Below are 72,089 nucleotides of genomic sequence, written 5' to 3' on the forward strand. Positions count from 1 at the left end.
TTGTGCTTATGCTCATTTTGAAGATTTTGACATTTTCACCTTAAGTGTACAATCAGGGGCTGAAAACGCGTTTAAAGCAATAAAAAGTTCATTTTGGCTCTCACACCTAAACTAAACGTTGTAGACTCAACATTTTTTGCTGTATTTAGTGTATTCTAGCATCCTGAAGATGATTCCAGCATTAATTTCATTGTGCTTATGCTCATTTTTAAGATTTTGACATTTTCACCTAAAGTGCACAATCAGGCTGAAAACGCGTTTAAAGCAATAAAAAGTTCATTTTGGCTCTCACACCTAAACTAAACGTTGTAGACTCAAAATTTTTGCTGTATTTAGTGTATTCTAGCATCCTGAAGATGATTCCAGCATTAATTTCATTGTGCTTATGCTCATTTTGAAGATTTTGACATTTTCACCTAAAGTGCACAATCAGGCTGAAAACGCATTTAAAGCCATAAAAAGTTCATTTTGGCTCTCACACCTAAACAAAACGTTGTAGACTCAACATTTTTGCTGTATTTAGTGTATTCTAGCATCCTGAAGATGATTCCAGCATTAATTTCATTGTGCTTATGCTCATTTTTAAGATTTTGACATTTTCACCTTAAGTGTACAATCAGGGGCTGAAAACGCGTTTAAAGCAATAAAAAGTTCATTTTGGCTCTCACACCTAAACTAAACGTTGTAGACTCAAAATTTTTGCTGTATTTAGTGTATTCTAGCATCCTGAAGATGATTCCAGCATTAATTTCATTGTGCTTATGCTCATTTTTAAGATTTTGACATTTTCACCTTAAGTGTACAATCATGGGCTGAAAACGCGTTTAAAGCAATAAAAAGTTCATTTTGGCTCTCACACCTAAACTAAACGTTGTAGACTCAAAATTTTTGCTGTATTTAGTGTATTCTAGCATCCTGAAGATGATTCCAGCATTAATTTCATTGTGCTTATGCTCATTTTGAAGATTTTGACATTTTCACCTTAAGTGTACAATCAGGGGCTGAAAACGCGTTTAAAGCAATAAAAAGTTCATTTTGGCTCTCACACCTAAACTAAACGTTGTAGACTCAAAATTTTTGCTGTATTTAGTGTATTCTAGCATCCTGAAGATGATTCCAGCATTAATTTCATTGTGCTTATGCTCATTTTTAAGATTTTGACATTTTCACCTAAAGTGCACAATCAGGCTGAAAACGCGTTTAAAGCAATAAAAAGTTCATTTTGGCTCTCACACCTAAACTAAACGTTGTTTACTCAAAATTTCTGCTGTATTTAGTGTATTCTAGCATCCTGAAGATGATTCCAGCATTAATTTCATTGTGCTTATGCTCATTTTGAAGATTTTGACATTTTCACCTAAAGTGCACAATCAGGCTGAAAACGCATTTAAAGCCATAAAAAGTTCATTTTGGCTCTCACACCTAAACTAAACGTTGTAGACTCAAAATTTTTGCTGTATTTAGTGTATTCTAGCATCCTGAAGATGATTCCAGCATTAATTTCATTGTGCTTATGCTCATTTTTAAGATTTTGACATTTTCACCTAAAGTGCACAATCAGGCTGAAAACGCGTTTAAAGCAATAAAAAGTTCATTTTGGCTCTCACACCTAAACTAAACGTTGTAGACTCAAAATTTTTGCTGTATTTAGTGTATTCTAGCATCCTGAAGATGATTCCAGCATTAATTTCATTGTGCTTATGCTCATTTTGAAGATTTTGACATTTTCACCTTAAGTGTACAATCAGGGGCTGAAAACGCGTTTAAAGCAATAAAAAGTTCATTTTGGCTCTCACACCTAAACTAAACGTTGTAGACTCAAAATTTTTGCAGTATTTAGTGTATTCTAGCATCCTGAAGATGATTCCAGCATTAATTTCATTGTGCTTATGCTCATTTTTAAGATTTTGACATTTTCACCTAAAGTGCACAATCAGGCTGAAAACGCGTTTAAAGCAATAAAAAGTTCATTTTGGCTCTCACACCTAAACTAAACGTTGTAGACTCAAAATTTTTGCTTTATTTAGTGTATTCTAGCATCCTGAAGATGATTCCAGCATTAATTTCATTGTGCTTATGCTCATTTTGAAGATTTTGACATTTTCACTTAAAGTGCACAATCAGGCTGAAAACGCATTTAAAGCCATAAAAAGTTCATTTTGGCTCTCACACCTAAACAAAACGTTGTAGACTCAACATTTTTGCTGTATTTAGTGTATTCTAGCATCCTGAAGATGATTCCAGCATTAATTTCATTGTGCTTATGCTCATTTTGAAGATTTTGACATTTTCACCTTAAGTGTACAATCAGGGGCTGAAAACGCGTTTAAAGCAATAAAAAGTTCATTTTGGCTCTCACACCTAAACTAAACCTTGTAGACTCAAAATTTTTGCTGTATTTAGTGTATTCTAGCATCCTGAAGATGATTCCAGCAATAATTTCATTGTGCTTATGCTCATTTTTAAGATTTTGACATTTTCACCTAAAGTGCACAATCAGGCTGAAAACACGTTTAAAGCAATAAAAAGTTCATTTTGGCTCTCACACCTAAACTAAACGTTGTAGACTCAAAATTTTTGCTGTATTTAGTGTATTCTAGCATCCTGAAGATGATTCCAGCATTAATTTCATTGTGCTTATGCTCATTTTGAAGATTTTGACATTTTCACCTTAAGTGTACAATCAGGGGCTGAAAACGCGTTAAAAGCAATAAAAAGTTCATTTTGGCTCTCACACCTAAACTAAACGTTGTAGACTCAAAATTTTTGCTGTATTTAGTGTATTCTAGCATCCTGAAGATGATTCCAGCATTAATTTCATTGTGCTTATGCTCATTTTTAAGATTTTGACATTTTCACCTTAAGTGTACAATCAGGGGCTGAAAACGCGTTTAAAGCAATAAAAAGTTCATTTTGGCTCTCACACCTAAACTAAACGTTGTAGACTCAAAATTTTTGCTGTATTTAGTGTATTCTAGCATCCTGAAGATGATTCCAGCATTAATTTCATTGTGCTTATGCTCATTTTGAAGATTTTGACATTTTCACCTAAAGTGCACAATCAGGCTGAAAACGCATTTAAAGCCATAAAAAGTTCATTTTGGCTCTCACACCTAAACTAAACGTTGTAGACTCAAAATTTTTGCTGTATTTAGTGTATTCTAGCATCCTGAAGATGATTCCAGCATTAATTTCATTGTGCTTATGCTCATTTTTAAGATTTTGACATTTTCACCTAAAGTGCACAATCAGGCTGAAAACGCGTTTAAAGCAATAAAAAGTTCATTTTGGCTCTCACACCTAAACTAAACGTTGTAGACTCAAAATTTTTGCTGTATTTAGTGTATTCTAGCATCCTGAAGATGATTCCAGCATTAATTTCATTGTGCTTATGCTCATTTTGAAGATTTTGACATTTTCACCTAAAGTGCACAATCAGGCTGAAAACGCATTTAAAGCCATAAAAAGTTCATATTGGCTCTCACACCTAAACAAAACGTTGTAGACTCAACATTTTTGCTGTATTTAGTGTATTCTAGCATCCTGAAGATGATTCCAGCATTAATTTCATTGTGCTTATGCTCATTTTTAAGATTTTGACATTTTCACCTAAAGTGCACAATCAGGCTGAAAACGCGTTTAAAGCAATAAAAAGTTCATTTTGGCTCTCACACCTAAACTAAACGTTGTAGACTCAAAATTTTTGCTGTATTTAGTGTATTCTAGCATCCTGAAGATGATTCCAGCATTAATTTCATTGTGCTTATGCTCATTTTGAAGATTTTGACATTTTCACCTAAAGTGCACAATCAGGCTGAAAACGCGTTTAAAGCAATAAAAAGTTCATTTTGGCTCTCACACCTAAACTAAACGTTGTAGACTCAAAATTTTTGCTGTATTTAGTGTATTCTAGCATCCTGAAGATGATTCCAGCATTAATTTCATTGTGCTTATGCTCATTTTTAAGATTTTGACATTTTCACCTAAAGTGCACAATCAGGCTGAAAACGCGTTTAAAGCAATAAAAAGTTCATTTTGGCTCTCACACCTAAACAAAACGTTGTAGACTCAAAATTTTTGCTGTATTTAGTGTATTCTAGCATCCTGAAGATGATTCCAGCATTAATTTCATTGTGCTTATGCTCATTTTGAAGATTTTGACATTTTCACCTTAAGTGTACAATCAGGGGCTGAAAACGCGTTTAAAGCAATAAAAAGTTCATTTTGGCTCTCACACCTAAACTAAACGTTGTAGACTCAAAATTTTTGCAGTATTTAGTGTATTCTAGCATCCTGAAGATGATTCCAGCATTAATTTCATTGTGCTTATGCTCATTTTTAAGATTTTGACATTTTCACCTAAAGTGCACAATCAGGCTGAAAACGCGTTTAAAGCAATAAAAAGTTCATTTTGGCTCTCACACCTAAACTAAACGTTGTAGACTCAAAATTTTTGCTTTATTTAGTGTATTCTAGCATCCTGAAGATGATTCCAGCATTAATTTCATTGTGCTTATGCTCATTTTGAAGATTTTGACATTTTCACTTAAAGTGCACAATCAGGCTGAAAACGCATTTAAAGCCATAAAAAGTTCATTTTGGCTCTCACACCTAAACAAAACGTTGTAGACTCAACATTTTTGCTGTATTTAGTGTATTCTAGCATCCTGAAGATGATTCCAGCATTAATTTCATTGTGCTTATGCTCATTTTGAAGATTTTGACATTTTCACCTTAAGTGTACAATCAGGGGCTGAAAACGCGTTTAAAGCAATAAAAAGTTCATTTTGGCTCTCACACCTAAACTAAACCTTGTAGACTCAAAATTTTTGCTGTATTTAGTGTATTCTAGCATCCTGAAGATGATTCCAGCAATAATTTCATTGTGCTTATGCTCATTTTTAAGATTTTGACATTTTCACCTAAAGTGCACAATCAGGCTGAAAACGCGTTTAAAGCAATAAAAAGTTCATTTTGGCTCTCACACCTAAACTAAACGTTGTAGACTCAAAATTTTTGCTGTATTTAGTGTATTCTAGCATCCTGAAGATGATTCCAGCATTAATTTCATTGTGCTTATGCTCATTTTTAAGATTTTGACATTTTCACCTAAAGTGCACAATCAGGCTGAAAACGCGTTTAAAGCAATAAAAAGTTCATTTTGGCTCTCACACCTAAACTAAACGTTGTAGACTCAAAATTTTTGCTGTATTTAGTGTATTCTAGCATCCTGAAGATGATTCCAGCATTAATTTCATTGTGCTTATGCTCATTTTGAAGATTTTGACATTTTCACCTTAAGTGTACAATCAGGGGCTGAAAACGCGTTAAAAGCAATAAAAAGTTCATTTTGGCTCTCACACCTAAACTAAACGTTGTAGACTCAAAATTTTTGCTGTATTTAGTGTATTCTAGCATCCTGAAGATGATTCCAGCATTAATTTCATTGTGCTTATGCTCATTTTTAAGATTTTGACATTTTCACCTTAAGTGTACAATCAGGGGCTGAAAACGCGTTTAAAGCAATAAAAAGTTCATTTTGGCTCTCACACCTAAACTAAACGTTGTAGACTCAAAATTTTTGCTGTATTTAGTGTATTCTAGCATCCTGAAGATGATTCCAGCATTAATTTCATTGTGCTTATGCTCATTTTGAAGATTTTGACATTTTCACCTAAAGTGCACAATCAGGCTGAAAACGCATTTAAAGCCATAAAAAGTTCATTTTGGCTCTCACACCTAAACTAAACGTTGTAGACTCAAAAATTTTGCTGTATTTAGTGTATTCTAGCATCCTGAAGATGATTCCAGCATTAATTTCATTGTGCTTATGCTCATTTTTAAGATTTTGACATTTTCACCTAAAGTGCACAATCAGGCTGAAAACGCGTTTAAAGCAATAAAAAGTTCATTTTGGCTCTCACACCTAAACTAAACGTTGTAGACTCAAAATTTTTGCTGTATTTAGTGTATTCTAGCATCCTGAAGATGATTCCAGCATTAATTTCATTGTGCTTATGCTCATTTTGAAGATTTTGACATTTTCACCTAAAGTGCACAATCAGGGGCTGAAAACGCGTTTAAAGCAATAAAAAGTTCATTTTGGCTCTCACACCTAAACTAAACCTTGTAGACTCAAAATTTTTGCTGTATTTAGTGTATTCTAGCATCCTGAAGATGATTCCAGCATTAATTTCATTGTGCTTATGCTCATTTTGAAGATTTTGACATTTTCACCTAAAGTGCACAATCAGGCTGAAAACGCGTTTAAAGCAATAAAAAGTTCATTTTGGCTCTCACACCTAAACTAAACGTTGTAGACTCAAAATTTTTGCTGTATTTAGTGTATTCTAGCATCCTGAAGATGATTCCAGCATTAATTTCATTGTGCTTATGCTCATTTTGAAGATTTTGACATTTTCACCTAAAGTGCACAATCAGGCTGAAAACGCATTTAAAGCCATAAAAAGTTCATATTGGCTCTCACACCTAAACAAAACGTTGTAGACTCAACATTTTTGCTGTATTTAGTGTATTCTAGCATCCTGAAGATGATTCCAGCATTAATTTCATTGTGCTTATGCTCATTTTGAAGATTTTGACATTTTCACCTTAAGTGTACAATCAGGGGCTGAAAACGCGTTTAAAGCAATAAAAAGTTCATTTTGGCTCTCACACCTAAACTAAACCTTGTAGACTCAAAATTTTTGCTGTATTTAGTGTATTCTAGCATCCTGAAGATGATTCCAGCATTAATTTCATTGTGCTTATGCTCATTTTGAAGATTTTGACATTTTCACCTAAAGTGCACAATCAGGCTGAAAACGCGTTTAAAGCAATAAAAAGTTCATTTTGGCTCTCACACCTAAACTAAACGTTGTAGACTCAAAATTTTTGCTGTATTTAGTGTATTCTAGCATCCTGAAGATGATTCCAGCATTAATTTCATTGTGCTTATGCTCATTTTTAAGATTTTGACATTTTCACCTAAAGTGCACAATCAGGCTGAAAACGCGTTTAAAGCAATAAAAAGTTCATTTTGGCTCTCACACCTAAACTAAACGTTGTAGACTCAAAATTTTTGCTGTATTTAGTGTATTCTAGCATCCTGAAGATGATTCCAGCATTAATTTCATTGTGCTTATGCTCATTTTGAAGATTTTGACATTTTCACCTAAAGTGCACAATCAGGCTGAAAACGCGTTTAAAGCAATAAAAAGTTCATTTTGGCTCTCACACCTAAACTAAACGTTGTAGACTCAAAATTTTTGCTGTATTTAGTGTATTCTAGCATCCTGAAGATGATTCCAGCATTAATTTCATTGTGCTTATGCTCATTTTTAAGATTTTGACATTTTCACCTAAAGTGCACAATCAGGCTGAAAACGCGTTTAAAGCCATAAAAAGTTCATTTTGGCTCTCACACCTAAACTAAACGTTGTAGACTCAAAATTTTTGCTGTATTTAGTGTATTCTAGCATCCTGAAGATGATTCCAGCATTAATTTCATTGTGCTTAAGCTCATTTTGAAGATTTTGACATTTTCACCTAAAGTGCACAATCAGGCTGAAAACGCATTTAAAGCCATAAAAAGTTCATTTTGGCTCTCACACCTAAACAAAACGTTGTAGACTCAACATTTTTGCTGTATTTAGTGTATTCTAGCATCCTGAAGATGATTCCAGCATTAATTTCATTGTTCTTATGCTCATTTTTAAGATTTTGACATGTTCACCTTAAGTGTACAATCAGGGGCTGAAAACGCGTTTAAAGCAATAAAAAGTTCATTTTGGCTCTCACACCTAAACTAAACGTTGTAGACTCAAAATTTTTGCTGTATTTAGTGTATTCTAGCATCCTGAAGATGATTCCAGCATTAATTTCATTGTGCTTATGCTCATTTTGAAGATTTTGACATTTTCACCTAAAGTGCACAATCAGGCTGAAAACGCATTTAAAGCCATAAAAAGTTCATTTTGGCTCTCACACCTAAACAAAACGTTGTAGACTCAACATTTTTGCTGTATTTAGTGTATTCTAGCATCCTGAAGATGATTCCAGCATTAATTTCATTGTGCTTATGCTGATTTTTAAGATTTTGACATTTTCACCTAAAGTGCACAATCAGGCTGAAAACGCGTTTAAAGCAATAAAAAGTTCATTTTGGCTCTCACACCTAAACTAAACGTTGTAAACTCAAAATTTTTGCTGTATTTAGTGTATTCTAGCATCCTGAAGATGATTCCAGCATTAATTTCATTGTGCTTATGCTCATTTTGAAGATTTTGACATTTTCACCTAAAGTGCACAATCAGGCTGAAAACGCATTTAAAGCCTTAAAAAGTTCATTTTGGCTCTCACACCTAAACAAAACGTTGTAGACTCAACATTTTTGCTGTATTTAGTGTATTCTAGCATCCTGAAGATGATTCCAGCATTAATTTCATTGTGCTTATGCTCATTTTGAAGATTTTGACATTTTCACCTTAAGTGTACAATCAGGGGCTGAAAACGCGTTTAAAGCAATAAAAAGTTCATTTTGGCTCTCACACCTAAACTAAACGTTGTAGACTCAAAATTTTTGCTGTATTTAGTGTATTCTAGCATCCTGAAGATGATTCCAGCATTAATTTCATTGTGCTTATGCTCATTTTTAAGATTTTGACATTTTCACCTAAAGTGCACAATCAGGCTGAAAACGCGTTTAAAGCAATAAAAAGTTCATTTTGGCTCTCACACCTAAACTAAACGTTGTAGACTCAAAATTTTTGCTGTATTTAGTGTATTCTAGCATCCTGAAGATGATTCCAGCATTAATTTCATTGTGCTTATGCTCATTTTGAAGATTTTGACATTTTCACCTTAAGTGTACAATCAGGGGCTGAAAACGCGTTTAAAGCAATAAAAAGTTCATTTTGGCTCTCACACCTAAACTTAACGTTGTAGACTCAAAATTTTTGCTGTATTTAGTGTATTCTAGCATCCTGAAGATGATTCCAGCATTAATTTCATTGTGCTTATGCTCATTTTGAAGATTTTGACATTTTCACCTTAAGTGTACAATCAGGGGCTGAAAACGCGTTTAAAGCAATAAAAAGTTCATTTTGGCTCTCACACCTAAACTAAACGTTGTAGACTCAAAATTTTTGCTGTATTTAGTGTATTCTAGCATCCTGAAGATGATTCCAGCATTAATTTCATTGTGCTTATGCTCATTTTGAAGATTTTGACATTTTCACCTAAAGTGCACAATCAGGCTGAAAACGCATTTAAAGCCATAAAAAGTTCATTTTGGCTCTCACACCTAAACTAAACGTTGTAGACTCAAAATTTTTGCTGTATTTAGTGTATTCTAGCATCCTGAAGATGATTCCAGCATTAATTTCATTGTGCTTATGCTCATTTTTAAGATTTTGACATTTTCACCTAAAGTGCACAATCAGGCTGAAAACGCGTTTAAAGCAATAAAAAGTTCATTTTGGCTCTCACACCTAAACTAAACGTTGTAGACTCAAAATTTTTGCTGTATTTAGTGTATTCTAGCATCCTGAAGATGATTCCAGCATTAATTTCATTGTGCTTATGCTCATTTTGAAGATTTTGACATTTTCACCTTAAGTGTACAATCAGGGGCTGAAAACGCGTTTAAAGCAATAAAAAGTTCATTTTGGCTCTCACACCTAAACTAAACGTTGTAGACTCAAAATTTTTGCTGTATTTAGTGTATTCTAGCATCCTGAAGATGATTCCAGCATTAATTTCATTGTGCTTATGCTCATTTTTAAGATTTTGACATTTTCACCTAAAGTGCACAATCAGGCTGAAAACGCGTTTAAAGCAATAAAAAGTTCATTTTGGCTCTCACACCTAAACTAAACGTTGTAGACTCAAAATTTTTGCTGTATTTAGTGTATTCTAGCATCCTGAAGATGATTCCAGCATTAATTTCATTGTGCTTATGCTCATTTTGAAGATTTTGACATTTTCACCTAAAGTGCACAATCAGGCTGAAAACGCATTTAAAGCCATAAAAAGTTCATTTTGGCTCTCACACCTAAACAAAACGTTGTAGACTCAACATTTTTGCTGTATTTAGTGTATTCTAGCATCCTGAAGATGATTCCAGCATTAATTTCACTGTGCTTATGCTCATTTTGAAGATTTTGACATTTTCACCTTAAGTGTACAATCAGGGGCTGAAAACGCGTTTAAAGCAATAAAAAGTTCATTTTGGCTCTCACACCTAAACTAAACCTTGTAGACTCAAAATTTTTGCTGTATTTAGTGTATTCTAGCATCCTGAAGATGATTCCAGCATTAATTTCATTGTGCTTATGCTCATTTTGAAGATTTTGACATTTTCACCTTAAGTGTACAATCAGGGGCTGAAAACGCGTTTAAAGCAATAAAAAGTTCATTTTGGCTCTCACACCTAAACTAAACGTTGTAGACTCAAAATTTTTGCTGTATTTAGTGTATTATAGCATCCTGAAGATGATTCAAGCATTAATTTCATTGTGATTATGCTCATTTTTAAGATTTTGACATTTTCACCTAAAGTGCACAATCAGGCTGAAAACGCATTTAAAGCAATAAAAAGTTCATTTTGGCTCTCACACCTAAACAAAACGTTGTAGACTCAACATTTTTGCTGTATTTAGTGTATTCTAGCATCCTGAAGATGATTCCAGCATTAATTTCATTGTGCTTATGCTCATTTTTAAGATTTTGACATTTTCACCTTAAGTGTACAATCAGGGGCTGAAAACGCGTTTAAAGCAATAAAAAGTTCATTTTGGCTCTCACACCTAAACTAAACGTTGTAGACTCAAAATTTTTGCTGTATTCAGTGTATTCTAGCATCCTGAAGATGATTCCAGCATTAATTTCATCGTGCTTATGCTCATTTTGAAGATTTTGACATTTTCACCTAAAGTGCACAATCAGGCTGAAAACGCATTTAAAGCAATAAAAAGTTCATTTTTGCTCACAAACCTAAACTAAACGTTGTAGACTCAAAATTTTTGCTGTATTTAGTGTATTCTAGCATCCTGAAGATGATTCCAGCATTAATTTCATTGTGCTTATGCTCATTTTGAAGATTTTGACATTTTCACCTTAAGTGTACAATCAGGGGCTGAAAACGCGTTTAAAGCAATAAAAAATTCATTTTGGCTCTCACACCTAAACTAAACGTTGTAGACTCAAAAATTTTGCTGTATTTAGTGTATTCTAGCATCCTGAAGATGATTCCAGCATTAATTTCATTGTGCTTATGCTCATTTTGAAGATTTTGACATTTTCACCTAAAGTGTACAATCAGGGGCTGAAAACACGTTTAAAGCAATAAAAAGTTCATTTTGGCTCTCACACCTAAACTAAACGTTGTAGACTCAAAATTTTTGCTGTATTTAGTGTATTCTAGCATCCTGAAGATGATTCCAGCATTAATTTCATTGTGCTTATGCTCATTTTTAAGAATTTGACATTTTCACCTAAAGTGCACAATCAGGCTGAAAACGCATTTAAAGCAATAAAAAGTTCATTTTGGCACACAAACCTAAACTAAACGTTGTAGACTCAAAATTTTTGCTGTATTTAGTGTATTCTAGCATCCTGAAGATGATTCCAGCATTAATTTCATTGTGCTTATGCTCATTTTTAAGATTTTGACATTTTCACCTAAAGTGCACAATCAGGCTGAAAACGCGTTTAAAGCAATAAAAAGTTCATTTTGGCTCTCACACCTAAACTAAACGTTGTAGACTCAAAATTTTTGCTGTATTTAGTGTATTCTAGCATCCTGAAGATGATTCCAGCATTAATTTCATTGTGCTTATGCTCATTTTGAAGATTTTGACATTTTCACCTTAAGTGTACAATCAGGGGCTGAAAACGTGTTTAAAGCAATAAAAAGTTCATTTTGGCTCTCACACCTAAACTAAACGTTGTAGACTCAAAATTTTTGCTGTATTTAGTGTATTCTAGCATCCTGAAGATGATTCCAGCATTAATTTCATTGTGCTTATGCTCATTTTTAAGATTTTGACATTTTCACCTAAAGTGCACAATCAGGCTGAAAACGCGTTTAAAGCAATAAAAAGTTCATTTTGGCTCTCACACCTAAACTAAACGTTGTAGACTCAAAATTGTTGCTGTATTTAGTGTATTCTAGCATCCTGAAGATGATTCCAGCATTAATTTCATTGTGCTTATGCTCATTTTGAAGATTTTGACATTTTCACCTTAAGTGTACAATCAGGGGCTGAAAACGCATTTAAAGCCATAAAAAGTTCATTTTGGCTCTCACACCTAAACTAAACGTTGGAGACTCAAAATTTTTGCTGTATTTAGTGTATTCTAGCATCCTGAAGATGATTCCAGCATTAATTTCATTGTGCTTATGCTCATTTTTAAGATTTTGACATTTTCACCTTAAGTGTACAATCAGGGGCTGAAAACGCGTTTAAAGCAATAAAAAGTTCATTTTGGCTCTCACACCTAAACTAAACGTTGTAGACTCAAAATTTTTGCTGTATTCAGTGTATTCTAGCATCCTGAAGATGATTCCAGCATTAATTTCATCGTGCTTAAGCTCATTTTGAAGATTTTGACATTTTCACCTAAAGTGCACAATCAGGCTGAAAACGCATTTAAAGCAATAAAAAGTTCATTTTTGCTCACAAACCTAAACTAAACGTTGTAGACTCAAAATTTTTGCTGTATTTAGTGTATTCTAGCATCCTGAAGATGATTCCAGCATTAATTTCATTGTGCTTATGCTCATTTTTAAGATTTTTACATTTTCACCTTAAGTGTACAATCAGGGGCTGAAAACGCGTTTAAAGCAATAAAAAGTTTATTTTGGCTCTCACACCTAAACTAAACGTTGTAGACTCAAAATTTTTGCTGTATTCAGTGTATTCTAGCATCCTGAAGATGATTCCAGCATTAATTTCATCGTGCTTATGCTCATTTTGAAGATTTTGACATTTTCACCTAAAGTGCACAATCAGGCTGAAAACGCATTTAAAGCAATAAAAAGTTCATTTTGGCACACAAACCTAAACTAAACGTTGTAGACTCAAAATTTTTGCTGTATTTAGTGTATTCTAGCATCCTGAAGATGATTCCAGCATTATTTCATTGTGCTTATGCTCATTTTGAAGATTTTGACATTTTCACCTAAAGTGTACAATCAGGGGCTGAAAACACGTTTAAAGCAATAAAAAGTTCATTTTGGCTCTCACACCTAAACTAAACGTTGTAGACTCAAAATTTTTGCTGTATTTAGTGTATTCTAGCATCCTGAAGATGATTCCAGCATTAATTTCATTGTGCTTATGCTCATTTTTAAGATTTTGACATTTTCACCTAAAGTGCACAATCAGGCTGAAAACGCATTTAAAGCAATAAAAAGTTCATTTTGGCACACAAACCTAAACTAAACGTTGTAGACTCAAAATTTTTGCTGTATTTAGTGTATTCTAGCATCCTGAAGATGATTCCAGCATTAATTTCATTGTGCTTATGCTCATTTTTAAGATTTTGACATTTTCACCTAAAGTGCACAATCAGGCTGAAAACGCGTTTAAAGCAATAAAAAGTTCATTTTGGCTCTCACACCTAAACTAAACGTTGTAGACTCAAAATTTTTGCTGTATTTAGTGTATTCTAGCATCCTGAAGATGATTCCAGCATTAATTTCATTGTGCTTATGCTCATTTTGAAGATTTTGACATTTTCACCTTAAGTGTACAATCAGGGGCTGAAAACGTGTTTAAAGCAATAAAAAGTTCATTTTGGCTCTCACACCTAAACTAAACGTTGTAGACTCAAAATTTTTGCTGTATTTAGTGTATTCTAGCATCCTGAAGATGATTCCAGCATTAATTTCATTGTGCTTATGCTCATTTTTAAGATTTTGACATTTTCACCTAAAGTGCACAATCAGGCTGAAAACGCGTTTAAAGCAATAAAAAGTTCATTTTGGCTCTCACACCTAAACTAAACGTTGTAGACTCAAAATTGTTGCTGTATTTAGTGTATTCTAGCATCCTGAAGATGATTCCAGCATTAATTTCATTGTGCTTATGCTCATTTTGAAGATTTTGACATTTTCACCTTAAGTGTACAATCAGGGGCTGAAAACGCATTTAAAGCCATAAAAAGTTCATTTTGGCTCTCACACCTAAACTAAACGTTGGAGACTCAAAATTTTTGCTGTATTTAGTGTATTCTAGCATCCTGAAGATGATTCCAGCATTAATTTCATTGTGCTTATGCTCATTTTTAAGATTTTGACATTTTCACCTAAAGTGCACAATCAGGCTGAAAACGCGTTTAAAGCAATAAAAAGTTAATTTTGGCTCTCACACCTAAACTAAACGTTGTAGACTCAAAATTGTTGCTGTATTTAGTGTATTCTAGCATCCTGAAGATGATTCCAGCATTAATTTCATTGTGCTTATGCTCATTTTGAAGATTTTGACATTTTCACCTAAAGTGCACAATCAGGCTGAAAACGCGTTTAAAGCAATAAAAAGTTCATTTTGGCTCTCACACCTAAACTAAACGTTGTAGACTCAAAATTGTTGCTGTATTTAGTGTATTCTAGCATCCTGAAGATGATTCCAGCATTAATTTCATTGTGCTTATGCTCATTTTGAAGATTTTGACATTTTCACCTTAAGTGTACAATCAGGGGCTGAAAACGTGTTTAAAGCAATAAAAAGTTCATTTTGGCTCTCACACCTAAACTAAACGTTGTAGACTCAAAATTTTTGCTGTATTTAGTGTATTCTAGCATCCTGAAGATGATTCCAGCATTAATTTCATTGTGCTTATGCTCATTTTTAAGATTTTGACATTTTCACCTAAAGTGCACAATCAGGCTGAAAACGCGTTTAAAGCAATAAAAAGTTCATTTTGGCTCTCACACCTAAACTAAACGTTGTAGACTCAAAATTGTTGCTGTATTTAGTGTATTCTAGCATCCTGAAGATGATTCCAGCATTAATTTCATTGTGCTTATGCTCATTTTGAAGATTTTGACATTTTCACCTAAAGTGCACAATCAGGCTGAAAACGCATTTAAAGCCATAAAAAGTTCATTTTGGCTCTCACACCTAAACTAAACGTTGGAGACTCAAAATTTTTGCTGTATTTAGTGTATTCTAGCATCCTGAAGATGATTCCAGCATTAATTTCATTGTGCTTATGCTCATTTTTAAGATTTTGACATTTTCACCTAAAGTGCACAATCAGGCTGAAAACGCGTTTAAAGCAATAAAAAGTTCATTTTGGCTCTCACACCTAAACTAAACGTTGTAGACTCAAAATTTTTGCTGTATTCAGTGTATTCTAGCATCCTGAAGATGATTCCAGCATTAATTTCATCGTGCTTATGCTCATTTTGAAGATTTTGACATTTTCACCTAAAGTGCACAATCAGGGGCTGAAAACGTGTTTAAAGCAATAAAAAGTTCATTTTGGCTCTCACACCTAAACTAAACGTTGTAGACTCAAAATTTTTGCTGTATTTAGTGTATTCTAGCATCCTGAAGATGATTCCAGCATTAATTTCATTGTGCTTATGCTCATTTTTAAGATTTTGACATTTTCACCTAAAGTGCACAATCAGGCTGAAAACGCGTTTAAAGCAATAAAAAGTTCATTTTGGCTCTCACACCTAAACTAAACGTTGTAGACTCAAAATTGTTGCTGTATTTAGTGTATTCTAGCATCCTGAAGATGATTCCAGCATTAATTTCATTGTGCTTATGCTCATTTTGAAGATTTTGACATTTTCACCTAAAGTGCACAATCAGGCTGAAAACGCATTTAAAGCCATAAAAAGTTCATTTTGGCTCTCACACCTAAACTAAACGTTGGAGACTCAAAATTTTTGCTGTATTTAGTGTATTCTAGCATCCTGAAGATGATTCCAGCATTAATTTCATTGTGCTTATGCTCATTTTTAAGATTTTGACATTTTCACCTAAAGTGCACAATCAGGCTGAAAACGCGTTTAAAGCAATAAAAAGTTCATTTTGGTTCTCACACCTAAACTAAACGTTGTAGACTCAAAATTTTTGCTGTATTTAGTGTATTCTAGCATCCTGAAGATGATTCCAGCATTAATTTCATTGTGCTTATGCTCATTTTGAAGATTTTGACATTTTCACCTTAAGTGTACAATCAGGGGCTGAAAACGCGTTTAAAGCAATAAAAAGTTCATTTTGGCTCTCACACCTAAACTAAACGTTGTAGACTCAAAATTTTTGCTGTATTTAGTGTATTCTAGCATCCTGAAGATGATTCCAGCATTAATTTCATTGTGCTTATGCTCATTTTTAAGATTTTGACATTTTCACCTAAAGTGCACAATCAGGCTGAAAACGCGTTTAAAGCAATAAAAAGTTCATTTTGGCTCTCACACCTAAACTAAACGTTGTAGACTCAAAATTTTTGCTGTATTTAGTGTATTCTAGCATCCTGAAGATGATTCAAGCATTAATTTCATTGTGATTATGCTCATTTTTAAGATTTTGACATTTTCACCTTAAGTGTACAATCAGGGGCTGAAAACGCGTTTAAAGCAATAAAAAGTTCATTTTGGCTCTCACACCTAAACTAAACGTTGTAGACTCAAAATTTTTGCTGTATTCAGTGTATTCTAGCATCCTGAAGATGATTCCAGCATTAATTTCATCGTGCTTATGCTCATTTTGAAGATTTTGACATTTTCACCTAAAGTGCACAATCAGGCTGAAAACGCATTTAAAGCAATAAAAAGTTCATTTTTGCTCACAAACCTAAACTAAACGTTGTAGACTCAAAATTTTTGCTGTATTTAGTGTATTCTAGCATCCTGAAGATGATTCCAGCATTAATTTCATTGTGCTTATGCTCATTTTTAAGATTTTTACATTTTCACCTTAAGTGTACAATCAGGGGCTGAAAACGCGTTTAAAGCAATAAAAAGTTCATTTTGGCTCTCACACCTAAACTAAACGTTGTAGACTCAAAATTTTTGCTGTATTCAGTGTATTCTAGCATCCTGAAGATGATTCCAGCATTAATTTCATCGTGCTTATGCTCATTTTGAAGATTTTGACATTTTCACCTAAAGTGCACAATCAGGCTGAAAACGCATTTAAAGCAATAAAAAGTTCATTTTGGCACACAACTCTAAACTAAACGTTGTAGACTCAAAATGTTTGCTGTATTTAGTGTATTCTAGCATCCTGAAGATGATTCCAGCATTAATTTCATTGTGCTTATGCTCATTTTGAAGATTTTGACATTTTCACCTTAAGTGTACAATCAGGGGCTGAAAACGCGTTTAAAGCAATAAAAAGTTCATTTTGGCTCTCACACCTAAACTAAACGTTGTAGACTCAAAAATTTTGCTGTATTTAGTGTATTCTAGCATCCTGAAGATGATTCCAGCATTAATTTCATTGTGCTTATGCTCATTTTGAAGATTTTGACATTTTCACCTAAAGTGTACAATCAGGGGCTGAAAACACGTTTAAAGCAATAAAAAGTTCATTTTGGCTCTCACACCTAAACTAAACGTTGTAGACTCAAAATTTTTGCTGTATTTAGTGTATTCTAGCATCCTGAAGATGATTCCAGCATTAATTTCATTGTGCTTATGCTCATTTTGAAGATTTTGACATTTTCACCTAAAGTGCACAATCAGGCTGAAAACGCATTTAAAGCCATAAAAAGTTCATTTTGGCTCTCACACCTAAACTAAACGTTGGAGACTCAAAATTTTTGCTGTATTTAGTGTATTCTAGCATCCTGAAGATGATTCCAGCATTAATTTCATTGTGCTTATGCTCATTTTTAAGATTTTGACATTTTCACCTAAAGTGCACAATCAGGCTGAAAACGCGTTTAAAGCAATAAAAAGTTCATTTTGGTTCTCACACCTAAACTAAACGTTGTAGACTCAAAATTTTTGCTGTATTTAGTGTATTCTAGCATCCTGAAGATGATTCCAGCATTAATTTCATTGTGCTTATGCTCATTTTGAAGATTTTGACATTTTCACCTTAAGTGTACAATCAGGGGCTGAAAACGCGTTTAAAGCAATAAAAAGTTCATTTTGGCTCTCACACCTAAACTAAACGTTGTAGACTCAAAATTTTTGCTGTATTTAGTGTATTCTAGCATCCTGAAGATGATTCCAGCATTAATTTCATTGTGATTATGCTCATTTTTAAGATTTTGACATTTTCACCTAAAGTGCACAATCAGGCTGAAAACGCATTTAAAGCAATAAAAAGTTCATTTTGGCTCTCACACCTAAACAAAACGTTGTAGACTCAACATTTTTGCTGTATTTAGTGTATTCTAGCATCCTGAAGATGATTCCAGCATTAATTTCATTGTGCTTATGCTCATTTTTAAGATTTTGACATTTTCACCTTAAGTGTACAATCAGGGGCTGAAAACGCGTTTAAAGCAATAAAAAGTTCATTTTGGCTCTCACACCTAAACTAAACGTTGTAGACTCAAAATTTTTGCTGTATTCAGTGTATTCTAGCATCCTGAAGATGATTCCAGCATTAATTTCATCGTGCTTATGCTCATTTTGAAGATTTTGACATTTTCACCTAAAGTGCACAATCAGGCTGAAAACGCATTTAAAGCAATAAAAAGTTCATTTTTGCTCACAAACCTAAACTAAACGTTGTAGACTCAAAATTTTTGCTGTATTTAGTGTATTCTAGCATCCTGAAGATGATTCCAGCATTAATTTCATTGTGCTTATGCTCATTTTTAAGATTTTTACATTTTCACCTTAAGTGTACAATCAGGGGCTGAAAACGCGTTTAAAGCAATAAAAAGTTCATTTTGGCTCTCACACCTAAACTAAACGTTGTAGACTCAAAATTTTTGCTGTATTCAGTGTATTCTAGCATCCTGAAGATGATTCCAGCATTAATTTCATCGTGCTTATGCTCATTTTGAAGATTTTGACATTTTCACCTAAAGTGCACAATCAGGCTGAAAACGCATTTAAAGCAATAAAAAGTTCATTTTGGCACACAAACCTAAACTAAACGTTGTAGACTCAAAATGTTTGCTGTATTTAGTGTATTCTAGCATCCTGAAGATGATTCCAGCATTAATTTCATTGTGCTTATGCTCATTTTGAAGATTTTGACATTTTCACCTTAAGTGTACAATCAGGGGCTGAAAACGCGTTTAAAGCAATAAAAAGTTCATTTTGGCTCTCACACCTAAACTAAACGTTGTAGACTCAAAAATTTTGCTGTATTTAGTGTATTCTAGCATCCTGAAGATGATTCCAGCATTAATTTCATTGTGCTTATGCTCATTTTGAAGATTTTGACATTTTCACCTAAAGTGTACAATCAGGGGCTGAAAACACGTTTAAAGCAATAAAAAGTTCATTTTGGCTCTCACACCTAAACTAAACGTTGTAGACTCAAAATTTTTGCTGTATTTAGTGTATTCTAGCATCCTGAAGATGATTCCAGCATTAATTTCATTGTGCTTATGCTCATTTTTAAGATTTTGACATTTTCACCTAAAGTGCACAATCAGGCTGAAAACGCATTTAAAGCCATAAAAAGTTCATTTTGGCACACAAACCTAAACTAAACGTTGTAGACTCAAAATTTTTGCTGTATTTAGTGTATTCTAGCATCCTGAAGATGATTCCAGCATTAATTTCATTGTGCTTATGCTCATTTTTAAGATTTTGACATTTTCACCTAAAGTGCACAATCAGGCTGAAAACGCATTTAAAGCAATAAAAAGTTCATTTTGGCTCTCACACCTAAACTAAACGTTGTAGACTCAAAATTTTTGCTGTATTCAGTGTATTCTAGCATCCTGAAGATGATTCCAGCATTAATTTCATCGTGCTTATGCTCATTTTGAAGATTTTGACATTTTCACCTAAAGTGCACAATCAGGCTGAAAACGCATTTAAAGCAATAAAAAGTTCATTTTGGCACACAAACCTAAACTAAACGTTGTAGACTCAAAATTTTTGGTGTATTTAGTGTATTCTAGCATCCTGAAGATGATTCCAGCATTAATTTCATTGTGCTTATGCTCATTTTGAAGATTTTGACATTTTCACCTTAAGTGTACAATCAGGGGCTGAAAACGCGTTTAAAGCAATAAAAAGTTCATTTTGGCTCTCACACCTAAACTAAACGTTGTAGACTCAAATTTTTTGCTGTATTTAGTGTATTCTAGCATCCTGAAGATGATTCCAGCATTAATTTCATTGTGCTTATGCTCATTTTGAAGATTTTGACATTTTCACCTAAAGTGTACAATCAGGGGCTGAAAACACGTTTAAAGCAATAAAAAGTTCATTTTGGCTCTCACACCTAAACTAAACGTTGTAGACTCAAAATTTTTGCTGTATTTAGTGTATTCTAGCATCCTGAAGATGATTCCAGCATTAATTTCATTGTGCTTATGCTCATTTTTAAGATTTTGACATTTTCACCTTAAGTGTACAATCAGGGGCTGAAAACGCGTTTAAAGCAATAAAAAGTTCATTTTGGCTCTCACACCTAAACTAAACGTTGTAGACTCAAACTTTTTGCTGTATTTAGTGTATTCTAGCATCCTGAAGATGATTCCAGCATTAATTTCATCGTGCTTATGCTCATTTTGAAGATTTTGACATTTTCACCTTAAGTGTACAATCAGGGGCTGAAAACGCGTTTAAAGCAATAAAAAGTTCATTTTGGCTCTCACACCTAAACTAAACGTTGTAGACTCAAAATTTTTGCTGTATTTAGTGTATTCTAGCATCCTGAAGATAATTCCAGCATTAATTTCATTGTGCTTATGCTCATTTTGAAGATTTTGACATTTTCACCTAAAGTGCACAATCAGGCTGAAAACGCATTTAAAGCCATAAAAAGTTCATTTTGGCTCTCACACCTAAACAAAACGTTGTAGACTCAACATTTTTGCTGTATTTAGTGTATTCTAGCATCCTGAAGATGATTCCAGCATTAATTTCATTGTGCTTATGCTCATTTTGAAGATTTTGACATTTTCACCTAAAGTGCACAATCAGGCTGAAAACGCATTTAAAGCCATAAAAAGTTCATTTTGGCTCTCACACCTAAACAAAACGTTGTAGACTCAACATTTTTGCTGTATTTAGTGTATTCTAGCATCCTGAAGATGATTCCAGCATTAATTTCATTGTGCTTATGCTCATTTTTAAGATTTTGACATTTTCACCTTAAGTGTACAATCAGGGGCTGAAAACGCGTTTAAAGCAATAAAAAGTTCATTTTGGCTCTCACACCTAAACTAAACGTTGTAGACTCAAAATTTTTGCTGTATTCAGTGTATTCTAGAATCCTGAAGATGATTCCAGCATTAATTTCATCGTGCTTATGCTCATTTTGAAGATTTTGACATTTTCACCTAAAGTGCACAATCAGGCTGAAAACGCGTTTAAAGCAATAAAAAGTTCATTTTGGCTCTCACACCTAAACTAAACATTGTAGACTCAAAATTTTTGCTGTATTTAGTGTATTCTAGCATCCTGAAGATGATTCCAGCATTAATTTCATTGTGCTTATGCTCATTTTGAAGATATTGACATTTTCACCTAAAGTGCACAATCAGGCTGAAAACGCATTTAAAGCCATAAAAAGTTAATTTTGGCTCTCACACCTAAACTAAACGTTGTAGACTCAAAATTTTTGCTGTATTTAGTGTATTCTAGCATCCTGAAAATGATTCCAGCATTAATTTCATTGTGCTTATGCTCATTTTGAAGATTTTGACATTTTCACCTTAAGTGTACAATCAGGGGCTGAAAACGCGTTTAAAGCAATAAAAAGTTCATTTTGGCTCTCACACCTAAACTAAACGTTGTAGACTCAAAATTTTTGCTGTATTTAGTGTATTCTAGCATCCTGAAGATGATTCCAGCATTAATTTCATTGTGCTTATGCTCATTTTGAAGATTTTGACATTTTCACCTAAAGTGTACAATCAGGCTGAAAACGCATTTAAAGCAATAAAAAGTTCATTTTGGCTCTCACACCTAAACTAAACGTTGTAGACTCAAAATTTTTGCTGTATTTAGTGTATTCTAGCATCCTGAAGATGATTCCAGCATTAATTTCATTGTGCTTATGCTCATTTTTAAGATTTTGACATTTTCACCTAAAGTGCACAATTAGGCTGAAAACGCATTTAAAGGAATAAAAAGTTCATTTTGGCACACAAACCTAAACTAAACGTTGTAGACTCAAAATTTTTGCTGTATTTAGTGTATTCTAGCATCCTGAAGATGATTCCAGCATTAATTTCATTGTGCTTATGCTCATTTTGAAGATTTTGACATTTTCACCTAAAGTGTACAATCAGGCTGAAAACGCATTTAAAGCAATAAAAAGTTCATTTTGGCTCTCACACCTAAACTAAACGTTGTAGACTCAAAATTTTTGCTGTATTTAGTGTATTCTAGCATCCTGAAGATGATTCCAGCATTAATTTCATTGTGCTTATGCTCATTTTTAAGATTTTGACATTTTCACCTAAAAAGCACAATTAGGCTGAAAACGCATTTAAAGGAATAAAAAGTTCATTTTGGCACACAAACCTAAACTAAACGTTGTAGACTCAAAATTTTTGCTGTATTTAGTGTATTCTAGCATCCTGAAGATGATTCCAGCATTAATTTCATTGTGCTTATGCTCATTTTGAAGATTTTGACATTTTCACCTAAAGTGTACAATCAGGCTGAAAACGCATTTAAAGCAATAAAAAGTTCATTTTGGCTCTCACACCTAAACTAAACGTTGTAGACTCAAAATTTTTGCTGTATTTAGTGTATTCTAGCATCCTGAAGATGATTCCAGCATTAATTTCATTGTGCTTATGCTCATTTTTAAGATTTTGACATTTTCACCTAAAGTGCACAATCAGGCTGAACACGCGTTTAAAGCAATAAAACAATAAAAAGTTCATTTTGGCTCTCACAACTTAACTAAACGTTGTAGACTCAAAATTTTTGCTGTATTTAGTGTATTCTAGCATCCTGAAGATGATTCCAGCATTAATTTCATTGTGCTTATGCTCATTTTGAAGATTTTGACATTTTCACCTAAAGTGCACAATCAGGCTGAAAATGCATTTAAAGCCATAAAAAGTTCATTTTGGCTCTCACACCTAAACTAAACGTTGTAGACTCAAAATTTTTGCTGTATTTAGTGTATTCTAGCATCCTGAAAATGATTCCAGCATTAATTTCATTGTGCTTATGCTCATTTTGAAGATTTTGACATTTTCACCTTAAGTGTACAATCAGGGGCTGAAAACGCGTTTAAAGCAATAAAAAGTTCATTTTGGCTCTCACACCTAAACTAAACGTTGTAGACTCAAAATTTTTGCTGTATTTAGTGTATTCTAGCATCCTGAAGATGATTCCAGCATTAATTTCATTGTGCTTATGCTCATTTTTAAGATTTTGACATTTTCACCTAAAGTGCACAATCAGGCTGAAAACGCGTTTAAAGCAATAAAAAGTTCATTTTGGCTCTCACACCTAAACTAAACGTTGTAGACTCAAAATTTTTGCTGTATTTAGTGTATTCTAGCATCCTGAAGATGATTCCAGCATTAATTTCATTGTGCTTATGCTCATTTTGAAGATTTTGACATTTTCACCTAAAGTGCACAATCAGGCTGAAAACGCATTTAAAGCCATAAAAAGTTCATTTTGGCTCTCACACCTAAACAAAACGTTGTAGACTCAACATTTTTGCTGTATTTAGTGTATTCTAGCATCCTGAAGATGATTCCAGCATTAATTTTATTGTGCTTATGCTCATTTTGAAGATTTTGACATTTTCACCTTAAGTGTACAATCAGGGGCTGAAAACGCGTTTAAAGCAATAAAAAGTTCATTTTGGCTCTCACACCTAAACTAAACCTTGTAGACTCAAAATTTTTGCTGTATTTAGTGTATTCTAGCATCCTGAAGATGATTCCAGCATTAATTTCATTGTGCTTATGCTCATTTTTAAGATTTTGACATTTTCACCTAAAGTGCACAATCAGGCTGAAAACGCGTTAAAAGCAATAAAAAGTTCATTTTGGCTCTCACACCTAAACTAAACGTTGTAGACTCAAAATTTTTGCTGTATTTAGTGTATTCTAGCATCCTGAAGATGATTCCAGCATTAATTTCATTGTGCTTATGCTCATTTTGAAGATTTTGACATTTTCACCTTAAGTGTACAATCAGGGGCTGAAAACGCGTTTAAAGCAATAAAAAGTTCATTTTGGCTCTCACACCTAAACTAAACGTTGTAGACTCAAAATTTTTGCTGTATTTAGTGTATTCTAGCATCCTGAAGATGATTCCAGCATTAATTTCATCGTGCTTATGCTCATTTTTAAGATTTTGACATTTTCACCTAAAGTGCACAATCAGGCTGAAAACGCGTTTAAAGCAATAAAAAGTTCATTTTGGCTCTCACACCTAAACTAAACGTTGTAGACTCAAAATTTTTGCTGTATTTAGTGTATTCTAGCATCCTGAAGATGATTCCAGCATTAATTTCATTGTGCTTATGCTCATTTTGAAGATTTTGACATTTTCACCTAAAGTGCACAATCAGGCTGAAAACGCATTTAAAGCAATAAAAAGTTCATTTTGGCTCTCACACCTAAACTAAACGTTGTAGACTCAAACTTTTTGCTGTATTTAGTGTATTCTAGCATCCTGAAGATGATTCCAGCATTAATTTCATCGTGCTTATGCTCATTTTGAAGATTTTGACATTTTCACCTTAAGTGTACAATCAGGGGCTGAAAACGCGTTTAAAGCAATAAAAAGTTCATTTTGGCTCTCACACCTAAACTAAACGTTGTAGACTCAAAATTTTTGCTGTATTTAGTGTATTCTAGCATCCTGAAGATAATTCCAGCATTAATTTCATTGTGCTTATGCTCATTTTGAAGATTTTGACATTTTCACCTAAAGTGCACAATCAGGCTGAAAACGCATTTAAAGCCATAAAAAGTTCATTTTGGCTCTCACACCTAAACAAAACGTTGTAAACTCAACATTTTTGCTGTATTTAGTGTATTCTAGCATCCTGAAGATGATTCCAGCATTAATTTCATTGTGCTTATGCTCATTTTGAAGATTTTGACATTTTCACCTAAAGTGCACAATCAGGCTGAAAACGCATTTAAAGCCATAAAAAGTTCATTTTGGCTCTCACACCTAAACAAAACGTTGTAGACTCAACATTTTTGCTGTATTTAGTGTATTCTAGCATCCTGAAGATGATTCCAGCATTAATTTCATTGTGCTTATGCTCATTTTGAAGATTTTGACATTTTCACCTTAAGTGTACAATCAGGGGCTGAAAACGCGTTTAAAGCAATAAAAAGTTCATTTTGGCTCTCACACCTAAACTAAACATTGTAGACTCAAAATTTTTGCTGTATTTAGTGTATTCTAGCATCCTGAAGATGATTCCAGCATTAATTTCATTGTGCTTATGCTCATTTTGAAGATATTGACATTTTCACCTAAAGTGCACAATCAGGCTGAAAACGCGTTTAAAGCAATAAAAAGTTCATTTTGGCTCTCACACCTAAACTAAACATTGTAGACTCAAAATTTTTGCTGTATTTAGTGTATTCTAGCATCCTGAAGATGATTCCAGCATTAATTTCATTGTGCTTATGCTCATTTTGAAGATATTGACATTTTCACCTAAAGTGCACAATCAGGCTGAAAACGCATTTAAAGCCATAAAAAGTTAATTTTGGCTCTCACACCTAAACTAAACGTTGTAGACTCAAAATTTTTGCTGTATTTAGTGTATTCTAGCATCCTGAAGATGATTCCAGCATTAATTTCATTGTGCTTATGCTCATTTTGAAGATTTTGACATTTTCACCTAAAGTGTACAATCAGGCTGAAAACGCATTTAAAGCAATAAAAAGTTCATTTTGGCTCTCACACCTAAACTAAACGTTGTAGACTCAAAATTTTTGCTGTATTTAGTGTATTCTAGCATCCTGAAGATGATTCCAGCATTAATTTCATTGTGCTTATGCTCATTTTTAAGATTTTGACATTTTCACCTAAAAAGCACAATTAGGCTGAAAACGCATTTAAAGGAATAAAAAGTTCATTTTGGCACACAAACCTAAACTAAACGTTGTAGACTCAAAATTTTTGCTGTATTTAGTGTATTCTAGCATCCTGAAGATGATTCCAGCATTAATTTCTTTGTGCTTATGCTCATTTTGAAGATTTTGACATTTTCACCTAAAGTGTACAATCAGGCTGAAAACGCATTTAAAGCAATAAAAAGTTCATTTTGGCTCTCACACCTAAACTAAACGTTGTAGACTCAAAATTTTTGCTGTATTTAGTGTATTCTAGCATCCTGAAGATGATTCCAGCATTAATTTCATTGTGCTTATGCTCATTTTTAAGATTTTGACATTTTCACCTAAAGTGCACAATCAGGCTGAACACGCGTTTAAAGCAATAAAACAATAAAAAGTTCATTTTGGCTCTCACACCTAAACTAAACGTTGTAGACTCAAAATTTTTGCTGTATTTAGTGTATTCTAGCATCCTGAAGATGATTCCAGCATTAATTTCATTGTGCTTATGCTCATTTTGAAGATTTTGACATTTTCACCTAAAGTGCACAATCAGGCTGAAAATGCATTTAAAGCCATAAAAAGTTCATTTTGGCTCTCACACCTAAACTAAACGTTGTAGACTCAAAATTTTTGCTGTATTTAGTGTATTCTAGCATCCTGAAAATGATTCCAGCATTAATTTCATTGTGCTTATGCTCATTTTGAAGATTTTGACATTTTCACCTTAAGTGTACAATCAGGGGCTGAAAACGCGTTTAAAGCAATAAAAAGTTCATTTTGGCTCTCACACCTAAACTAAACGTTGTAGACTCAAAATTTTTGCTGTATTTAGTGTATTCTAGCATCCTGAAGATGATTCCAGCATTAATTTCATTGTGCTTATGCTCATTTTTAAGATTTTGACATTTTCACCTAAAGTGCACAATCAGGCTGAAAACGCGTTTAAAGCAATAAAAAGTTCATTTTGGCTCTCACACCTAAACTAAACGTTGTAGACTCAAAATTTTTGCTGTATTTAGTGTATTCTAGCATCCTGAAGATGATTCCAGCATTAATTTCATTGTGCTTATGCTCATTTTGAAGATTTTGACATTTTCACCTAAAGTGCACAATCAGGCTAAAAACGCATTTAAAGCCATAAAAAGTTCATTTTGGCTCTCACACCTAAACAAAACGTTGTAGACTCAACATTTTTGCTGTATTTAGTGTATTCTAGCATCCTGAAGATGATTCCAGCATTAATTTTATTGTGCTTATGCTCATTTTGAAGATTTTGACATTTTCACCTTAAGTGTACAATCAGGGGCTGAAAACGCGTTTAAAGCAATAAAAAGTTCATTTTGGCTCTCACACCTAAACTAAACCTTGTAGACTCAAAATTTTTGCTGTATTTAGTGTATTCTAGCATCCTGAAGATGATTCCAGCATTAATTTCATTGTGCTTATGCTCATTTTTAAGATTCTGACATTTTCACCTTAAGTGTACAATCAGGGGCTGAAAACGCGTTTAAAGCAATAAAAAGTTCATTTTGGCTCTCACACCTAAACTAAACGTTGTAGACTCAAACTTTTTGCTGTATTTAGTGTATTCTAGCATCCTGAAGATGATTCCAGCATTAATTTCATCGTGCTTATGCTCATTTTGAAGATTTTGACATTTTCACCTTAAGTGTACAATCAGGGGCTGAAAACGCGTTTAAAGCAATAAAAAGTTCATTTTGGCTCTCACACCTAAACTAAACGTTGTAGACTCAAAATTTTTGCTGTATTTAGTGTATTCTAGCATCCTGAAGATAATTCCAGCATTAATTTCATTGTGCTTATGCTCATTTTGAAGATTTTGACATTTTCACCTAAAGTGCACAATCAGGCTGAAAACGCATTTAAAGCCATAAAAAGTTCATTTTGGCTCTCACACCTAAACAAAACGTTGTAAACTCAACATTTTTGCTGTATTTAGTGTATTCTAGCATCCTGAAGATGATTCCAGCATTAATTTCATTGTGCTTATGCTCATTTTGAAGATTTTGACATTTTCACCTAAAGTGCACAATCAGGCTGAAAACGCATTTAAAGCCATAAAAAGTTCATTTTGGCTCTCACACCTAAACAAAACGTTGTAGACTCAACATTTTTGCTGTATTTAGTGTATTCTAGCATCCTGAAGATGATTCCAGCATTAATTTCATTGTGCTTATGCTCATTTTTAAGATTTTGACATTTTCACCTTAAGTGTACAATCAGGGGCTGAAAACGCGTTTAAAGCAATAAAAAGTTCATTTTGGCTCTCACACCTAAACTAAACGTTGTAGACTCAAAATTTTTGCTGTATTCAGTGTATTCTAGAATCCTGAAGATGATTCCAGCATTAATTTCATCGTGCTTATGCTCATTTTGAAGATTTTGACATTTTCACCTAAAGTGCACAATCAGGCTGAAAACGCGTTTAAAGCAATAAAAAGTTCATTTTGGCTCTCACACCTAAACTAAACATTGTAGACTCAAAATTTTTGCTGTATTTAGTGTATTCTAGCATCCTGAAGATGATTCCAGCATTAATTTCATTGTGCTTATGCTCATTTTGAAGATATTGACATTTTCACCTAAAGTGCACAATCAGGCTGAAAACGCATTTAAAGCCATAAAAAGTTAATTTTGGCTCTCACACCTAAACTAAACGTTGTAGACTCAAAATTTTTGCTGTATTTAGTGTATTCTAGCATCCTGAAGATGATTCCAGCATTAATTTCATTGTGCTTATGCTCATTTTGAAGATTTTGACATTTTCACCTAAAGTGTACAATCAGGCTGAAAACGCATTTAAAGCAATAAAAAGTTCATTTTGGCTCTCACACCTAAACTAAACGTTGTAGACTCAAAATTTTTGCTGTATTTAGTGTATTCTAGCATCCTGAAGATGATTCCAGCATTAATTTCATTGTGCTTATGCTCATTTTTAAGATTTTGACATTTTCACCTAAAAAGCACAATTAGGCTGAAAACGCATTTAAAGGAATAAAATGTTCATTTTGGCACACAAACCTAAACTAAACGTTGTAGACTCAAAATTTTTGCTGTATTTAGTGTATTCTAGCATCCTGAAGATGATTCCAGCATTAATTTCATTGTGCTTATGCTCATTTTGAAGATTTTGACATTTTCACCTAAAGTGTACAATCAGGCTGAAAACGCATTTAAAGCAATAAAAAGTTCATTTTGGCTCTCACACCTAAACTAAACGTTGTAGACTCAAAATTTTTGCTGTATTTAGTGTATTCTAGCATCCTGAAGATGATTCCAGCATTAATTTCATTGTGCTTATGCTCATTTTTAAGATTTTGACATTTTCACCTAAAGTGCACAATCAGGCTGAACACGCGTTTAAAGCAATAAAACAATAAAAAGTTCATTTTGGCTCTCACACCTAAACTAAACGTTGTAGACTCAAAATTTTTGCTGTATTTAGTGTATTCTAGCATCCTGAAGATGATTCCAGCATTAATTTCATTGTGCTTATGCTCATTTTGAAGATTTTGACATTTTCACCTAAAGTGCACAATCAGGCTGAAAATGCATTTAAAGCCATAAAAAGTTCATTTTGGCTCTCACACCTAAACTAAACGTTGTAGACTCAAAATTTTTGCTGTATTTAGTGTATTCTAGCATCCTGAAAATGATTCCAGCATTAATTTCATTGTGCTTATGCTCATTTTGAAGATTTTGACATTTTCACCTTAAGTGTACAATCAGGGGCTGAAAACGCGTTTAAAGCAATAAAAAGTTCATTTTGGCTCTCACACCTAAACTAAACGTTGTAGACTCAAAATTTTTGCTGTATTTAGTGTATTCTAGCATCCTGAAGATGATTCCAGCATTAATTTCATTGTGCTTATGCTCATTTTTAAGATTTTGACATTTTCACCTAAAGTGCACTATCAGGCTGAAAACGCGTTTAAAGCAATAAAAAGTTCATTTTGGCTCTCACACCTAAACTAAACGTTGTAGACTCAAAATTTTTGCTGTATTTAGTGTATTCTAGCATCCTGAAGATGATTCCAGCATTAATTTCATTGTGCTTATGCTCATTTTGAAGATTTTGACATTTTCACCTAAAGTGCACAATCAGGCTGAAAACGCATTTAAAGCCATAAAAAGTTCATTTTGGCTCTCACACCTAAACAAAACGTTGTAGACTCAACATTTTTGCTGTATTTAGTGTATTCTAGCATCCTGAAGATGATTCCAGCATTAATTTTATTGTGCTTATGCTCATTTTGAAGATTTTGACATTTTCACCTTAAGTGTACAATCAGGGGCTGAAAACGCGTTTAAAGCAATAAAAAGTTCATTTTGGCTCTCACACCTAAACTAAACCTTGTAGACTCAAAATTTTTGCTGTATTTAGTGTATTCTAGCATCCTGAAGATGATTCCAGCATTAATTTCATTGTGCTTATGCTCATTTTTAAGATTTTGACATTTTCACCTAAAGTGCACAATCAGGCTGAAAACGCGTTAAAAGCAATAAAAAGTTCATTTTGGCTCTCACACCTAAACTAAACGTTGTAGACTCAAAATTTTTGCTGTATTTAGTGTATTCTAGCATCCTGAAGATGATTCCAGCATTAATTTCATTGTGCTTATGCTCATTTTGAAGATTTTGACATTTTCACCTTAAGTGTACAATCAGGGGCTGAAAACGCGTTTAAAGCAATAAAAAGTTCATTTTGGCTCTCACACCTAAACTAAACGTTGTAGACTCAAAATTTTTGCTGTATTTAGTGTATTCTAGCATCCTGAAGATGATTCCAGCATTAATTTCATCGTGCTTATGCTCATTTTTAAGATTTTGACATTTTCACCTAAAGTGCACAATCAGGCTGAAAACGCGTTTAAAGCAATAAAAAGTTCATTTTGGCTCTCACACCTAAACTAAACGTTGTAGACTCAAAATTTTTGCTGTATTTAGTGTATTCTAGCATCCTGAAGATGATTCCAGCATTAATTTCATTGTGCTTATGCTCATTTTGAAGATTTTGACATTTTCACCTAAAGTGCACAATCAGGCTGAAAACGCATTTAAAGCAATAAAAAGTTCATTTTGGCTCTCACACCTAAACTAAACGTTGTAGACTCAAACTTTTTGCTGTATTTAGTGTATTCTAGCATCCTGAAGATGATTCCAGCATTAATTTCATCGTGTTTATGCTCATTTTGAAGATTTTGACATTTTCACCTTAAGTGTACAATCAGGGGCTGAAAACGCGTTTAAAGCAATAAAAAGTTCATTTTGGCTCTCACACCTAAACTAAACGTTGTAGACTCAAAATTTTTGCTGTATTTAGTGTATTCTAGCATCCTGAAGATAATTCCAGCATTAATTTCATTGTGCTTATGCTCATTTTGAAGATTTTGACATTTTCACCTAAAGTGCACAATCAGGCTGAAAACGCATTTAAAGCCATAAAAAGTTCATTTTGGCTCTCACACCTAAACAAAACGTTGTAGACTCAACATTTTTGCTGTATTTAGTGTATTCTAGCATCCTGAAGATGATTCCAGCATTAATTTCATTGTGCTTATGCTCATTTTGAAGATTTTGACATTTTCACCTAAAGTGCACAATCAGGCTGAAAACGCATTTAAAGCCATAAAAAGTTCATTTTGGCTCTCACACCTAAACAAAACGTTGTAGACTCAACATTTTTGCTGTATTTAGTGTATTCTAGCATCCTGAAGATGATTCCAGCATTAATTTCATTGTGCTTATGCTCATTTTGAAGATTTTGACATTTTCACCTAAAGTGTACAATCAGGGGCTGAAAACACGTTTAAAGCAATAAAAAGTTCATTTTGGCTCTCACACCTAAACTAAACGTTGTAGACTCAAAATTTTTGCTGTATTTAGTGTATTCTAGCATCCTGAAGATGATTCCAGCATTAATTTCATTGTGCTTATGCTCATTTTTAAGATTTTGACATTTTCACCTTAAGTGTACAATCAGGGGCTGAAAACGCGTTTAAAGCAATAAAAAGTTCATTTTGGCTCTCACACCTAAACTAAACGTTGTAGACTCAAACTTTTTGCTGTATTTAGTGTATTCTAGCATCCTGAAGATGATTCCAGCATTAATTTCATCGTGCTTATGCTCATTTTGAAGATTTTGACATTTTCACCTTAAGTGTACAATCAGGGGCTGAAAACGCGTTTAAAGCAATAAAAAGTTCATTTTGGCTCTCACACCTAAACTAAACGTTGTAGACTCAAAATTTTTGCTGTATTTAGTGTATTCTAGCATCCTGAAGATAATTCCAGCATTAATTTCATTGTGCTTATGCTCATTTTGAAGATTTTGACATTTTCACCTAAAGTGCACAATCAGGCTGAAAACGCATTTAAAGCCATAAAAAGTTCATTTTGGCTCTCACACCTAAACAAAACGTTGTAAACTCAACATTTTTGCTGTATTTAGTGTATTCTAGCATCCTGAAGATGATTCCAGCATTAATTTCATTGTGCTTATGCTCATTTTGAAGATTTTGACATTTTCACCTAAAGTGCACAATCAGGCTGAAAACGCATTTAAAGCCATAAAAAGTTCATTTTGGCTCTCACACCTAAACAAAACGTTGTAGACTCAACATTTTTGCTGTATTTAGTGTATTCTAGCATCCTGAAGATGATTCCAGCATTAATTTCATTGTGCTTATGCTCATTTTTAAGATTTTGACATTTTCACCTTAAGTGTACAATCAGGGGCTGAAAACGCGTTTAAAGCAATAAAAAGTTCATTTTGGCTCTCACACCTAAACTAAACATTGTAGACTCAAAATTTTTGCTGTATTTAGTGTATTCTAGCATCCTGAAGATGATTCCAGCATTAATTTCATTGTGCTTATGCTCATTTTGAAGATATTGACATTTTCACCTAAAGTCCACAATCAGGCTGAAAACGCATTTAAAGCCATAAAAAGTTAATTTTGGCTCTCACACCTAAACTAAACGTTGTAGACTCAAAATTTTTGCTGTATTTAGTGTATTCTAGCATCCTGAAAATGATTCCAGCATTAATTTCATTGTGCTTATGCTCATTTTGAAGATTTTGACATTTTCACCTTAAGTGTACAATCAGGGGCTGAAAACGCGTTTAAAGCAATAAAAAGTTCATTTTGGCTCTCACACCTAAACTAAACGTTGTAGACTCAAAATTTTTGCTGTATTTAGTGTATTCTAGCATCCTGAAGATGATTCCAGCATTAATTTCATTGTGCTTATGCTCATTTTGAAGATTTTGACATTTTCACCTAAAGTGTACAATCAGGCTGAAAACGCATTTAAAGCAATAAAAAGTTCATTTTGGCTCTCACACCTAAACTAAACGTTGTAGACTCAAATTTTTTGCTGTATTTAGTGTATTCTAGCATCCTGAAGATGATTCCAGCATTAATTTCATTGTGCTTATGCTCATTTTTAAGATTTTGACATTTTCACCTAAAGTGCACAATTAGGCTGAAAACGCATTTAAAGGAATAAAAAGTTCATTTTGGCACACAAACCTAAACTAAACGTTGTAGACTCAAAATTTTTGCTGTATTTAGTGTATTCTAGCATCCTGAAGATGATTCCAGCATTAATTTCATTGTGCTTATGCTCATTTTGAAGATTTTGACATTTTCACCTAAAGTGTACAATCAGGCTGAAAACGCATTTAAAGCAATAAAAAGTTCATTTTGGCTCTCACACCTAAACTAAACGTTGTAGACTCAAAATTTTTGCTGTATTTAGTGTATTCTAGCATCCTGAAGATGATTCCAGCATTAATTTCATTGTGCTTATGCTCATTTTTAAGATTTTGACATTTTCACCTAAAGTGCACAATTAGGCTGAAAACGCATTTAAAGGAATAAAAAGTTCATTTTGGCACACAAACCTAAACTAAACGTTGTAGACTCAAAATTTTTGCTGTATTTAGTGTATTCTAGCATCCTGAAGATGATTCCAGCATTAATTTCATTGTGCTTATGCTCATTTTGAAGATTTTGACATTTTCACCTAAAGTGTACAATCAGGCTGAAAACGCATTTAAAGCAATAAAAAGTTCATTTTGGCTCTCACACCTAAACTAAACGTTGTAGACTCAAAATTTTTGCTGTATTTAGTGTATTCTAGCATCCTGAAGATGATTCCAGCATTAATTTCATTGTGCTTATGCTCATTTTTAAGATTTTGACATTTTCACCTAAAGTGCACAATCAGGCTGAACACGCGTTTAAAGCAATAAAACAATAAAAAGTTCATTTTGGCTCTCACACCTAAACTAAACGTTGTAGACTCAAAATTTTTGCTGTATTTAGTGTATTCTAGCATCCTGAAGATGATTCCAGCATTAATTTCATTGTGCTTATGCTCATTTTGAAGATTTTGACATTTTCACCTAAAGTGCACAATCAGGCTGAAAATGCATTTAAAGCCATAAAAAGTTCATTTTGGCTCTCACACCTAAACTAAACGTTGTAGACTCAAAATTTTTGCTGTATTTAGTGTATTCTAGCATCCTGAAAATGATTCCAGCATTAATTTCATTGTGCTTATGCTCATTTTGAAGATTTTGACATTTTCACCTTAAGTGTACAATCAGGGGCTGAAAACGCGTTTAAAGCAATAAAAAGTTCATTTTGGCTCTCACACCTAAACTAAACGTTGTAGACTCAAAATTTTTGCTGTATTTAGTGTATTCTAGCATCCTGAAGATGATTCCAGCATTAATTTCATTGTGCTTATGCTCATTTTTAAGATTTTGACATTTTCACCTAAAGTGCACAATCAGGCTGAAAACGCGTTTAAAGCAATAAAAAGTTCATTTTGGCTCTCACACCTAAACTAAACGTTGTAGACTCAAAATTTTTGCTGTATTTAGTGTATTCTAGCATCCTGAAGATGATTCCAGCATTAATTTCATTGTGCTTATGCTCATTTTGAAGATTTTGACATTTTCACCTAAAGTGCACAATCAGGCTGAAAACGCATTTAAAGCCATAAAAAGTTCATTTTGGCTCTCACACCTAAACAAAACGTTGTAGACTCAACATTTTTGGTGTATTTAGTGTATTCTAGCATCCTGAAGATGATTCCAGCATTAATTTTATTGTGCTTATGCTCATTTTGAAGATTTTGACATTTTCACCTTAAGTGTACAATCAGGGGCTGAAAACGCGTTTAAAGCAATAAAAAGTTCATTTTGGCTCTCACACCTAAACTAAACCTTGTAGACTCAAAATTTTTGCTGTATTTAGTGTATTCTAGCATCCTGAAGATGATTCCAGCATTAATTTCATTGTGCTTATGCTCATTTTTAAGATTTTGACATTTTCACCTAAAGTGCACAATCAGGCTGAAAACGCGTTAAAAGCAATAAAAAGTTCATTTTGGCTCTCACACCTAAACTAAACGTTGTAGACTCAAAATTTTTGCTGTATTTAGTGTATTCTAGCATCCTGAAGATGATTCCAGCATTAATTTCATTGTGCTTATGCTCATTTTGAAGATTTTGACATTTTCACCTTAAGTGTACAATCAGGGGCTGAAAACGCGTTTAAAGCAATAAAAAGTTCATTTTGGCTCTCACACCTAAACTAAACGTTGTAGACTCAAAATTTTTGCTGTATTTAGTGTATTCTAGCATCCTGAAGATGATTCCAGCATTAATTTCATCGTGCTTATGCTCATTTTTAAGATTTTGACATTTTCACCTAAAGTGCACAATCAGGCTGAAAACGCGTTTAAAGCAATAAAAAGTTCATTTTGGCTCTCACACCTAAACTAAACGTTGTAGACTCAAAATTTTTGCTGTATTTAGTGTATTCTAGCATCCTGAAGATGATTCCAGCATTAATTTCATTGTGCTTATGCTCATTTTGAAGATTTTGACATTTTCACCTAAAGTGCACAATCAGGCTGAAAACGCATTTAAAGCAATAAAAAGTTCATTTTGGCTCTCACACCTAAACTAAACGTTGTAGACTCAAACTTTTTGCTGTATTTAGTGTATTCTAGCATCCTGAAGATGATTCCAGCATTAATTTCATCGTGCTTATGCTCATTTTGAAGATTTTGACATTTTCACCTTAAGTGTACAATCAGGGGCTGAAAACGCGTTTAAAGCAATAAAAAGTTCATTTTGGCTCTCACACCTAAACTAAACGTTGTAGACTCAAAATTTTTGCTGTATTTAGTGTATTCTAGCATCCTGAAGATAATTCCAGCATTAATTTCATTGTGCTTATGCTCATTTTGAAGATTTTGACATTTTCACCTAAAGTGCACAATCAGGCTGAAAACGCATTTAAAGCCATAAAAAGTTCATTTTGGCTCTCACACCTAAACAAAACGTTGTAGACTCAACATTTTTGCTGTATTTAGTGTATTCTAGCATCCTGAAGATGATTCCAGCATTAATTTCATTGTGCTTATGCTCATTTTGAAGATTTTGACATTTTCACCTAAAGTGCACAATCAGGCTGAAAACGCATTTAAAGCCATAAAAAGTTCATTTTGGCTCTCACACCTAAACAAAACGTTGTAGACTCAACATTTTTGCTGTATTTAGTGTATTCTAGCATCCTGAAGATGATTCCAGCATTAATTTCATTGTGCTTATGCTCATTTTTAAGATTTTGACATTTTCACCTTAAGTGTACAATCAGGGGCTGAAAACGCGTTTAAAGCAATAAAAAGTTCATTTTGGCTCTCACACCTAAACTAAACGTTGTAGACTCAAAATTTTTGCTGTATTCAGTGTATTCTAGAATCCTGAAGATGATTCCAGCATTAATTTCATCGTGCTTATGCTCATTTTGAAGATTTTGACATTTTCACCTAAAGTGCACAATCAGGCTGAAAACGCGTTTAAAGCAATAAAAAGTTCATTTTGGCTCTCACACCTAAACTAAACATTGTAGACTCAAAATTTTTGCTGTATTTAGTGTATTCTAGCATCCTGAAGATGATTCCAGCATTAATTTCATTGTGCTTATGCTCATTTTGAAGATATTGACATTTTCACCTAAAGTGCACAATCAGGCTGAAAACGCATTTAAAGCCATAAAAAGTTAATTTTGGCTCTCACACCTAAACTAAACGTTGTAGACTCAAAATTTTTGCTGTATTTAGTGTATTCTAGCATCCTGAAAATGATTCCAGCATTAATTTCATTGTGCTTATGCTCATTTTGAAGATTTTGACATTTTCACCTTAAGTGTACAATCAGGGGCTGAAAACGCGTTTAAAGCAATAAAAAGTTCATTTTGGCTCTCACACCTAAACTAAACGTTGTAGACTCAAAATTTTTGCTGTATTTAGTGTATTCTAGCATCCTGAAGATGATTCCAGCATTAATTTCATTGTGCTTATGCTCATTGTGAAGATTTTGACATTTTCACCTAAAGTGTACAATCAGGCTGAAAACGCATTTAAAGCAATAAAAAGTTCATTTTGGCTCTCACACCTAAACTAAACGTTGTAGACTCAAAATTTTTGCTGTATTTAGTGTATTCTAGCATCCTGAAGATGATTCCAGCATTAATTTCATTGTGCTTATGCTCATTTTGAAGATTTTGATATTTTCACCTAAAGTGCACAATTAGGCTGAAAACGCATTTAAAGGAATAAAAAGTTCATTTTGGCACACAAACCTAAACTAAACGTTGTAGACTCAAAATTTTTGTTGTATTTAGTGTATTCTAGCATCATGAAGATGATTCCAGCATTAATTTCATTGTGCTTATGCTCATTTTGAAGATTTTGACATTTTCACCTTAAGTGTACAATCAGGGGCTGAAAACGCGTTTAAAGCAATAAAAAGTTCATTTTGGCTCTCACACCAAAACTAAACGTTGTAGACTCAACATTTTTGCTGTATTTAGTGTATTCTAGCATCCTGAAGATGATTCCAGCATTAATTTTATTGTGCTTATGCTCATTTTGAAGATTTTGACATTTTCACCTTAAGTGTACAATCAGGGGCTGAAAACGCGTTTAAAGCAATAAAAAGTTCATTTTGGCTCTCACACCTAAACTAAACCTTGTAGACTCAAAATTTTTGCTGTATTTAGTGTATTCTAGCATCCTGAAGATGATTCCAGCATTAATTTCATTGTGCTTATGCTCATTTTTAAGATTTTGACATTTTCACCTAAAGTGCACAATCAGGCTGAAAACGCGTTAAAAGCAATAAAAAGTTCATTTTGGCTCTCACACCTAAACTAAACGTTGTAGACTCAAAATTTTTGCTGTATTTAGTGTATTCTAGCATCCTGAAGATGATTCCAGCATTAATTTCATTGTGCTTATGCTCATTTTGAAGATTTTGACATTTTCACCTTAAGTGTACAATCAGGGGCTGAAAACGCGTTTAAAGCAATAAAAAGTTCATTTTGGCTCTCACACCTAAACTAAACGTTGTAGACTCAAAATTTTTGCTGTATTTAGTGTATTCTAGCATCCTGAAGATGATTCCAGCATTAATTTCATCGTGCTTATGCTCATTTTTAAGATTTTGACATTTTCACCTAAAGTGCACAATCAGGCTGAAAACGCGTTTAAAGCAATAAAAAGTTCATTTTGGCTCTCACACCTAAACTAAACGTTGTAGACTCAAAATTTTTGCTGTATTTAGTGTATTCTAGCATCCTGAAGATGATTCCAGCATTAATTTCATTGTGCTTATGCTCATTTTGAAGATTTTGACATTTTCACCTAAAGTGCACAATCAGGCTGAAAACGCATTTAAAGCAATAAAAAGTTCATTTTGGCTCTCACACCTAAACTAAACGTTGTAGACTCAAACTTTTTGCTGTATTTAGTGTATTCTAGCATCCTGAAGATGATTCCAGCATTAATTTCATCGTGCTTATGCTCATTTTGAAGATTTTGACATTTTCACCTTAAGTGTACAATCAGGGGCTGAAAACGCGTTTAAAGCAATAAAAAGTTCATTTTGGCTCTCACACCTAAACTAAACGTTGTAGACTCAAAATTTTTGCTGTATTTAGTGTATTCTAGCATCCTGAAGATAATTCCAGCATTAATTTCATTGTGCTTATGCTCATTTTGAAGATTTTGACATTTTCACCTAAAGTGCACAATCAGGCTGAAAACGCATTTAAAGCCATAAAAAGTTCATTTTGGCTCTCACACCTAAACAAAACGTTGTAGACTCAACATTTTTGCTGTATTTAGTGTATTCTAGCATCCTGAAGATGATTCCAGCATTAATTTCATTGTGCTTATGCTCATTTTGAAGATTTTGACATTTTCACCTAAAGTGCACAATCAGGCTGAAAACGCATTTAAAGCCATAAAAAGTTCATTTTGGCTCTCACACCTAAACAAAACGTTGTAGACTCAACATTTTTGCTGTATTTAGTGTATTCTAGCATCCTGAAGATGATTCCAGCATTAATTTCATTGTGCTTATGCTCATTTTGAAGATTTTGACATTTTCACCTAAAGTGTACAATCAGGGGCTGAAAACACGTTTAAAGCAATAAAAAGTTCATTTTGGCTCTCACACCTAAACTAAACGTTGTAGACTCAAAATTTTTGCTGTATTTAGTGTATTCTAGCATCCTGAAGATGATTCCAGCATTAATTTCATTGTGCTTATGCTCATTTTTAAGATTTTGACATTTTCACCTTAAGTGTACAATCAGGGGCTGAAAACGCGTTTAAAGCAATAAAAAGTTCATTTTGGCTCTCACACCTAAACTAAACGTTGTAGACTCAAACTTTTTGCTGTATTTAGTGTATTCTAGCATCCTGAAGATGATTCCAGCATTAATTTCATCGTGCTTATGCTCATTTTGAAGATTTTGACATTTTCACCTTAAGTGTACAATCAGGGGCTGAAAACGCGTTTAAAGCAATAAAAAGTTCATTTTGGCTCTCACACCTAAACTAAACGTTGTAGACTCAAAATGTTTGCTGTATTTAGTGTATTCTAGCATCCTGAAGATAATTCCAGCATTAATTTCATTGTGCTTATGCTCATTTTGAAGATTTTGACATTTTCACCTAAAGTGCACAATCAGGCTGAAAACGCATTTAAAGCCATAAAAAGTTCATTTTGGCTCTCACACCTAAACAAAACGTTGTAGACTCAACATTTTTGCTGTATTTAGTGTATTCTAGCATCCTGAAGATGATTCCAGCATTAATTTCATTGTGCTTATGCTCATTTTGAAGATTTTGACATTTTCACCTAAAGTGCACAATCAGGCTGAAAACGCATTTAAAGCCATAAAAAGTTCATTTTGGCTCTCACACCTAAACAAAACGTTGTAGACTCAACATTTTTGCTGTATTTAGTGTATTCTAGCATCCTGAAGATGATTCCAGCATTAATTTCATTGTGCTTATGCTCATTTTTAAGATTTTGACATTTTCACCTTAAGTGTACAATCAGGGGCTGAAAACGCGTTTAAAGCAATAAAAAGTTCATTTTGGCTCTCACACCTAAACTAAACGTTGTAGACTCAAAATTTTTGCTGTATTCAGTGTATTCTAGAATCCTGAAGATGATTCCAGCATTAATTTCATCGTGCTTATGCTCATTTTGAAGATTTTGACATTTTCACCTAAAGTGCACAATCAGGCTGAAAACGCGTTTAAAGCAATAAAAAGTTCATTTTGGCTCTCACACCTAAACTAAACATTGTAGACTCAAAATTTTTGCTGTATTTAGTGTATTCTAGCATCCTGAAGATGATTCCAGCATTAATTTCATTGTGCTTATGCTCATTTTGAAGATATTGACATTTTCACCTAAAGTGCACAATCAGGCTGAAAACGCATTTAAAGCCATAAAAAGTTAATTTTGGCTCTCACACCTAAACTAAACGTTGTAGACTCAAAATTTTTGCTGTATTTAGTGTATTCTAGCATCCTGAAAATGATTCCAGCATTAATTTCATTGTGCTTATGCTCATTTTGAAGATTTTGACATTTTCACCTTAAGTGTACAATCAGGGGCTGAAAACGCGTTTAAAGCAATAAAAAGTTCATTTTGGCTCTCACACCTAAACTAAACGTTGTAGACTCAAAATTTTTGCTGTATTTAGTGTATTCTAGCATCCTGAAGATGATTCCAGCATTAATTTCATTGTGCTTATGCTCATTTTGAAGATTTTGACATTTTCACCTAAAGTGTACAATCAGGCTGAAAACGCATTTAAAGCAATAAAAAGTTCATTTTGGCTCTCACACCTAAACTAAACGTTGTAGACTCAAATTTTTTGCTGTATTTAGTGTATTCTAGCATCCTGAAGATGATTCCAGCATTAATTTCATTGTGCTTATGCTCATTTTTAAGATTTTGACATTTTCACCTAAAGTGCACAATTAGGCTGAAAACGCATTTAAAGGAATAAAAAGTTCATTTTGGCACACAAACCTAAACTAAACGTTGTAGACTCAAAATTTTTGCTGTATTTAGTGTATTCTAGCATCCTGAAGATGATTCCAGCATTAATTTCATTGTGCTTATGCTCATTTTGAAGATTTTGACATTTTCACCTAAAGTGTACAATCAGGCTGAAAACGCATTTAAAGCAATAAAAAGTTCATTTTGGCTCTCACACCTAAACTAAACGTTGTAGACTCAAAATTTTTGCTGTATTTAGTGTATTCTAGCATCCTGAAGATGATTCCAGCATTAATTTCATTGTGCTTATGCTCATTTTTAAGATTTTGACATTTTCACCTAAAGTGCACAATTAGGCTGAAAACGCATTTAAAGGAATAAAAAGTTCATTTTGGCACACAAACCTAAACTAAACGTTGTAGACTCAAAATTTTTGCTGTATTTAGTGTATTCTAGCATCCTGAAGATGATTCCAGCATTAATTTCATTGTGCTTATGCTCATTTTGAAGATTTTGACATTTTCACCTAAAGTGTACAATCAGGCTGAAAACGCATTTAAAGCAATAAAAAGTTTATTTTGGCTCTCACACCTAAACTAAACGTTGTAGACTCAAAATTTTTGCTGTATTTAGTGTATTCTAGCATCCTGAAGATGATTCCAGCATTAATTTCATTGTGCTTATGCTCATTTTTAAGATTTTGACATTTTCACCTAAAGTGCACAATCAGGCTGAACACGCGTTTAAAGCAATAAAACAATAAAAAGTTCATTTTGGCTCTCACACCTAAACTAAACGTTGTAGACTCAAAATTTTTGCTGTATTTAGTGTATTCTAGCATCCTGAAGATGATTCCAGCATTAATTTCATTGTGCTTATGCTCATTTTGAAGATTTTGACATTTTCACCTAAAGTGCACAATCAGGCTGAAAATGCATTTAAAGCCATAAAAAGTTCATTTTGGCTCTCACACCTAAACTAAACGTTGTAGACTCAAAATTTTTGCTGTATTTAGTGTATTCTAGCATCCTGAAAATGATTCCAGCATTAATTTCATTGTGCTTATGCTCATTTTGAAGATTTTGACATTTTCACCTTAAGTGTACAATCAGGGGCTGAAAACGCGTTTAAAGCAATAAAAAGTTCATTTTGGCTCTCACACCTAAACTAAACGTTGTAGACTCAAAATTTTTGCTGTATTTAGTGTATTCTAGCATCCTGAAGATGATTCCAGCATTAATTTCATTGTGCTTATGCTCATTTTTAAGATTTTGACATTTTCACCTAAAGTGCACAATCAGGCTGAAAACGCGTTTAAAGCAATAAAAAGTTCATTTTGGCTCTCACACCTAAACTAAACGTTGTAGACTCAAAATTTTTGCTGTATTTAGTGTATTCTAGCATCCTGAAGATGATTCCAGCATTAATTTCATTGTGCTTATGCTCATTTTGAAGATTTTGACATTTTCACCTAAAGTGCACAATCAGGCTGAAAACGCATTTAAAGCCATAAAAAGTTCATTTTGGCTCTCACACCTAAACAAAACGTTGTAGACTCAACATTTTTGCTGTATTTAGTGTATTCTAGCATCCTGAAGATGATTCCAGCATTAATTTTATTGTGCTTATGCTCATTTTGAAGATTTTGACATTTTCACCTTAAGTGTACAATCAGGGGCTGAAAACGCGTTTAAAGCAATAAAAAGTTCATTTTGGCTCTCACACCTAAACTAAACCTTGTAGACTCAAAATTTTTGCTGTATTTAGTGTATTCTAGCATCCTGAAGATGATTCCAGCATTAATTTCATTGTGCTTATGCTCATTTTTAAGATTTTGACATTTTCACCTAAAGTGCACAATCAGGCTGAAAACGCGTTAAAAGCAATAAAAAGTTCATTTTGGCTCTCACACCTAAACTAAACGTTGTAGACTCAAAATTTTTGCTGTATTTAGTGTATTCTAGCATCCTGAAGATGATTCCAGCATTAATTTCATTGTGCTTATGCTCATTTTGAAGATTTTGACATTTTCACCTTAAGTGTACAATCAGGGGCTGAAAACGCGTTTAAAGCAATAAAAAGTTCATTTTGGCTCTCACAACTAAACTAAACGTTGTAGACTCAAAATTTTTGCTGTATTTAGTGTATTCTAGCATCCTGAAGATGATTCCAGCATTAATTTCATCGTGCTTATGCTCATTTTTAAGATTTTGACATTTTCACCTAAAGTGCACAATCAGGCTGAAAACGCGTTTAAAGCAATAAAAAGTTCATTTTGGCTCTCACACCTAAACTAAACGTTGTAGACTCAAAATTTTTGCTGTATTTAGTGTATTCTAGCATCCTGAAGATGATTCCAGCATTAATTTCATTGTGCTTATGCTCATTTTGAAGATTTTGACATTTTCACCTAAAGTGCACAATCAGGCTGAAAACGCATTTAAAGCAATAAAAAGTTCATTTTGGCTCTCACACCTAAACTAAACGTTGTAGACTCAAACTTTTTGCTGTATTTAGTGTATTCTAGCATCCTGAAGATGATTCCAGCATTAATTTCATCGTGCTTATGCTCATTTTGAAGATTTTGACATTTTCACCTTAAGTGTACAATCAGGGGCTGAAAACGCGTTTAAAGCAATAAAAAGTTCATTTTGGCTCTCACACCTAAACTAAACGTTGTAGACTCAAAATTTTTGCTGTATTTAGTGTATTCTAGCATCCTGAAGATAATTCCAGCATTAATTTCATTGTGCTTATGCTCATTTTGAAGATTTTGACATTTTCACCTAAAGTGCACAATCAGGCTGAAAACGCATTTAAAGCCATAAAAAGTTCATTTTGGCTCTCACACCTAAACAAAACGTTGTAGACTCAACATTTTTGCTGTATTTAGTGTATTCTAGCATCCTGAAGATGATTCCAGCATTAATTTCATTGTGCTTATGCTCATTTTGAAGATTTTGACATTTTCACCTAAAGTGCACAATCAGGCTGAAAACGCATTTAAAGCCATAAAAAGTTCATTTTGGCTCTCACACCTAAACAAAACGTTGTAGACTCAACATTTTTGCTGTATTTAGTGTATTCTAGCATCCTGAAGATGATTCCAGCATTAATTTCATTGTGCTTATGCTCATTTTTAAGATTTTGACATTTTCACCTTAAGTGTACAATCAGGGGCTGAAAACGCGTTTAAAGCAATAAAAAGTTCATTTTGGCTCTCACACCTAAACTAAACGTTGTAGACTCAAAATTTTTGCTGTATTCAGTGTATTCTAGAATCCTGAAGATGATTCCAGCATTAATTTCATCGTGCTTATGCTCATTTTGAAGATTTTGACATTTTCACCTAAAGTGCACAATCAGGCTGAAAACGCGTTTAAAGCAATAAAAAGTTCATTTTGGCTCTCACACCTAAACTAAACATTGTAGACTCAAATTTTTTGCTGTATTTAGTGTATTCTAGCATCCTGAAGATGATTCCAGCATTAATTTCATTGTGCTTATGCTCATTTTGAAGATATTGACATTTTCACCTAAAGTGCACAATCAGGCTGAAAACGCATTTAAAGCCATAAAAAGTTAATTTTGGCTCTCACACCTAAACTAAACGTTGTAGACTCAAAATTTTTGCTGTATTTAGTGTATTCTAGCATCCTGAAAATGATTCCAGCATTAATTTCATTGTGCTTATGCTCATTTTGAAGATTTTGACATTTTCACCTTAAGTGTACAATCAGGGGCTGAAAACGCGTTTAAAGCAATAAAAAGTTCATTTTGGCTCTCACACCTAAACTAAACGTTGTAGACTCAAAATTTTTGCTGTATTTAGTGTATTCTAGCATCCTGAAGATGATTCCAGCATTAATTTCATTGTGCTTATGCTCATTTTTAAGATTTTGACATTTTCACCTAAAGTGTACAATCAGGCTGAAAACGCATTTAAAGCAATAAAAAGTTCATTTTGGCTCTCACACCTAAACTAAACGTTGTAGACTCAAAATTTTTGCTGTATTTAGTGTATTCTAGCATCCTGAAGATGATTCCAGCATTAATTTCATTGTGCTTATGCTCATTTTGAAGATTTTGATATTTTCACCTAAAGTGCACAATTAGGCTGAAAACGCATTTAAAGGAATAAAAAGTTCATTTTGGCACACAAACCTAAACTAAACGTTGTAGACTCAAAATTTTTGCTGTATTTAGTGTATTCTAGCATCATGAAGATGATTCCAGCATTAATTTCATTGTGCTTATGCTCATTTTGAAGATTTTGACATTTTCACCTTAAGTGTACAATCAGGGGCTGAAAACGCGTTTAAAGCAATAAAAAGTTCATTTTGGCTCTCACACCAAAACTAAACGTTGTAGACTCAAAATTTTTGCTGTATTTAGTGTATTCTAGCATCCTGAAGATGATTCCAGCATTAATTTCATTGTGCTTATGCTCATTTTGAAGATTTTGACATTTTCACCTAAAGTGTACAATCAGGGGCTGAAAACACGTTTAAAGCAATAAAAAGTTCATTTTGGCTCTCACACCTAAACTAAACGTTGTAGACTCAAAATTTTTGCTGTATTTAGTGTATTCTAGCATCCTGAAGATGATTCCAGCATTAAATTCATTGTGCTTATGCTCATTTTTAAGATTTTGACATTTTCACCTAAAGTGCACAATCAGGCTGAACACGCGTTTAAAGCAATAAAACAATAAAAAGTTCATTTTGGCTCTCACACCTAAACTAAACGTTGTAGACTCAAAATTTTTGCTGTATTTAGTGTATTCTAGCATCCTGAAGATGATTCCAGCATTAATTTCATTGTGCTTATGCTCATTTTGAAGATTTTGACATTTTCACCTAAAGTGCACAATCAGGCTGAAAACGCATTTAAAGCCATAAAAAGTTCATTTTGGCTCTCACACCTAAACTAAACGTTGTAGACTCAAAATTTTTGCTGTATTTAGTGTATTCTAGCATCCTGAAAATGATTCCAGCATTAATTTCATTGTGCTTATGCTCATTTTGAAGATTTTGACATTTTCACCTTAAGTGTACAATCAGGGGCTGAAAACGCGTTTAAAGCAATAAAAAGTTCATTTTGGCTCTCACACCTAAACTAAACGTTGTAGACTCAAATTTTTTGCTGTATTTAGTGTATTCTAGCATCCTGAAGATGATTCCAGCATTAATTTCATTGTGCTTATGCTCATTTTTAAGATTTTGACATTTTCACCTAAAGTGCACAATCAGGCTGAAAACGCGTTTAAAGCAATAAAAAGTTCATTTTGGCTCTCACACCTAAACTAAACGTTGTAGACTCAAAATTTTTGCTGTATTTAGTGTATTCTAGCATCCTGAAGATGATTCCAGCATTAATTTCATTGTGCTTATGCTCATTTTGAAGATTTTGACATTCTCACCTAAAGTGCACAATCAGGCTGAAAACGCATTTAAAGCCATAAAAAGTTCATTTTGGCTCTCACACCTAAACAAAACGTTGTAGACTCAACATTTTTGCTGTATTTAGTGTATTCTAGCATCCTGAAGATGATTCCAGCATTAATTTTATTGTGCTTATGCTCATTTTGAAGATTTTGACATTTTCACCTTAAGTGTACAATCAGGGGCTGAAAACGCGTTTAAAGCAATAAAAAGTTCATTTTGGCTCTCACACCTAAACTAAACCTTGTAGACTCAAAATTTTTGCTGTATTTAGTGTATTCTAGCATCCTGAAGATGATTCCAGCATTAATTTCATTGTGCTTATGCTCATTTTTAAGATTTTGACATTTTCACCTAAAGTGCACAATCAGGCTGAAAACGCGTTTAAAGCAATAAAAAGTTCATTTTGGCTCTCACACCTAAACTAAACGTTGTAGACTCAAAATTTTTGCTGTATTTAGTGTATTCTAGCATCCTGAAGATGATTCCAGCATTAATTTCATTGTGCTTATGCTCATTTTGAAGATTTTGACATTTTCACCTTAAGTGTACAATCAGGGGCTGAAAACGCGTTTAAAGCAATAAAAAGTTCATTTTGGCTCTCACACCTAAACTAAACGTTGTAGACTCAAAATTTTTGCTGTATTTAGTGTATTCTAGCATCCTGAAGATGATTCCAGCATTAATTTCATCGTGCTTATGCTCATTTTTAAGATTTTGACATTTTCACCTAAAGTGCACAATCAGGCTGAAAACGCGTTTAAAGCAATAAAAAGTTCATTTTGGCTCTCACACCTAAACTAAACGTTGTAGACTCAAAATTTTTGCTGTATTTAGTGTATTCTAGCATCCTGAAGATGATTCCAGCATTAATTTCATTGTGCTTATGCTCATTTTGAAGATTTTGACATTTTCACCTAAAGTGCACAATCAGGCTGAAAACGCATTTAAAGCCATAAAAAGTTCATTTTGGCTCTCACACCTAAACTAAACGTTGTAGACTCAAAATGTTTGCTGTATTTAGTGTATTCTAGCATCCTGAAGATGATTCCAGCATTAATTTCATTGTGCTTATGCTCATTTTTAAGATTTTGACATTTTCACCTAAAGTGCACAATCAGGCTGAAAACGCGTTTAAAGCAATAAAAAGTTCATTTTGGCTCTCACACCTAAACTAAACGTTGTAGACTCAAAATTTTTGCTGTATTTAGTGTATTCTAGCATCCTGAAGATGATTCCAGCATTAATTTCATTGTGCTTATGCTCATTTTGAAGATTTTGACATTTTCACCTAAAGTGCACAATCAGGCTGAAAACGCATTGAAAGCCATAAAAAGTTCATTTTGGCTCTCACACCTAAACTAAACGTTGTAGACTCAAAATTTTTGGTGTATTTAGTGTATTCTAGCATCCTGAAGATGATTCCAGCATTAATTTCATTGTGCTTATGCTCATTTTGAAGATTTTGACATTTTCACCTTAAGTGTACAATCAGGGGCTGAAAACGCGTTTAAAGCAATAAAAAGTTCATTTTGGCTCTCACACCTAAACTAAACGTTGTAGACTCAAAATTTTTGCTGTATTTAGTGTATTCTAGCATCCTGAAGATGATTCCAGCATTAATTTCATTGTGCTTATGCTCATTTTTAAGATTTTGACATTTTCACCTAAAGTGCACAATTAGGCTGAAAACGCATTTAAAGGAATAAAAAGTTCATTTTGGCACACAAACCTAAACTAAACGTTGTAGACTCAAAATTTTTGCTGTATTTAGTGTATTCTAGCATCCTGAAGATGATTCCAGCATTAATTTCATTGTGCTTATGCTCATTTTGAAGATTTTGACATTTTCACCTTAAGTGTACAATCAGGGGCTGAAAACGCGTTTAAAGCAATAAAAAGTTCATTTTGGCTCTCACACCTAAACTAAACCTTGTAGACTCAAAATTTTTGCTGTATTTAGTGTATTCTAGCATCCTGAAGATGATTCCAGCATTAATTTCATTGTGCTTATGCTCATTTTGAAGATTTTGACATTTTCACCTAAAGTGCACAATCAGGCTGAAAACGCATTTAAAGCCATAAAAAGTTAATTTTGGCTCTCACACCTAAACTAAACGTTGGAGACTCAAAATTTTTGCTGTATTTAGTGTATTCTAGCATCCTGAAGATGATTCCAGCATTAATTTCATTGTGCTTATGCTCATTTTTAAGATTTTGACATTTTCACCTAAAGTGCACAATCAGGCTGAAAACGCGTTTAAAGCAATAAAAAGTTCATTTTGGCTCTCACACCTAAACTAGACGTTGTAGACTCAAAATTTTTGCTGTATTTAGTGTATTCTAGCATCCTGAAGATGATTCCAGCATTAATTTCATAGTGCTTATGCTCATTTTGAAGATTTTGACATTTTCACCTAAAGTGCACAATCAGGCTGAAAACGCATTTAAAGCCATAAAAAGTTCATTTTGGCTCTCACACCTAAACTAAACGTTGTAGACTCAAAATTTTTGCTGTAATTAGTGTATTCTAGCATCCTGAAGATGATTCCAGCATTAATTGCAATGTGCTTATGCTCATTTTGAAGATTTTGACATTTTCACCTTAAGTGTACAATCAGGGGCTGAAAACGCGTTTAAAGCAATAAAAAGTTCATTTTGGCTCTCACACCTAAACTAAACATTGTAGACTCAAAATTTTTGCTGTATTTAGTGTATTCTAGCATCCTGAAGATGATTCCAGCATTAATTTCATTGTGCTTATGCTCATTTTGAAGATTTTGACATTTTCACCTAAAGTGCACAATCAGGCTGAAAACGCATTAAAAGCCATAAAAAGTTCATTTTGGCTCTCACACCTAAACAAAACATTGTAGACTCAAAATTTTTGCTGTATTTAGTGTATTCTAGCATCCTGAAGATGATTCCAGCATTAATTTCATTTTGCTTATGCTCATTTTGAAGATATTGACATTTTCACCTAAAGTGCACAATCAGGCTGAAAACGCATTTAAAGCCATAAAAAGTTCATTTTGGCTCTCACACCTAAACTAAACGTTGTAGACTCAAAGTTTTTGCTGTATTTAGTGTATTCTAGCATCCTGAAAATGATTCCAGCATTAATTTCATTGTGCTTATGCTCATTTTGAAGATTTTGACATTTTCACCTTAAGTGTACAATCAGGGGCTGAAAACGCGTTTAAAGCAATAAAAAGTTCATTTTGGCTCTCACACCTAAACTAAACGTTGTAGACTCAAAATTTTTGCTGTATTTAGTGTATTCTAGCATCCTGAAGATGATTCCAGCATTAATTTCATTGTGCTTATGCTCATTTTGAAGATTTTGACATTTTCACCTAAAGTGTACAATCAGGCTGAAAACGCATTTAAAGCAATAAAAAGTTCATTTTGGCTCTCACACCTAAACTAAACGTTGTAGACTCAAAATTTTTGCTGTATTTAGTGTATTCTAGCATCCTGAAGATGATTGCAGCATTAATTTCATTGTGCTTATGCTCATTTTTAAGATTTTGACATTTTCACCTAAAGTGCACAATTAGGCTGAAAACGCATTTAAAGGAATAAAAAGTTCATTTTGGCACACAAACCTAAACTAAACGTTGTAGACTCAAAATTTTTGCTGTATTTAGTGTATTCTAGCATCCTGAAGATGATTCCAGCATTAATTTCATTGTGCTTATGCTCATTTTGAAGATTTTGACATTTTCACCTTAAGTGTACAATCAGGGGCTGAAAACGCGTTTAAAGCAATAAAAAGTTCATTTTGGCTCTCACACCAAAACTAAACGTTGTAGACTCAAAATTTTTGCTGTATTTAGTGTATTCTAGCATCCTGAAGATGATTCCAGCATTAATTTCATTGTGCTTATGCTCATTTTGAAGATTTTGACATTTTCACCTAAAGTGTACAATCAGGGGCTGAAAACACGTTTAAAGCAATAAAAAGTTCATTTTGGCTCTCACACCTAAACTAAACGTTGTAGACTCAAAATTTTTGCTGTATTTAGTGTATTCTAGCATCCTGAAGATGATTCCAGCATTAATTTCATTGTGCTTATGCTCATTTTTAAGATTTTGACATTTTCACCTAAAGTGCACAATCAGGCTGAACACGCGTTTAAAGCAATAAAACAATAAAAAGTTCATTTTGGCTCTCACACCTAAACTAAACGTTGTAGACTCAAAATTTTTGCTGTATTTAGTGTATTCTAGCATCCTGAAGATGATTCCAGCATTAATTTCATTGTGCTTATGCTCATTTTGAAGATTTTGACATTTTCACCTAAAGTGCACAATCAGGCTGAAAACGCATTTAAAGCCATAAAAAGTTCATTTTGGCTCTCACACCTAAACTAAACGTTGGAGACTCAACATTTTTGCTTTATTTAGTGTATTCTAGCATCCTGAAGATGATTCCAGCATTAATTTCATTGTGCTTATGCTCATTTTTAAGATTTTGACATTTTCACCTAAAGTGCACAATCAGGCTTAAAACGCGTTTAAAGCAATAAAAAGTTCATTTTGGCTCTCACACCTAAACTAAACGTTGTAGACTCAAAATTTTTGCTGTATTTAGTGTATTCTAGCATCCTGAAGATGATTCCAGCATTAATTTCATTGTGCTTATGCTCATTTTGAAGATTTTGACATTTTCACCTAAAGTGCACAATCAGGCTGAAAACGCATTTAAAGCCATAAAAAGTTCATTTTGGCTCTCACACCTAAACTAAACGTTGTAGACTCAAAATTTTTGCTGTATTTAGTGTATTCTAGCATCCTGAAGATGATTCCAGCATTAATTGCAATGTGCTTATGCTCATTTTGAAGATTTTGACATTTTCACCTTAAGTGTACAATCAGGGGCTGAAAACGCGTTTAAAGCAATAAAAAGTTCATTTTGGCTCTCACACCTAAACTAAACGTTGTAGACTCAAAATTTTTGCTGTATTTAGTGTATTCTAGCATCCTGAAGATGATTCCAGCATTAATTTCATTGTGCTTATGCTCATTTTTAAGATTTTGACATTTTCACCTAAAGTGCACAATCAGGCTGAAAACGCGTTTAAAGCAATAAAAAGTTCATTTTGGCTCTCACACCTAAACTAAACGTTGGAGACTCAAAAATGTTGCTGTATTTAGTGTATTCTAGCATCCTGAAGATGATTCCAGCATTAATTTCATTGTGCTTATGCTCATTTTGAAGATTTTGACATTTTCACCTAAAGTGCACAATCAGGCTGAAAACGCATTTAAAGCCATAAAAAGTTCATTTTGGCTCTCACACCTAAACTAAACGTTGTAGACTCAACATTCATGCTGTATTTAGTGTATTCTAGCATCCTGAAGATGATTCCAGCATTAATTTCATTGTGCTTATGCTCATTTTTAAGATTTTGACATTTTCACCTTAAGTGTACAATCAGGGGCTGAAAACGCGTTTAAAGCAATAAAAAGTTCATTTTGGCTCTCACACCTAAACTAAACGTTGTAGACTCAAAATTTTTGCTGTATTTAGTGTATTCTAGCATCCTGAAGATGATTCCAGCATTAATTTCATTGTGCTTATGCTCATTTTTAAGATTTTGACATTTTCACCTTAAGTGTACAATCAGGGGCTGAAAACGCGTTTAAAGCAATAAAAAGTTCATTTTGGCTCTCACACCTAAACTAAACATTGTAGACTCAAAATTTTTGCTGTATTCAGTGTATTCTAGAATCCTGAAGATGATTCCAGCATTAATTTCATCGTGCTTATGCTCATTTTGAAGATTTTGACATTTTCACCTAAAGTGCACAATCAGGCTGAAAACGCATTTAAAGCCATAAAAAGTTCATTTTGGCTCTCACACCTAAACTAAACGTTGGAGACTCAAAATTTTTGCTGTATTTAGTGTATTCTAGCATCCTGAAGATGATTCCAGCATTAATTTCATTGTGCTTATGCTCATTTTTAAGATTTTGACATTTTCACCTAAAGTGCACAATCAGGCTGAAAACGCGTTTAAAGCAATAAAAAGTTCATTTTGGCTCTCACACCTAAACTAAACGTTGTAGACTCAAAATTTTTGCTGTATTTAGTGTATTCTAGCATCCTGAAGATGATTCCAGCATTAATTTCATTGTGCTTATGCTCATTTTGAAGATTTTGACATTTTCACCTAAAGTGCACAATCAGGCTGAAAACGCATTTAAAGCCATAAAAAGTTCATTTTGGCTCTCACACCTAAACTAAACGTTGTAGACTCAAAATTTTTGCTGTATTTAGTGTATTCTAGCATCCTGAAGATGATTCCAGCATTAATTTCATTGTGCTTATGCTCATTTTGAAGATTTTGACATTTTCACCTAAAGTGCACAATCAGGCTGAAAACGCATTTAAAGCAATAAAAAGTTCATTTTGGCTCTCACACCTAAACTAAACGTTGGAGACTCAAAATTTTTGCTGTATTTAGTGTATTCTAGCATCCTGAAGATGATTCCAGCATTAATTTCATTGTGCTTATGCTCATTTTTAAGATTTTGACATTTTCACCTAAAGTGCACAATCAGGCTGAAAACGCGTTTAAAGCAATAAAAAGTTCATTTTGGCTCTCACACCTAAACTAAACGTTGTAGACTCAAAATTTTTGCTGTATTTAGTGTATTCTAGCATCCTGAAGATGATTCCAGCATTAATTTCATTGTGCTTATGCTCATTTTGAAGATTTTGACATTTTCACCTTAAGTGTACAATCAGGGGCTGAAAACGCGTTTAAAGCAATAAAAAGTTCATTTTGGCTCTCACACCTAAACTAAACGTTGTAGACTCAAAATTTTTGCTGTATTTAGTGTATTCTAGCATCCTGAAGATGATTCCAGCATTAATTTCATTGTGCTTATGCTCATTTTTAAGATTTTGACATTTTCACCTAAAGTGCACAATCAGGCTGAAAACGCGTTTAAAGCAATAAAAAGTTCATTTTGGCTCTCACACCTAAACTAAACGTTGTAGACTCAAAATTTTTGCTGTATTTAGTGTATTCTAGCATCCTGAAGATGATTCCAGCATTAATTTCATTGTGCTTATGCTCATTTTGAAGATTTTGACATTTTCACCTTAAGTGCACAATCAGGCTGAAAACGCATTTAAAGCCATAAAAAGTTCATTTTGGCTCTCACACCTAAACTAAACGTTGGAGACTCAAAATTTTTGCTGTATTTAGTGTATTCTAGCATCCTGAAGATGATTCCAGCATTAATTTCATTGTGCTTATGCTCATTTTTAAGATTTTGACATTTTCACCTAAAGTGCACAATCAGGCTGAAAACGCGTTTAAAGCAATAAAAAGTTCATTTTGGCTCTCACACCTAAACTAAACGTTGTAGACTCAAAATTTTTGCTGTATTTAGTGTATTCTAGCATCCTGAAGATGATTCCAGCATTAATTTCATTGTGCTTATGCTCATTTTGAAGATTTTGACATTTTCACCTAAAGTGCACAATCAGGCTGAAAACGCATTTAAAGCAATAAAAAGTTCATTTTGGCTCTCACACCTAAACTAAACGTTGGAGACTCAAAATTTTTGCTGTATTTAGTGTATTCTAGCATCCTGAAGATGATGCCAGCATTAATTTCATTGTGCTTATGCTCATTTTTAAGATTTTGACATTTTCACCTAAAGTGCACAATCAGGCTGAAAACGCGTTTAAAGCAATAAAAAGTTCATTTTGGCTCTCACACCTAAACTAAACGTTGTAGACTCAAAATTTTTGCTGTATTTAGTGTATTCTAGCATCCTGAAGATGATTCCAGCATTAATTTCATTGTGCTTATGCTCATTTTGAAGATTTTGACATTTTCACCTAAAGTGCACAATCAGGCTGAAAACGCATTTAAAGCCATAAAAAGTTCATTTTGGCTCTACCACCTAAACTAAACGTTGGAGACTCAAAATTTTTGCTGTATTTAGTGTATTCTAGCATCCTGAAGATGATTCCAGCATTAATTTCATTGTGCTTATGCTCATTTTGAAGATTTTGACATTTTCACCTAAAGTGTACAATCAGGCTGAAAACGCATTTAAAGCAATAAAAAGTTCATTTTGGCTCTCACACCTAAACTAAACGTTGTAGACTCAAAATTTTTGCTGTATTTAGTGTATTCTAGCATCCTGAAGATGATTCCAGCATTAATTTCATTGTGCTTATGCTCATTTTTAAGATTTTGACATTTTCACCTAAAGTGCACAATTAGGCTGAAAACGCATTTAAAGGAATAAAAAGTTTATTTTGGCACACAAACCTAAACTAAACGTTGTAGACTCAAAATTTTTGCTGTATTTAGTGTATTCTAGCATCCTGAAGATGATTCCAGCATTAATTTCATTGTGCTTATGCTCATTTTGAAGATTTTGACATTTTCACCTTAAGTGTACAATCAGGGGCTGAAAACGCGTTTAAAGCAATAAAAAGTTCATTTTGGCTCTCACACCAAAACTAAACGTTGTAGACTCAAAATTTTTGCTGTATTTAGTGTATTCTAGCATCCTGAAGATGATTCCAGCATTAATTTCATTGTGCTTATGCTCATTTTGAAGATTTTGACATTTTCACCTAAAGTGTACAATCAGGGGCTGAAAACACGTTTAAAGCAATAAAAAGTTCATTTTGGCTCTCACACCTAAACTAAACGTTGTAGACTCAAAATTTTTGCTGTATTTAGTGTATTCTAGCATCCTGAAGATGATTCCAGCATTAATTTCATTGTGCTTATGCTCATTTTTAAGATTTTGACATTTTCACCTAAAGTGCACAATCAGGCTGAACACGCGTTTAAAGTAATAAAACAATAAAAAGTTCATTTTGGCTCTCACACCTAAACTAAACGTTGTAGACTCAAAATTTTTGCTGTATTTAGTGTATTCTAGCATCCTGAAGATGATTCCAGCATTAATTTCATTGTGCTTATGCTCATTTTGAAGATTTTGACATTTTCACCTAAAGTGCACAATCAGGCTGAAAACGCATTTAAAGCCATAAAAAGTTCATTTTGGCTCTCACACCTAAACTAAACGTTGGAGACTCAACATTTTTGCTTTATTTAGTGTATTCTAGCATCCTGAAGATGATTCCAGCATTAATTTCATTGTGCTTATGCTTATTTTTAAGATTTTGACATTTTCACCTAAAGTGCACAATCAGGCTTAAAACGCGTTTAAAGCAATAAAAAGTTCATTTTGGCTCTCACACCTAAACTAAACGTTGTAGACTCAAAATTTTTGCTGTATTTAGTGTATTCTAGCATCCTGAAGATGATTCCAGCATTAATTTCATTGTGCTTATGCTCATTTTGAAGATTTTGACATTTTCACCTAAAGTGCACAATCAGGCTGAAAACGCATTTAAAGCCATAAAAAGTTCATTTTGGCTCTCACACCTAAACTAAACGTTGTAGACTCAAAATTTTTGCTGTATTTAGTGTATTCTAGCATCCTGAAGATGATTCCAGCATTAATTGCAATGTGCTTATGCTCATTTTGAAGATTTTGACATTTTCACCTTAAGTGTACAATCAGGGGCTGAAAACGCGTTTAAAGCAATAAAAAGTTCATTTTGGCTCTCACACCTAAACTAAACGTTGTAGACTCAAAATTTTTGCTGTATTTAGTGTATTCTAGCATCCTGAAGATGATTCCAGCATTAATTTCATTGTGCTTATGCTCATTTTTAAGATTTTGACATTTTCACCTAAAGTGCACAATCAGGCTGAAAACGCGTTTAAAGCAATAAAAAGTTCATTTTGGCTCTCACACCTAAACTAAACGTTGGAGACTCAAAAATGTTGCTGTATTTAGTGTATTCTAGCATCCTGAAGATGATTCCAGCATTAATTTCATTGTGCTTATGCTCATTTTGAAGATTTTGACATTTTCACCTAAAGTGCACAATCAGGCTGAAAACGCATTTAAAGCCATAAAAAGTTCATTTTGGCTCTCACACCTAAACTAAACGTTGTAGACTCAACATTCATGCTGTATTTAGTGTATTCTAGCATCCTGAAGATGATTCCAGCATTAATTTCATTGTGCTTATGCTCATTTTTAAGATTTTGACATTTTCACCTTAAGTGTACAATCAGGGGCTGAAAACGCGTTTAAAGCAATAAAAAGTTCATTTTGGCTCTCACACCTAAACTAAACGTTGTAGACTCAAAATTTTTGCTGTATTTAGTGTATTCTAGCATCCTGAAGATGATTCCAGCATTAATTTCATTGTGCTTATGCTCATTTTGAAGATTTTGACATTTTCACCTAAAGTGCACAATCAGGCTGAAAACGCATTTAAAGCCATAAAAAGTTCATTTTGGCTCTACCACCTAAACTAAACGTTGGAGACTCAAAATTTTTGCTGTATTTAGTGTATTCTAGCATCCTGAAGATGATTCCAGCATTAATTTCATTGTGCTTATGCTCATTTTGAAGATTTTGACATTTTCACCTAAAGTGTAAAATCAGGCTGAAAACGCATTTAAAGCAATAAAAAGTTCATTTTGGCTCTCACACCTAAACTAAACGTTGTAGACTCAAAATTTTTGCTGTATTTAGTGTATTCTAGCATCCTGAAGATGATTCCAGCATTAATTTCATTGTGCTTATGCTCATTTTTAAGATTTTGACATTTTCACCTAAAGTGCACAATTAGGCTGAAAACGCATTTAAAGGAATAAAAAGTTTATTTTGGCACACAAACCTAAACTAAACGTTGTAGACTCAAAATTTTTGCTGTATTTAGTGTATTCTAGCATCCTGAAGATGATTCCAGCATTAATTTCATTGTGCTTATGCTCATTTTGAAGATTTTGACATTTTCACCTTAAGTGTACAATCAGGGGCTGAAAACGCGTTTAAAGCAATAAAAAGTTCATTTTGGCTCTCACACCAAAACTAAACGTTGTAGACTCAAAATTTTTGCTGTATTTAGTGTATTCTAGCATCCTGAAGATGATTCCAGCATTAATTTCATTGTGCTTATGCTCATTTTGAAGATTTTGACATTTTCACCTAAAGTGTACAATCAGGGGCTGAAAACACGTTTAAAGCAATAAAAAGTTCATTTTGGCTCTCACACCTAAACTAAACGTTGTAGACTCAAAATTTTTGCTGTATTTAGTGTATTCTAGCATCCTGAAGATGATTCCAGCATTAATTTCATTGTGCTTATGCTCATTTTTAAGATTTTGACATTTTCACCTAAAGTGCACAATCAGGCTGAACACGCGTTTAAAGTAATAAAACAATAAAAAGTTCATTTTGGCTCTCACACCTAAACTAAACGTTGTAGACTCAAAATTTTTGCTGTATTTAGTGTATTCTAGCATCCTGAAGATGATTCCAGCATTAATTTCATTGTGCTTATGCTCATTTTGAAGATTTTGACATTTTCACCTAAAGTGCACAATCAGGCTGAAAACGCATTTAAAGCCATAAAAAGTTCATTTTGGCTCTCACACCTAAACTAAACGTTGGAGACTCAACATTTTTGCTTTATTTAGTGTATTCTAGCATCCTGAAGATGATTCCAGCATTAATTTCATTGTGCTTATGCTTATTTTTAAGATTTTGACATTTTCACCTAAAGTGCACAATCAGGCTTAAAACGCGTTTAAAGCAATAAAAAGTTCATTTTGGCTCTCACACCTAAACTAAACGTTGTAGACTCAAAATTTTTGCTGTATTTAGTGTATTCTAGCATCCTGAAGATGATTCCAGCATTAATTTCATTGTGCTTATGCTCATTTTGAAGATTTTGACATTTTCACCTAAAGTGCACAATCAGGCTGAAAACGCATTTAAAGCCATAAAAAGTTCATTTTGGCTCTCACACCTAAACTAAACGTTGTAGACTCAAAATTTTTGCTGTATTTAGTGTATTCTAGCATCCTGAAGATGATTCCAGCATTAATTGCAATGTGCTTATGCTCATTTTGAAGATTTTGACATTTTCACCTTAAGTGTACAATCAGGGGCTGAAAACGCGTTTAAAGCAATAAAAAGTTCATTTTGGCTCTCACACCTAAACTAAACGTTGTAGACTCAAAATTTTTGCTGTATTTAGTGTATTCTAGCATCCTGAAGATGATTCCAGCATTAATTTCATTGTGCTTATGCTCATTTTTAAGATTTTGACATTTTCACCTAAAGTGCACAATCAGGCTGAAAACGCGTTTAAAGCAATAAAAAGTTCATTTTGGCTCTCACACCTAAACTAAACGTTGGAGACTCAAAAATGTTGCTGTATTTAGTGTATTCTAGCATCCTGAAGATGATTCCAGCATTAATTTCATTGTGCTTATGCTCATTTTGAAGATTTTGACATTTTCACCTAAAGTGCACAATCAGGCTGAAAACGCATTTAAAGCCATAAAAAGTTCATTTTGGCTCTCACACCTAAACTAAACGTTGTAGACTCAACATTCATGCTGTATTTAGTGTATTCTAGCATCCTGAAGATGATTCCAGCATTAATTTCATTGTGCTTATGCTCATTTTTAAGATTTTGACATTTTCACCTTAAGTGTACAATCAGGGGCTGAAAACGCGTTTAAAGCAATAAAAAGTTCATTTTGGCTCTCACACCTAAACTAAACGTTGTAGACTCAAAATTTTTGCTGTATTTAGTGTATTCTAGCATCCTGAAGATGATTCCAGCATTAATTTCATTGTGCTTATGCTCATTTTTAAGATTTTGACATTTTCACCTTAAGTGTACAATCAGGGGCTGAAAACGCGTTTAAAGCAATAAAAAGTTCATTTTGGCTCTCACACCTAAACTAAACGTTGTAGACTCAAAATTTTTGCTGTATTCAGTGTATTCTAGAATCCTGAAGATGATTCCAGCATTAATTTCATCGTGCTTATGCTCATTTTGAAGATTTTGACATTTTCACCTAAAGTGCACAATCAGGCTGAAAACGCATTTAAAGCCATAAAAAGTTCATTTTGGCTCTCACACCTAAACTAAACGTTGGAGACTCAAAATTTTTGCTGTATTTAGTGTATTCTAGCATCCTGAAGATGATTCCAGCATTAATTTCATTGTGCTTATGCTCATTTTTAAGATTTTGACATTTTCACCTAAAGTGCACAATCAGGCTGAAAACGCGTTTAAAGCAATAAAAAGTTCATTTTGGCTCTCACACCTAAACTAAACGTTGTAGACTCAAAATTTTTGCTGTATTTAGTGTATTCTAGCATCCTGAAGATGATTCCAGCATTAATTTCATTGTGCTTATGCTCATTTTGAAGATTTTGACATTTTCACCTAAAGTGCACAATCAGGCTGAAAACGCATTTAAAGCCATAAAAAGTTCATTTTGGCTCTCACACCTAAACTAAACGTTGTAGACTCAAAATTTTTGCTGTATTTAGTGTATTCTAGCATCCTGAAGATGATTCCAGCATTAATTTCATTGTGCTTATGCTCATTTTGAAGATTTTGACATTTTCACCTAAAGTGCACAATCAGGCTGAAAACGCATTTAAAGCAATAAAAAGTTCATTTTGGCTCTCACACCTAAACTAAACGTTGGAGACTCAAAATTTTTGCTGTATTTAGTGTATTCTAGCATCCTGAAGATGATTCCAGCATTAATTTCATTGTGCTTATGCTCATTTTTAAGATTTTGACATTTTCACCTAAAGTGCACAATCAGGCTGAAAACGCGTTTAAAGCAATAAAAAGTTCATTTTGGCTCTCACACCTAAACTAAACGTTGTAGACTCAAAATTTTTGCTGTATTTAGTGTATTCTAGCATCCTGAAGATGATTCCAGCATTAATTTCATTGTGCTTATGCTCATTTTGAAGATTTTGACATTTTCACCTTAAGTGTACAATCAGGGGCTGAAAACGCGTTTAAAGCAATAAAAAGTTCATTTTGGCTCTCACACCTAAACTAAACGTTGTAGACTCAAAATTTTTGCTGTATTTAGTGTATTCTAGCATCCTGAAGATGATTCCAGCATTAATTTCATTGTGCTTATGCTCATTTTGAAGATTTTGACATTTTCACCTAAAGTGCACAATCAGGCTGAAAACGCGTTTAAAGCAATAAAAAGTTCATTTTGGCTCTCACACCTAAACTAAACGTTATAGACTCAAAATTTTTGCTGTATTTAGTGTATTCTAGCATCCTGAAGATGATTCCAGCATTAATTTCATTGTGCTTATGCTCATTTTGAAGATTTTGACATTTTCACCTAAAGTGCACAATCAGGCTGAAAACGCATTTAAAGCCATAAAAAGTTCATTTTGGCTCTCACACCTAAACTAAACGTTGGAGACTCAAAATTTTTGCTGTATTTAGTGTATTCTAGCATCCTGAAGATGATTCCAGCATTAATTTCATTGTGCTTATGCTCATTTTTAAGATTTTGACATTTTCACCTAAAGTGCACAATCAGGCTGAAAACGCGTTTAAAGCAATAAAAAGTTCATTTTGGCTCTCACACCTAAACTAAACGTTGTAGACTCAAAATTTTTGCTGTATTTAGTGTATTCTAGCATCCTGAAGATGATTCCAGCATTAATTTCATTGTGCTTATGCTCATTTTGAAGATTTTGACATTTTCACCTAAAGTGCACAATCAGGCTGAAAACGCATTTAAAGCAATAAAAAGTTCATTTTGGCTCTCACACCTAAACTAAACGTTGGAGACTCAAAATTTTTGCTGTATTTAGTGTATTCTAGCATCCTGAAGATGATTCCAGCATTAATTTCATTGTGCTTATGCTCATTTTTAAGATTTTGACATTTTCACCTAAAGTGCACAATCAGGCTGAAAACGCGTTTAAAGCAATAAAAAGTTCATTTTGGCTCTCACACCTAAACTAAACGTTATAGACTCAAAATTTTTGCTGTATTTAGTGTATTCTAGCATCCTGAAGATGATTCCAGCATTAATTTCATTGTGCTTATGCTCATTTTGAAGATTTTGACATTTTCACCTAAAGTGCACAATCAGGCTGAAAACGCATTTAAAGCCATAAAAAGTTCATTTTGGCTCTCACACCTAAACTAAACGTTGGAGACTCAAAATTTTTGCTGTATTTAGTGTATTCTAGCATCCTGAAGATGATTCCAGCATTAATTTCATTGTGCTTATGCTCATTTTTAAGATTTTGACATTTTCACCTAAAGTGCACAATCAGGCTGAAAACGCGTTTAAAGCAATAAAAAGTTCATTTTGGCTCTCACACCTAAACTAAACGTTGTAGACTCAAAATTTTTGCTGTATTTAGTGTATTCTAGCATCCTGAAGATGATTCCAGCATTAATTTCATTGTGCTTATGCTCATTTTGAAGATTTTGACATTTTCACCTAAAGTGCACAATCAGGCTGAAAACGCATTTAAAGCAATAAAAAGTTCATTTTGGCTCTCACACCTAAACTAAACGTTGGAGACTCAAAATTTTTGCTGTATTTAGTGTATTCTAGCATCCTGAAGATGATTCCAGCATTAATTTCATTGTGCTTATGCTCATTTTTAAGATTTTGACATTTTCACCTAAAGTGCACAATCAGGCTGAAAACGCGTTTAAAGCAATAAAAAGTTCATTTTGGCTCTCACACCTAAACTAAACGTTGTAGACTCAAAATTTTTGCTGTATTTAGTGTATTCTAGCATCCTGAAGATGATTCCAGCATTAATTTCATTGTGCTTATGCTCATTTTGAAGATTTTGACATTTTCACCTAAAGTGCACAATCAGGCTGAAAACGCATTTAAAGCCATAAAAAGTTCATTTTGGCTCTCACACCTAAACTAAACGTTGGAGACTCAAAAATTTTGCTGTATTTAGTGTATTCTAGCATCCTGAAGATGATTCCAGCATTAATTTCATTGTGCTTATGCTTATTTTTAAGATTTTGACATTTTCACCTAAAGTGCACAATCAGGCTGAAAACGCGTTTAAAGCAATAAAAAGTTCATTTTGGCTCTCACACCTAAACTAAACGTTGTAGACTCAAAATTTTTGCTGTATTTAGTGTATTCTAGCATCCTGAAGATGATTCCAGCATTAATTTCATTGTGCTTATGCTCATTTTGAAGATTTTGACATTTTCACCTTAAGTGTACAATCAGGGGCTGAAAACGCGTTTAAAGCAATAAAAAGTTCATTTTGGCTCTCACACCTAAACTAAACGTTGTAGACTCAAAATTTTTTCTGTATTTAGTGTATTCTAGCATCCTGAAGATGATTCCAGCATTAATTTCATTGTGCTTATGCTCATTTTTAAGATTTTGACATTTTCACCTAAAGTGCACAATCAGGCTGAAAACGCGTTTAAAGCAATAAAAAGTTCATTTTGGCTCTCACACCTAAACTATACAATGTAGACTCAAAAATTTTGCTGTATTTAGTGTATTCTAGCATCCTGAAGATGATTCCAGCATTAATTTCATTGTGCTTATGCTCATTTTGAAGATTTTGACATTTTCACCTAAAGTGCACAATCAGGCTGAAAACGCATTTAAAGCCATAAAAAGTTCATTTTGGCTCTCACACCTAAACTAAACGTTGTAGACTCAAAATTTTTGCTGTATTTAGTGTATTCTAGCATCCTGAAGATGATTCCAGCATTAATTTCATTGTGCTTATGCTCATTTTGAAGATTTTGACATTTTCACCTTAAGTGTACAATCAGGGGCTGAAAACGCGTTTAAAGCAATAAAAAGTTCATTTTGGCTCTCACACCTAAACTAAACGTTGTAGACTCAAAATTTTTGCTGTATTTAGTGTATTCTAGCATCCTGAAGATGATTCCAGCATTAATTTCATTGTGCTTATGCTCATTTTTAGGATTTTGACATTTTCACCTAAAGTGCACATTCAGGCTGAAAACGCGTTTAAAGCAATAAAAAGTTCATTTTGGCTCTCACACCTAAACTAAACGTTGTAGACTCAAAATTTTTGCTGTATTTAGTGTATTCTAGCATCCTGAAGATGATTCCAGCATTAATTTCATTGTGCTTATGCTCATTTTTAAGATTTTGACATTTTCACCTAAAGTGCACAATCAGGCTGAAAACGCGTTTAAAGCAATAAAAAGTTCATTTTGGCTCTCACACCTAAACTAAAGGTTGTAGACTCAAAATTTTTGCTGTATTTAGTGTATTCTAGCATCCTGAAGATGATTCCAGCATTAATTTCATTGTGCTTATGCTCATTTTGAAGATTTTGACATTTTCACCTAAAGTGTACAATCAGGCTGAAAACGCATTTAAAGCAATAAAAAGTTCATTTTGGCTCTCACACCTAAACTAAACGTTGTAGACTCAAAATTTTTGCTGTATTTAGTGTATTCTAGCATCCTGAAGATGATTCCAGCATTAATTTCATTGTGCTTATGCTCATTTTGAAGATTTTGACATTTTCACCTTAAGTGTACAATCAGGGGCTGAAAACGCGTTTAAAGCAATAAAAAGTTCATTTTGGCTCTCACACCTAAACTAAACGTTGTAGACTCAAAATTTTTGCTGTATTTAGTGTATTCTAGCATCCTGAAGATGATTCCAGCATTAATTTCATTGTGCTTATGCTCATTTTTAAGATTTTGACATTTTCACCTAAAGTGCACAATCAGGCTGAAAACGCGTTTAAAGCAATAAAAAGTTCATTTTGGCTCTCACACCTAAACTAAACGTTATAGACTCAAAATTTTTGCTGTATTTAGTGTATTCTAGCATCCTGAAGATGATTCCAGCATTAATTTCATTGTGCTTATGCTCATTTTGAAGATTTTGACATTTTCACCTAAAGTGCACAATCAGGCTGAAAACGCATTTAAAGCCATAAAAAGTTCATTTTGGCTCTCACACCTAAACTAAACGTTGGAGACTCAAAATTTTTGCTGTATTTAGTGTATTCTAGCATCCTGAAGATGATTCCAGCATTAATTTCATTGTGCTTATGCTCATTTTTAAGATTTTGACATTTTCACCTAAAGTGCACAATCAGGCTGAAAACGCGTTTAAAGCAATAAAAAGTTCATTTTGGCTCTCACACCTAAACTAAACGTTGTAGACTCAAAATTTTTGCTGTATTTAGTGTATTCTAGCATCCTGAAGATGATTCCAGCATTAATTTCATTGTGCTTATGCTCATTTTGAAGATTTTGACATTTTCACCTAAAGTGCACAATCAGGCTGAAAACGCATTTAAAGCAATAAAAAGTTCATTTTGGCTCTCACACCTAAACTAAACGTTGGAGACTCAAAATTTTTGCTGTATTTAGTGTATTCTAGCATCCTGAAGATGATTCCAGCATTAATTTCATTGTGCTTATGCTCATTTTTAAGATTTTGACATTTTCACCTAAAGTGCACAATCAGGCTGAAAACGCGTTTAAAGCAATAAAAAGTTCATTTTGGCTCTCACACCTAAACTAAACGTTATAGACTCAAAATTTTTGCTGTATTTAGTGTATTCTAGCATCCTGAAGATGATTCCAGCATTAATTTCATTGTGCTTATGCTCATTTTGAAGATTTTGACATTTTCACCTAAAGTGCACAATCAGGCTGAAAACGCATTTAAAGCCATAAAAAGTTCATTTTGGCTCTCACACCTAAACTAAACGTTGGAGACTCAAAATTTTTGCTGTATTTAGTGTATTCTAGCATCCTGAAGATGATTCCAGCATTAATTTCATTGTGCTTATGCTCATTTTTAAGATTTTGACATTTTCACCTAAAGTGCACAATCAGGCTGAAAACGCGTTTAAAGCAATAAAAAGTTCATTTTGGCTCTCACACCTAAACTAAACGTTGTAGACTCAAAATTTTTGCTGTATTTAGTGTATTCTAGCATCCTGAAGATGATTCCAGCATTAATTTCATTGTGCTTATGCTCATTTTGAAGATTTTGACATTTTCACCTAAAGTGCACAATCAGGCTGAAAACGCATTTAAAGCAATAAAAAGTTCATTTTGGCTCTCACACCTAAACTAAACGTTGGAGACTCAAAATTTTTGCTGTATTTAGTGTATTCTAGCATCCTGAAGATGATTCCAGCATTAATTTCATTGTGCTTATGCTCATTTTTAAGATTTTGACATTTTCACCTAAAGTGCACAATCAGGCTGAAAACGCGTTTAAAGCAATAAAAAGTTCATTTTGGCTCTCACACCTAAACTAAACGTTGTAGACTCAAAATTTTTGCTGTATTTAGTGTATTCTAGCATCCTGAAGATGATTCCAGCATTAATTTCATTGTGCTTATGCTCATTTTGAAGATTTTGACATTTTCACCTAAAGTGCACAATCAGGCTGAAAACGCATTTAAAGCCATAAAAAGTTCATTTTGGCTCTCACACCTAAACTAAACGTTGGAGACTCAAAAATTTTGCTGTATTTAGTGTATTCTAGCATCCTGAAGATGATTCCAGCATTAATTTCATTGTGCTTATGCTTATTTTTAAGATTTTGACATTTTCACCTAAAGTGCACAATCAGGCTGAAAACGCGTTTAAAGCAATAAAAAGTTCATTTTGGCTCTCACACCTAAACTAAACGTTGTAGACTCAAAATTTTTGCTGTATTTAGTGTATTCTAGCATCCTGAAGATGATTCCAGCATTAATTTCATTGTGCTTATGCTCATTTTGAAGATTTTGACATTTTCACCTTAAGTGTACAATCAGGGGCTGAAAACGCGTTTAAAGCAATAAAAAGTTCATTTTGGCTCTCACACCTAAACTAAACGTTGTAGACTCAAAATTTTTGCTGTATTTAGTGTATTCTAGCATCCTGAAGATGATTCCAGCATTAATTTCATTGTGCTTATGCTCATTTTTAAGATTTTGACATTTTCACCTAAAGTGCACAATCAGGCTGAAAACGCGTTTAAAGCAATAAAAAGTTCATTTTGGCTCTCACACCTAAACTATACAATGTAGACTCAAAAATTTTGCTGTATTTAGTGTATTCTAGCATCCTGAAGATGATTCCAGCATTAATTTCATTGTGCTTATGCTCATTTTGAAGATTTTGACATTTTCACCTAAAGTGCACAATCAGGCTGAAAACGCATTTAAAGCCATAAAAAGTTCATTTTGGCTCTCACACCTAAACTAAACGTTGTAGACTCAAAATTTTTGCTGTATTTAGTGTATTCTAGCATCCTGAAGATGATTCCAGCATTAATTTCATTGTGCTTATGCTCATTTTGAAGATTTTGACATTTTCACCTTAAGTGTACAATCAGGGGCTGAAAACGCGTTTAAAGCAATAAAAAGTTCATTTTGGCTCTCACACCTAAACTAAACGTTGTAGACTCAAAATTTTTGCTGTATTTAGTGTATTCTAGCATCCTGAAGATGATTCCAGCATTAATTTCATTGTGCTTATGCTCATTTTTAGGATTTTGACATTTTCACCTAAAGTGCACATTCAGGCTGAAAACGCGTTTAAAGCAATAAAAAGTTCATTTTGGCTCTCACACCTAAACTAAACGTTGTAGACTCAAAATTTTTGCTGTATTTAGTGTATTCTAGCATCCTGAAGATGATTCCAGCATTAATTTCATTGTGCTTATGCTCATTTTTAAGATTTTGACATTTTCACCTAAAGTGCACAATCAGGCTGAAAACGCGTTTAAAGCAATAAAAAGTTCATTTTGGCTCTCACACCTAAACTAAAGGTTGTAGACTCAAAATTTTTGCTGTATTTAGTGTATTCTAGCATCCTGAAGATGATTCCAGCATTAATTTCATTGTGCTTATGCTCATTTTGAAGATTTTGACATTTTCACCTAAAGTGTACAATCAGGCTGAAAACGCATTTAAAGCAATAAAAAGTTCATTTTGGCTCTCACACCTAAACTAAACGTTGTAGACTCAAATTTTTTGCTGTATTTAGTGTATTCTAGCATCCTGAAGATGATTCCAGCATTAATTTCATTGTGCTTATGCTTATTTTGAAGATTTTGACATTTTCACCTTAAGTGTACAATCAGGGGCTGAAAACGCGTTTAAAGCAATAAAAAGTTCATTTTGGCTCTCACACCTAAACTAAACGTTGTAGACTCAAAATTTTTGCTGTATTTAGTGTATTCTAGCATCCTGAAGATGATTCCAGCATTAATTTCATTGTGCTTATGCTCATTTTTAAGATTTTGACATTTTCACCTAAAGTGCACAATCAGGCTGAAAAACGCGTTTAAAGCAATAAAAAGTTCATTTTGGCTCTCACACCTAAACTAAACGTTGTAGACTCAAAATTTTTGCTGTATTTAGTGTATTCTAGCATCCTGAAGATGATTCCAGCATTAATTTCATTGTGCTTATGCTCATTTTGAAGATTTTGACATTTTCACCTAAAGTGCACAATCAGGCTGAAAACGCATTTAAAGCCATAAAAAGTTCATTTTGGCTCTCACACCTAAACTAAACGTTGGAGACTCAAAATTTTTGCTGTATTTAGTGTATTCTAGCATCCTGAAGATGATTCCAGCATTAATTTCATTGTGCTTATGCTCATTTTTAAGATTTTGACATTTTCACCTAAAGTGCACAATCAGGCTGAAAAACGCGTTTAAAGCAATAAAAAGTTCATTTTGGCTCTCACACCTAAACTAAACGTTGTAGACTCAAAATTTTTGCTGTATTTAGTGTATTCTAGCATCCTGAAGATGATTCCAGCATTAATTTCATTGTGCTTATGCTCATTTTGAAGATTTTGACATTTTCACCTAAAGTGCACAATCAGGCTGAAAACGCATTTAAAGCCATAAAAAGTTCATTTTGGCTCTCACACCTAAACTAAACGTTGGAGACTCAAAATTTTTGCTGTATTTAGTGTATTCTAGCATCCTGAAGATGATTCCAGCATTAATTTCATTGTGCTTATGCTCATTTTTAAGATTTTGACATTTTCACCTAAAGTGCACAATCAGGCTGAAAACGCGTTTAAAGCAATAAAAAGTTCATTTTGGCTCTCACACCTAAACTAAACGTTGTAGACTCAAAATTTTTGCTGTATTTAGTGTATTCTAGCATCCTGAAGATGATTCCAGCATTAATTTCATTGTGCTTATGCTCATTTTGAAGATTTTGACATTTTCACCTTAAGTGTACAATCAGGGGCTGAAAACGCGTTTAAAGCAATAAAAAGTTCATTTTGGCTCTCACACCTAAACTAAACGTTGTAGACTCAAAATTTTTGCTGTATTTAGTGTATTCTAGCATCCTGAAGATGATTCCAGCATTAATTTCATTGTGCTTATGCTCATTTTTAAGATTTTGACATTTTCACCTAAAGTGCACAATCAGGCTGAAAACGCGTTTAAAGCAATAAAAAGTTCATTTTGGCTCTCACACCTAAACTAAACAATGTAGACTCAAAATTTTTGCTGTATTTAGTGTATTCTAGCATCCTGAAGATGATTCCAGCATTAATTTCATTGTGCTTATGCTCATTTTGAAGATTTTGACATTTTCACCTAAAGTGCACAATCAGGCTGAAAACGCATTTAAAGCCATAAAAAGTTCATTTTGGCTCTCACACCTAAACTAAACGTTGTAGACTCAAATTTTTTGCTGTATTTAGTGTATTCTAGCATCCTGAAGATGATTCCAGCATTAATTTCATTGTGCTTATGCTCATTTTTAAGATTTTGACATTTTCACCTAAAGTGCACAATCAGGCTGAAAACGCATTTAAAGCAATAAAAAGTTCATTTTGGCACACAAACCTAAACTAAACGTTGTAGACTCAAAATTTTTGCTGTATTTAGTGTATTCTAGCATCCTGAAGATGATTCCAGCATTAATTTCATTGTGCTTATGCTCATTTTGAAGATTTTGACATTTTCCCCTAAAGTGTACAATCAGGGGCTGAAAACACGTTTAAAGCAATAAAAAGTTCATTTTGGCTCTCACACCTAAACTAAACGTTGTAGACTCAAAATTTTTGCTGTATTTAGTGTATTCTAGCATCCTGAAGATGATTCCAGCATTAATTTCATTGTGCTTATGCTCATTTTTAAGATTTTGACATTTTCACCTAAAGTGCACAATCAGGCTGAAAACGCGTTTAAAGCAATAAAAAGTTCGTTTTGGCTCTCACACCTAAACTAAACGTTGTAGACTCAAAATTTTTGCTGTATTTAGTGTATTCTAGCATCCTGAAGATGATTCCAGCATTAATTTCATTGTGCTTATGCTCATTTTGAAGATTTTGACATTTTCACCTAAAGTGCACAATCAGGCTGAAAACGCATTTAAAGCCATAAAAAGTTCATTTTGGCTCTCACACCTAAACTAAACGTTGTAGACTCAAAATTTTTGCTGTATTTAGTGTATTCTAGCATCCTGAAGATGATTCCAGCATTAATTTCATTGTGCTTATGCTCATTTTTAAGATTTTGACATTTTCACCTAAAGTGCACAATCAGGCTGAAAACGCGTTTAAAGCAATAAAAAGTTCATTTTGGCTCTCACACCTAAACTAAACGTTGTAGACTCAAAATTTTTGCTGTATTTAGTGTATTCTAGCATCCTGAAGATGATTCCAGCATTAATTTCATTGTGCTTATGCTCATTTTGAAGATTTTGACATTTTCACCTTAAGTGTACAATCAGGGGCTGAAAACGCGTTTAAAGCAATAAAAAGTTCATTTTGGCTCTCACACCTAAACTAAACGTTGTAGACTCAAAATTTTTGCTGTATTTAGTGTATTCTAGCATCCTGAAGATGATTCCAGCATTAATTTCATTGTGCTTATGCTCATTTTTAAGATTTTGACATTTTCACCTAAAGTGCACAATCAGGCTGAAAACGCGTTTAAAGCAATAAAAAGTTCATTTTGGCTCTCACACCTAAACTAAACGTTGTAGACTCAAAATTTTTGCTGTATTTAGTGTATTCTAGCATCCTGAAGATGATTCCAGCATTAATTTCATTGTGCTTATGCTCATTTTGAAGATTTTGACATTTTCACCTAAAGTGCACAATCAGGCTGAAAACGCATTTAAAGCCATAAAAAGTTCATTTTGGCTCTCACACCTAACTAAACGTTGGAGACTCAAAATTTTTGCTGTATTTAGTGTATTCTAGCATCCTGAAGATGATTCCAGCATTAATTTTATTGTGCTTATGCTCATTTTTAAGATTTTGACATTTTCACCTAAAGTGCACAATCAGGCTGAAAACGCGTTTAAAGCAATAAAAAGTTCATTTTGGCTCTCACACCTAAATTAAACGTTGTAGACTCAAAATTTTTGCTGTATTTAGTGTATTCTAGCATCCTGAAGATGATTCCAGCATTAATTTCATTGTGCTTATGCTCATTTTGAAGATTTTGACATTTTCACCTAAAGTGCACAATCAGGCTGAAAACGCATTTAAAGCCATAAAAAGTTCATTTTGGCTCTCACACCTAAACTAAACGTTGGAGACTCAAAAATTTTGCTGTATTTAGTGTATTCTAGCATCCTGAAGATGATTCCAGCATTAATTTCATTGTGCTTATGCTCATTTTTAAGATTTTGACATTTTCACCTAAAGTGCACAATCAGGCTGAAAACGCGTTTAAAGCAATAAAAAGTTCATTTTGGCTCTCACACCTAAACTAAACGTTGTAGACTCAAAATTTTTGCTGTATTTAGTGTATTCTAGCATCCTGAAGATGATTCCAGCATTAATTTCATTGTGCTTATGCTCATTTTGAAGATTTTGACATTTTCACCTTAAGTGTACAATCAGGGGCTGAAAACGCGTTTAAAGCAATAAAAAGTTCATTTTGGCTCTCACACCTAAACTAAACGTTGTAGACTCAAAATTTTTGCTGTATTTAGTGTATTCTAGCATCCTGAAGATGATTCCAGCATTAATTTCATTGTGCTTATGCTCATTTTGAAGATTTTGACATTTTCACCTAAAGTGCACAATCAGGCTGAAAACGCATTTAAAGCCATAAAAAGTTCATTTTGGCTCTCACACCTAAACTAAACCTTGTAGACTCAAAATTTTTGCTGTATTTAGT

Source organism: Vanacampus margaritifer, chromosome 9 (assembly GCF_051991255.1).
Source record: "Vanacampus margaritifer isolate UIUO_Vmar chromosome 9, RoL_Vmar_1.0, whole genome shotgun sequence".
Classification (NCBI taxonomy): domain Eukaryota; kingdom Metazoa; phylum Chordata; class Actinopteri; order Syngnathiformes; family Syngnathidae; genus Vanacampus; species Vanacampus margaritifer.